This window comes from Urocampus carinirostris, chromosome 3, assembly GCF_059441175.1.
Source record: "Urocampus carinirostris isolate Australia breed hairy pipefish chromosome 3, RoL_Ucar_1.0, whole genome shotgun sequence".
Taxonomy (NCBI): Eukaryota; Metazoa; Chordata; class Actinopteri; order Syngnathiformes; family Syngnathidae; genus Urocampus; species Urocampus carinirostris.
Window position 1 is genome coordinate 58302589 of NC_142351.1, and position 72089 is coordinate 58374677.

Sequence of the window (72089 nt, forward strand, 5' to 3'; positions counted from 1 at the left end):
AATGGTTGATGGAGGTCTAAAAAAATGGCGTATTTATTCCTTTATAACAAGCACTCTGCATAACACGCACCCCTAATTTTGGTTTTAAAAGTGGTATAACATTTGTTAGATCTTCTCTCAGCTCAAATTTTGTAGAAATTGGGAATCAAACCCGGGTCACTGTGGTGCGAGCACTGAATTCTAACCAAAGGACCACCTGTGGTATAGATGATGTATGAAAAGGCAGTAAATGTTATCTTATCTTATTGTGTCTTTTTATGTATATTAATTTTTTTGTTTATTTTTGCTGTGTAGTTTAGCTCGGCATCATGATGAGCATGAATGTCGGCTCACACACACACATATATATATGTACATCTGCAAGTCCTGCGTCCCCGGCTTATCCGCTGATGATAAGGATTCTTACGCCTCTCTGAGTAGCTCTGGAACGGTGTTCACCTACGTGGATAGCACTCCGGTGCCATCTCAATTTTTGCCGATGATGCTAAACTGTTGGCTTTCTTACCAAAAACCCAGGTGACAGGAACAATTGATTCTCTCCAAAATGACATTAAATCAGTTTTTCTTTGGTCCGAAAAGTGGCAACTGCAATTGTCATCTCATAAATGCTTAGCACAGTCGTTTTTACATGGTTCTGTTCCGCTGTATAACATTAATGATCATGATTTGCATGTTGTTACTGAACATAAGGATCTGGGTGTCACTCTTACTTTAAACTTAAGGTTTATCACGCATATCGCCAAAATTACCAACAAAGCCAATAAAACATCAAACATTTACAGAAATTTTTACAACAAGAACCCAGCATTCTTAGTTCGAATGTTTTACGTTTCTGTTAGACCCGGGTTAGAATACAACAGCGTTGTGTGGAACCCTTACTTACTCAAGGACATTAACCTACTGGAAGGAGTTCAACGACGGTATACAAAGCGGATACCTGGGATGCACAGCTTGTCATATCCGGAAAGACTACAAAGACTGAACTTGGACTTTTTGGAGTTCCGTAGAATTCGATTTGATTTAATTTTTGTGTTCAAAGTACAGCATGGAATGATCGATGTGCCTTTTGATCAAGTTACGGGTGCCTAGACCTACCAGCAACTTGCATGGAAACTTTATTTCTTTCAGGATACCAAAAATTTGGAATTTTTGGCCTGACCGGGTTATTAGTGCAAATACGGTGCAAACCTTTAAGCAAAGGTTGGCAGAAACAGATCTGTCCAATTTCCTTAGGGGAGAGGGCGTAAGGTGACCATATTTGGCCATGCTCACTCTCAGCATTAGTTTTTCTTTTTGTGTCATGTTTTGATTAATTTATCCAACAATACCTTCAATAAACATTTCATTTCATTTCATTTCATATTATGACACTATTTTTAGTCATGGTACCAGAGATGAATGTTATTTATATTGTCTCTTTCACATATTAGAATGACAATAAATTATATTATATTCTTCTGTTCTACTTGTGTTCTATGATAAGCGGTGTAAGAGACAACCTTATTGTCATTGTAACATGCGAAATGAACAACAAAATGAACATTTGTCTCTGGTACCATTACGAAAGATAGTGTGATAATGAACAGAAAGCCAATGCCTTTTCCGAATTTACTGTATCTATGCCCAGTGGTTAGATTTAGGCAGTCCCATAGCTGCAACCTGGGTTTGATTCCCGTTGCAAACAATGTTTTGCGGTAATACAGTAAAAGCTCGTATTATGCTCACCCAAGCTTTAAGTAATTTTTTAGGTAAAAAAGTGTGTGTCATACACAGATAAATACTTTATTTCAATCTCGGTATGTTATAAATTGATCAATGGAAATAGATCATGGAACGCATCCCCTGTGAAAAGTGATGGAACTTGATTTTATTACTGTTTTGTTACTGTTTTATTACTGTTGGCCTAGGATTCGTTTTTCCCCCAGTTTTTGTAAACCCATGGGAAATATGTCTTCACTGTCTCTCTCGTCATTTACAACTTAACGTGTCGGTTTCTTATTTTTACATCCTTCTCCATGTATTTATTTATGCATTTTATGTCGGTTGGTTTCCTGCAAATTTCCCCTCACACAGACGGTCCTGGTCCATGCCTCTGATATTCTTCCTTCATCTGGGTTCAGAAGGCTATGTCAACATGCTGGGTGGACTACTGTTGGGACAGAACGTGTGGTTGTCCACTTTTATGCAAGAGCATTCAGGCATACGAATGGTAGAACCCGGAGCGATGAGACATCAAACGAAGGGGGGAACGTTTGATGCCAATAAAAGATTCGTGAAGTCTCGACAGAGTGACCCAATCAAAATACGCGCTGGATATGATTTTCGCTACCCAGGACGCCCGTCTCCGAAGCGCCGTGTTTTTTTTTTGTTTGCATAAGGTTTTTGGGTGCCTCAACTTTGTCTTCCTCTGATGTTGTTTTTGGTGTTGTTTTTCGGTCACAAAACTCTCTTTCAGTGGAAGCAACGGATTCCAGCAAAGCAGTTTTTGAAAAAAAAAAACAAAAAAAAAACAGCCTTGATTAAAGCAGGGGTGCGTCGTTTGAACTGTCCATGAAAAAGTGGAAAGTTAATTATGTGTTAACAATGCCCAACAGAGTTCAATGAGCATGTATGGGCTTGTTTTTTAAATCTTACTTTTAGCACAGCTGTTGGGAGCCAAACCCATTAGGTAGTAGGAACAGGGGTAGCTGTGTAAAGTGACATCATGCTCGTTTCCCTGTTCTTTCTGTTTATATTGGTTAGTCTTACGTATCATTCATAATTTGCTCTAAATCTGCTTAAAAGATAAGGCATTTTGAAAGATGACTCACTATAAAAAGCACAAAAAGTACACCACCAAGCTGTTAGCTATCAAGTTGACATTTGCAGTTGTGGACAGTTTACCAGTTTGATCGCTACCATCAAGTGACAATAGAAACAGTAGAAAAACAATAATTTAGAGAAAAGTCCCAAGTACGCTATATTTTTCTGGAGGAGATATCAATGAAATGCCTGTGCTTAGTTGTAACTGCCCTCATAGCTTAGTATCAATCCTGCTGTCCAATCCGATCTCCCTGTTACATTGATCTTGGTACAAATTGCTCAGAAGGCATCAACTTTGTGTTGTGGCATCCTTGTCTTGAGTCCCAGTTTTGTTTGAATTTTCCATTGGTATCGAGTCTGTCAAAATGCACATACTTGCACACGCATCGTGAACATGTTTTACAGAGGATAAAATAATGACAAGCCAGGGATGGTAGCCGTGACTTAAAAAGTTCCAAACTCCGTACAGCTAATTTAACAATGCAGTTTTTCTTGAACAAAGCAACGGCCAATTAAGGCCTTAAGCAAAATGGCAAAGAAAGCAGTTAATTTAGCTTTGACAAAAACAAAAACATACATGAGCTCACTGATTCTTATTCTCACCTGTGAGCTTTTCTGTTATTCGCAACTTGCTGACAGAGTGCAATTCCCTTTACCTGTATGACTGTTTATATCTGGGTTGTGAGACGGATAAAACAAGCACTGGAGATGAGATGAGCCGTTTCTCAGAAGTTGTTTTTATAACACTATATTCTGGGCACAAATAAAGTACAGGACAATAGCTAGTAGATTCACGAGTTCTCCGTCAAATGGCTGCCAATATGTTTATGATGGGATAGCAGGCCACGAGGAAAACAAAACTTTAGAGGAAAAGACCTGTTACACACGAGCCCTTTGTCTATACCAGGTCTGGAAAGTACGGTTAAAACTCTTCGAACTGGCTGCAAACTAAAACAAATACACTTAAAAAATACAACTTGAAACAATGTAAAGTTACAACTGAATTAATGGATATATTATGAAGTCAAGTAAATTAAGACGGAATTACGAATACTCAAGAAATCCATTGATTGCGACTAAATTAATGAGATAATTAAAGAAATGTCTGAAATGATAAAAATGTTATAAATCAAAAACTCATACAATCATGACTATATATGTAGCGACACACTTCAATATTCCAACAAACTGCCACCCCTTTTTTCCAAACTGTGCAGGCAGTTTCATACCCAGAAAAGAGCTGCCTCCTTAAAAAAGGACAGATGTGTTTGTGTTCCTATGTCATCGTTTGTTACGTTCCACATAACTTCAATTTTCCTAGACGGGGCACCTGCACCGCGGCACAGACGCTGTCGGATCCTGATTCCTGCATTAGCCAAGGAGTCGCTGTGCGTGTTTGTGAGATTTGACAGACCGTTTTCCACTAAGCTCGGCGGGTGACGGCAAAAAATTTTCCTGGATGCGCAAATAGCACAGTGAAGATCCAGGACCGAACCTAATACCAGGTTTAGAACTAACACATGCTCCATAGTTTTAATATATCATAAATATGTAAGTAGACATTAAAGCCTAATTATGTTTGGGTGCTTCTGCAAGTCAGCCAGTCACTGTTGAACCTTGGCCCGGTGTGCAAGGTGAAGGTGGAGTAACAAAGTATCACATTGAACACATGAAGACTTTTAAGGGTTTTCTTTGTAACTTCTTCATTGTTTCAGCCATTTATAAACAGTGGAAATGGGTCTCATAACACTTCAGGAAGACACAATTGTAAATGAGGTGTGAACGCAAACACACTGATGAGTACCCCCAATGGAGGTTGAAGATCTCATCAAGCAAAATCCAGCTATTGTCCTTGTTAACAAAATACAATTGATTTCCTCAGGCAAAGGTTGAGCAGCTTATATTCTGTAAAGGGTGATAAAGCTATTGTCAGTAGGGGAGTGCCTTTTCAACTGTGAGATCTATTTAATGTTTAATGTTTCATTTTCAAAGAAATGTAAAATCACCATGTAAACCGCCCTTTTTGTAGAATGATAGTAAGGACGATGGTAAGCCATCTTAGTTTTTGAATTGTGCATTCTGCAGCAATTGTCTGTAGCTAATTAATTTATCAATAAACCTTTAAATTATTATTATTATTATTAAAGGAGCTGTTCATCCTTTTTCAGTCTCTATTTTGATAACCGAGAATCAAACAAACACACAAAGGAAGAAAATAATTTTCTTTTTCATTTATTATTTCAATCACACCCACCCTTTTCTCACACTTTGACAAAAAATAATAATGTCAAACAAGTTTGGGGATTCTTCTTGAATGATTGAAGTAAACTACAGAATAACTATTGAAATAATTGTAATAAATGACATTGTACCTAAGAAAACAATAAGATACTAAAGATGGTGTATGTCGCAACTTAACTTCCAAAGTTAATGCAATACCATCAAGACTTCCTCAGAGACGGCTTTAGGTTGTCAACATAACATACAACATTTGAAGTCCTCATGATAATGTGCCGACAAGCAGTCTAACAGAAGTAGAGGGAAAGTAACGCCTTCACTAGTCTACTGTCGAAAGGTCAAATTCGGGCCTTGGATTTAAAAGTGGCTTTGGTAAAGCATTCGTGTGACAGCTCACCAGAGTGTCTACAATTAAAAACATTTATTCCAAACGATATCCCCAAAAAATACTGAAATCAACAAAACTCAAAACAATTAGCAGACTACAACAACATAAGAAAATGAGTGATCCAATTATTTCTTCAGTATCAGTAATATGTATGAGAAGTTAAGCTAATATGTAAATGTTTGTTCCAACACATTTACTCTATACAGTATTTATGCACTCGGTTTTATAAATCTCAACAACATTTGCAGGCAATTTCATCAACACTTGAATCCCTTTTTATCATAGTAAATGTGGACCATAACCTCAGCAATGTGAAAAAAGTAGAGACCCACAGCTTCTACCATTTTTAACATACGCCTCCCGCTCACAGAAATAGTTGAACTGGAATAATGGATTGCGGATGCACGGTTGCTTTTTATTTTAAGCGGAGGAAACCAAAAAAAGAGCTGTCACACATGATACAGATTTGCTCTCCCAGCCTCCTCTTTCAGCAATCGTCTATCCATCCGTTATCTGCACCGATTTTCCTCAGTTGGGTCGCGGGGGAGCTGGAGCCAAACCCAGCTATCTTCAGGCAGTGGGCATGGAACACCCTGAACCGGTTACCAGCCAGTCGCAGGGAACACAGAGACAGACAACTCACTTACTCATTCACACCTAGGGACATTTGGGACCGGCCAATTAACCTGACATGCATGTTTTTGGAATGTGGGAGGAAACCGGAGTACCCGGAGGAAACTCACGCAAGGAGAACATGCAAACTCCACGCAGGAAGGTTCAATCTCATGACCTCAGAACTGTACCGCACACGCGCAAACCACTGCGCCGCCGTGCTGCCCGCTCAGCAACAGTAAAATGGGGATAATAGATTACTTCTGTTGCCCTAACTAAAACTTCTGTCTCTTGCTATCTGTCACAGTCAGCACTTTAAATTTTATGTCAGACGGGCCGGAACGGCATGCCTCCCCAAAAAAAGCACCTTCTGGTGGTCCCCGTTTGCAGCAATATGGGGTAGGGAATAATGAACCACAGCCGCATGAGTGCAGTTCATTTTAGGCAGGAATACAGTATTGGCATAAAAGTGCCACTAGGCCTTACAAAAGCGTGTTTTGTCGTATTTGCCTGCGGCAATAGTCGACCAGGGATAAAAGATTCCTGCCAGAACCGTACATTTTATTTTAGGGCCCGGTCACACAGCCGTTTGCGTCTGTATCGCGGGTAAAATTTTGCTTTTTTTTTTTGCCCGTGGTTGCCCGCGATGGAAAATGCGCAAAATTGGCCAACCCGCTGTTCAGCGGTGGTATGCCCGCAAAACAGACGCCGGCGACTGTTCCGCTTCCTCTTCGCGTCATTTCCGCGCGTGGACCACGGGTACAAAAGCTGCAGAGCCGGTGTTATGCCGAGAAATGCATCCTTGCCGAGATTTGCATCCCCTCGCTACTACAACCACTTTTACCTCGTTTTATCTCACTTTTATATCACTTTTAGGGAATTTAATGGCGAACATATAACCAAAACCACTTCGTCTTGCATTTGTTGGGAATGTAATACAACTTAAACCATTCCGTCTTTGTATTTGTTGTGAATGTAATCGAACGGTAATGCACGCCGTATACAAATCACTTTTTTGCCTTTTTCTATTCAAATCGCTCGTATTGAAACTGTTATGCACTCTACAATAAAGCTTATTTCTGCATAATAAGTTTTACGGTAGAGTGCATAACAGTTCTCAAAAGTGATTTATATACGGTGTGCATTACCGTTCGATTACATTCACAACAAAAACAAAGACGGAATGGTTTAAGTTGTAATACATTCCCAACAAATGCAAGACGAAGTGGATTTGGTTATATGTTCGCCATTCCATTCCCTAAAAGTGAGATAAAACGAGGTAAAAGTGGTTGTAGTAGCAAGGGGATGCAAATCTCGGCAGGGATGCATTTCTCGGCATAACACCGGGCTGTAGAAATCATAACCGCTCAAGACACAGTCCCGTGAAGATCAAGATTTCAAGCTATGGCACCGAAGAAGCCAATATGTTATTATTGTAATAGTTTTTCATTTTTATTTTATTATCTTGTTATGAAATGAAAAGAAATGTCAAGAAATAAAAATGGATTAAGACGAGGTCACTACGGTGACGGGGATCCATGTTCACCCCTTGACGTTTCGAGCACAACTGACGTGTGCTCGGCAAATCGCGCTGTATATACGCGGAGAAAGGCGTTTGACCGTCACACGCGTAACACGCTAATTTCACGTAATAACACCGCGATACAGGCGCAGAACATGCTAAGACCGTGCTCCACCCACGATTACCCGCTGAAACTTCGCGTCCTACCCACGCGTAACCACGCCCTGGCCGCGACCATAGCACGTCGTTCCGCGTCATTTCCGCGTCATTACCTCGTGTGTACCACGTGTGCCGCCCGCGGTTAACACGTGGTTTAAAGTTTTGAGCAGCGCAAAACTTTTTCGCGCGGCCAACCGCGTGTGAATTTCCGACCGCAAATAAAGCACTGCTGTATCTCGTCTATATGGCGATCTCAAAGCGTCCAACGGCGTCTGCTTCACGGGCAGAAATTTCTGGTCGTGATTCAGCCTCGATACGCCCGTGAAAGGCTGTGTGACCGGGCCCTAAAGTTTTGAGCAGCGCAAAACTTTTTCGCGCTGTCAACCGCGTGTGAATTTCCGACCGCGTGTAAAGCACTGCTGCATCTCGGCTGTATGGCGATCTCAAAGCGTCCAATAGCGTTCGCTTCATAGGCAGAAATTTCTGGCCGTGATTCAGCCTCGATACAGACGCAAGCTGGAGGTTTTTCGACTGGCCTGGTGTGACAGTTTGCTGAAATATAAAGTAGCTCTTGCCTCAGCTAAAGCTTCGTATTTCTCTAAGATTATTGTTGAACATAAGAATAATCCAAAATTTTTATTTGACACAGTGGCGAAACTTACCAGACAACAACTTAACCCAAATGGTTGCACTCATTCTGTTAATGACATTATGGAATTTTTTAATAAAAAGATTCAACTAATCAGGAATGAAATTTTAAAAGAACGCTCTGTTTCCTCCTCCTATATCAAAGATGTGGAGGTGCTAGGTATGGACTGTGTCAGCGGTTGTTTAGAAACATTCTCTAGTTTCAATGAATTGTCCCTTGATAATCTAACACAGATGGTCAGTAGGGCCAAACAAACTACGTGCCTGCTTGATCCGTTTCCAGCTTCACTGGTGAAGGATCTGTTTGAGATCTTAGGACCATCAGTTTTAAATATTATTAATATATCGCTATCCTCGGGTATTGTTCCTGTAGCCTTCAAGTCTGCCGTCATTAAACCCACGCTTAAGCGACCTAACCTTGACCCAGAAAGCCTAGGTAATTATAGGCCAGTGTCAAATCTGCCATTTCTTGCGAAATTACTTGAAAAGGTCGTTGCACAGCAGCTAAATGACTTCATGTCAGAAAATAACCTTTTTGAAACTGTCCAGTCAGCATTTAGAGCAAATCATTCTACTGAGACAGCCCTTGCAAAAGTAACCAATGATCTCCTTTTAACAATAGATTCTGGTGCCTCATCAATGTTACTGCTGCTGGATCTCAGCGCTGCTTTTGATACGGTCGACCACAACATATTATTGATTCGTCTAGAACGCATTGGTATCTCAGGAACTGTACTCTCGTGGTTTAGGTCCTACCTGTCAGACAGGATGCAATGTGTTAACTATGGCAATATGACCTCTAAACAATCTAATGTCCCTTGTGGTGTTCCTCAAGGCTCTGTACTTGGCCCCCTTCTTTTTAGTATTTATATGATCCCGCTTGGTGACATTATCCGCAAGTATAATATTAGTTTCCATTGCTATGCAGATGACACTCAACTGTATGTGCCACTGGAAAAAACTGGACATTTAAGTTTTAGAAATCTGGAGGATTGCCTTACTGAGATTCAAAGATGGATGTCAAATAATTTTTTACGCCTTAACCCAGAAAAAACTGAAATGTTGATTATTGGTCCAGCTCACTGTCGTCATTTGTTTTCAAACATTACCCTGAACCTAGACAAATGTAATATCACCCATAGTGACTCGGTCAAAAATATAGGTGTTATATTTGATCCTAATCTGTCGTTTCAGTTACACGTGAAAAATATTACTAGAATAGCTTTCTACCACCTCCGTAATATTGCGAAGATTCGTTCAATGCTGTCCCAATCAGATGCAGAGATTTTAATTCATGCGTTTATTACTTCTCGGCTTGATTACTGTAATGTATTGCTTTCTGGTCTCCCGATGTCTAGCATTAAAAGTTTGCAGCTGGTTCAGAATGCGGCAGCTAGACTTTTGACTAAGACTAAAAAGTTTGAGCATATTACACCTGTATTGGCCAACTTGCACTGGCTCCCAGTCCACTTAAGATGTGACTTTAAGGTTCTCTTATTAACATATAAATGTTTGCATGGGCTTGCACCCTCTTATCTCTCTGATTTGATTTCCCCCTATGTTCCTGCACGGAGTCTGCGCTCGGAAAATGCCGGTCTACTTGTGATTCCGAGAGCCAAGAAGTCTGCGGGCTCGAGAGCGTTCTCCATCCGGGCCCCGGTGTTGTGGAATGCCCTGCCTCTGGAGATAAGATCTGCAACCTCAACGGAAGTTTTTAAATTGAGGCTTAAGACACACTTCTATTCCAAAGCATATGATTGATGCCCACCTTGTATTCTGTTTTGTCCTGTCTTTTTCTGAGGCCTGCCTGGCTGATACGAAGGAGAAGGATGATTTGGGATGGGTCAGCGGACCGGGGTCTGACCTGCAGCATGTCAACCCCTGCATTTACCAGCTGGCGTCGTCGTTGATGTCATGCTCTTTCCGGACATTTTCAACATCTTACCTAGTGTTTACTATTCTGTGTACAGTAATGCTAATTGTAATTCACCCTGTTCAATCCTGGAAGGGGGATTACCACATGTGAGGTCCTTTCTCAAGGTTTCTCTTTTCTCCTCACACTGAGGTTTTTGAGTTTTTCCTTGCCCGCATGCTGGTTTGCTAGTTTAAGATCAGGTAATTGTGTAATTTTGTAACTGTAATCCTGTGCAGTCCTTTGAGACATTTTTGTGATTAAGGGCTATATAAATAAATTTGACTTTATTTGACTTTGACAAACGGCTGTGTGACCGGGCCCTTAGCCAGACCAGGGCAGCACACCTCGAGAGAAAAAAATACCTCTGAGGGCCCCTGCTAGCTGCAATATGGTTTTGGGAAAAATAGAACACAGCTGCACTAATACAGTTCAATACAGTAACAGCAAAGAAGAGACACCAGGCCCGACAAAAGTGATATTCCCCAGTCCCTGCTTGCAACAATTTGCAATAGGGGTCAATAATATTTTTCAACCGCATACGGAAATATTGTCTGTTTTTCTACAATTGATTGTGCAATTAAAATCTGCATTGCGGCCGGACCAGCTTTAATTTTGCTGTACGGAGCACGTGTTTTTGAGAATGGCGCAGCTACAAACAGGAAAAGGTGGCCCTCCGCCAGTGGCTACCTGCCAAAACATCGTCCTTCGCTGGCTTATGGTCAGAGGTCAAGACCCCAACCGAACATCGACCGCTCTTTCCAAAGGGCGGTGGCCTCAGCGTGCTTTCCAAACTCTTCCACTTTCAACTGATCTGACGAGCATCCGCTTCATTCGTCCTATGGCGCCAACTGAACATGATGGTCGCTAGCTATCAGACCAAGCCAGAGAGAGTGCGATGGCCAGAATCTGTTGTGACAGTGTGAAAGGCACAGGAAGGAAAGGCCACGCTTCCTCTGATGTTCCCGCTGCTCTCGATTCAACCGGATAAGAACACGGAGACTCTGCATCGGCGCTATAACGACTCCTCCCTCGTTTCCGACCCAGGATCCGATTCCTGCGGCATTACTCAACCTCCGCCTCTCTTTTTGGAATTGTATGCGCCCCTGCAATTGTCATTCTCCGGTCCAAAGCAGAGTTTGAATTGGCAGATGGAGACGAACGCCGCGGGCCGTCAAGGCTAAGTAGGCAAAGAACCACAACCCTTATTAACACCCAGGCGATCAGGAAACAGACACAAGCCAATGTCTCTTATAACAAACACGAAAAACTATGTAAAACTTCCTCGAGAGCAGCACTGAATGCCGATTCATTCTCTGTGTGCATTCATGTGTGTTTGTAAGCCGCTCAATCTGATGATGTCCTTCTAATCCTCGAAATGATGTGTCATGAATATGGAGTTTAAGACACAAATCCCTTAGGGGCTGCATGCGTGCCAGATGCTCCTCTTCACAATCCTGTATCGTAATTGTGATCATTTGATCATAATTTTGCTCTGTTCTTTTGAACAAAACAGCATTTTTAAGGACGCTCTTGAAAGAAACAACCTACAGGTATCTTTTATATAAAGGATCCAATTATAGGGTTGTTTTTATGAACATAACCCACTTTCTTGGGTTGTTTTACCCAAATTGATGTAATTTTGGGGGCAATATTTTTGCTCGATTCTGTTGTAAAAACAACACCTTTCAGGATACTTTTAAAAGGAAAGAAATATCTTTTTATACAATGTTTTTTAATTTCACAATAAATTTAAGGAATTATTTTTGTGAAGTAAGACCACATTGTATCATTTTGTATTGTTTTTATTTATCTATTCAATTATTTTTTACAAAACAACCTAATGTGGGAAACACTTGTTAAAGGGCCTGTGACCCTGGTGAGGATAAGCAGTTTGATAGAAAGGAGAGAATAAATAAATTAAAAAAAATCAATTACCTTCTTAAGAAAATGACCCAGTTTCGAGGTTTTTTTTACAACACAGTTAACTTTATTTAGTTGTTTCACTCAAATTGATTTGGGAGTAAGATTTAATTACAATCGACACTATTTGCTCAATTATTTTGCAAAACAAATAAAATGAATAATGGTCTTAAAAAAAATCACAAAATGTACTTGAATAAACGTTTTAATATTATGTTTAAAATGTTCAGTAATGTAATTTTTTTAATGTTCTTTTTTTTTATTTTATTTTTTTCAACAACCCTGGAAGTTGTTTCAGATTAATGGATTGGTCCAAACTTGACCCAAATTTAGTTTTTATAATGTAGGGACCTGAATTTGGATATTTTCGAACTGCCGTGTTTTCCAGACTATAAGTTGCAGTGTTTCCATTGTTTGGCCGGGAATGTGACTTGTACTTTGGTAAGACATATTTCAACACATCATTACATTTATTTTCACTCTAAATTGCAAAAGGGTGCTTTAGACCTGTGTTGATAATTTCAACCTTGCTGTATTGTTTCAATCGGGACACAAAAGTTCTGAATATAAAGCGTCATTTCACCAAAGAAAATATTTTCAACTTGCTCGAATAGGATTTTTATACAAGGTGCACATACTGTGTTCTTTACCGTTCTATTACATTTCCCCCAAAATTAAATGTGAAGTAATTTTAGTGCAGTTTGCGCGAGTGGACTATGCTGGGGGAGCACATAGCACGCTTGAGGACTTTTTCACATCATCAGCGTTATAATTAAGAAAAACAACTAAAAAAACTAAAAAAATGGCGCATTAAAGAAAATAATATTCTGCGATTACAAGCAGCAAATAGTGAAATATGCAGTCGTAAAGCAGAAGGAAAGTTTGGAGTCAGTGTGAGACCTGTACGACACTGGTTAAAAGCAAGGGTGATGATGAGCCCGACGTAAGCGACCAATAAGTGGAAAGAGGAAAGGAACAGCGGATCGTTTACCGTGACACGGATGATGATATTTTTATTGGATTTAGTGATTTGGAGTGAAAATGAAAGTCTGGTCAGAATGTTATTTATGCTAGAGTTTTCTAAATAACTCTTAATATGTTGTTTCTGACAAGGTCGTTTCTGACGAGGGTGTCTAAGATGAGCAAGTGCATGTATCCTTATTATATTTTGTTCTTAATTTTTTTTTCACATTGAGTTGCCTTTCAAGATGATGTATGTTTTTTGGTGTTGGATTTTATCAAATACATTTCCCCTGTGACGTGTACTCCGTTTGTGATTCATACAAATGTTTTCCTTCTTAATTATGCATTTTCGGCTGCTGCGACTTATACTCGGGATAGACTTTTACGCCTGAAAATACGGTACTGCCCATGTTCGTTTTGCAGGGGAAAAACAACAAAACAATTAATTGCAGAAAATAAATGTAAAAACAAGGATGACAGGTTGAAGCCGTCCCCTAAATAAGTCTGGATTTTTCTATCAATCAGAATAACTCATTATCTTGGCATACATCATGATAACAGCAATATGTCAGTCCATTTAGAAATGATCACATGGTTTGAATTATGATAAACAATTTGCATTTTCTAGGTTTTATCTTTCATCATCTTTCTCCCCCTTAATTTACTGCAACAGTATACTCTTTAAAACAAAGTGATAGCAAAAAGGAGGGTAGAAAGAAATATTTACGGAGTAAGGGTCAGCAGTGTCCTTTCTCATGAGACTCCGGAAGTAGAGATTTGATGAGTTAAATTGTCAGAAGATATAAACTTGCATCTGAAGGCCTTATAAAATACTCGAACATTCTTTGGATTCTGTGTTCAGACTTTTTTCGTTAACCTGACCACCATATAAAATACAGCAATAAACCTGAATTGCTCTTCAGCGCCAAGGCAATTTTGGCTTCATACATCATGTGATTGCAATTAAGTTGCCCTGTGTCACATAAGATAAATTACCATCTTGTGTAAATTTGCTTGTGTTTAAACGTGCGAGAGGTTTTGGCACCGACACCGGGCGCTTCTGGAAGCTCTTTAGCTTTAATTGAAAGCAGTAAGCTGGGAAGTGTGTATTCCTCTGCCTATTAAGCTCCAGAACACACACGTACTGCAAAGGTGATAAAAAGTGAGAAATTGCAATCTCTGCTTTAGTCGACGCACTGGGGCTGGGCAATTTTGCACCCTTAAGATTTATTTTCAAATGTAACATTTTAAATGAATACAAAAGACTGTTTTCCCATTTGATTTGAATGAAAATATGACACCCAAAAATATATAGAATTCAAAAAATGTCTTATATGTATAATGGGTCTGATTTTCTACAGCATTTTAAAATGCTTCTTAGACCTTTACTTAAATTGAAAATAGATGGAGCTATTTCGTCATCCATTTGAATTTTTATTTTTTTTAATTTAAAAATTAAAGAGACGAATAGAACATCATCACCGTGATTTGTAAAAAAAATATATCTAAAAAGTATTATTGTGAGAGTAAAAAAAGGGGGAAAAATGCTATAAATCCCCCCAAAAATTAATTTAGGAGATGTTTCCATCATCGAACCTTCCTGTGTGAAGTTTTCATGTTCCCCCGTGCTTGCATGGGTTTTTTCTGGGCACTCCGGTTTCCTCCCAAAAAACAGGTTAATTAGCCGGTTCAAATTGACCTCTTGAGCGGGTGAGTTGTCTGTCTCTGTGTGCCCAGTGACTGGCTGGCAACCAGTTTAGGGTGTCCCCTGCCCACTGCCAAAACATATCTGGGATGGGCTCCAGCACCCCCGTGACCCTACTGAGGATAAGCGATGCTGATAATAAATCAAATTTAAGAAAAAAAAATTGGAATAAAAAAATAATAATAATAATTAAAAAAAAAAAAAAAATATATATATATATATATATGTATATATATATATATATATATATATATATATATATATATATGGATTACTTCTATCCTATGGACATGGGTTTTAGCGCACAAAAATGCGTGTATTTAAGGAATCAACTCCTTGCCCTGAAAAATTCTCGTGCCGGCGTGATGAAGGGGCCTATTGTGGAAGAAGAGCCGGAGCTAGCGAAGCGGCTAGCGGCGTTATAAGTCTTCGGTACCATCCGTAATCATGGTAAATGCGAACTCACGACCAAATAAGATCATCGAGTGCTGGTGGAAAACATCGAAGCGCACAGGGAGCACAGTTGCTGTGTTTTGCGGAAACGTGGCTCACGTTTAGCATTCCGGACGCTAACGTGTAGCCACCCGGAGCTACCCGGAGCTATCCGGCTTCAACGCCGCTAAACAGAGACACGAAAGCCGGGGGAAATCGGAGAGGAGGCGGACTTGCTAACACGAGGTGGTGTATCCCTGGATTTTCACAAAGAAAAGATTTCCATCTGACGCAGGGATGTCGAACTTTTGGACTATCGTGACGGCATCCACTCCGCTAAAAGCACCCATCATGTTAATCTGATAATAAACAACGGGGTAGACTGCTGGAAGTGTGAATTTCCCTACGGGGATGAATAAAATATTAGGGTCGCGAGGGCTGGAGCCCGTCCCAGCCATCTCCGGGCAGTGGGCAGGGGACACTCTGAACTGGTTGCCAGCCAATCGCAGGGCACACGGGGACAGACAACTCACTCGCTTATTCACACCTAGGGACAATTTGGACCGGCCAATTCACCTGAAATGCATGTTTTTGGAATGTGGGAGGAAACCGGAGTGCCCGGAGGAAACCCACGCAAGCACGGGGAGAACATACAAACTCCGCACAGGAAGTCTAGAGCTGGATTTGAACCCACGCAGGAGGTTCCCATGACATGAACTGTGCCGCACGTGTGATAACCACTGCGCCGCCCATATATATATATATATATATATATATATATATATATATATGTATATGTATATGTATATGTATATATATATATATATATATATATATATATATATATATATATATATATATATATATATATATATATATATATATATATATATATATTTCCAGAAACAATGTTTCCCTTTGTTTTATAAAAGGAAAATATTTTATTTCATTAAGAACTCAATGAAGTTCCAGTTTGTGTTTTCCAGCTTTATGGAAGTATTGGTATATTTTTGTTACAATTTGTGACACATTATTTATTTACTATTATTATTTATTATTATGTACTCAATGTGAGTTTGTTTTCCTGAAAGTAAACTATTATTTAAGCTGGAGTGATTTGTAGTTGTTTTCTGTCCAACAGTCACATAGTTCACACACAGTAGCTCACCACCAAGGTGTTACTCAAAATAAAGATGTTTATTGAATAGTAATGCAGAAAAGCACAGGATGCAAATGTGGGTCTGACTTCCAGAGTCTAAAACATGGCTTTTGAGCAATTTATTCCATATTAACTGTGGACAATTCTGTGTACGGTGGACCTGGGAACCCTGAAGACCCGTGACACCACACGGTAGGACAGACTGTGGGCCAGCCAGTTCACGTAGATCAGGACCTCCAGCCATGGCCCTCTTCCCTCTTTAGCAGCTCCTGCAGGGCCCACATGACCTTCTTGCTCAACCTTAAGTCCTGAATGAGTTCTGACTCCACATCGAATCATAAGCACAGGATGGGAACATTCCTGTCCAACCTGTCCACGCTTATGGGACGGCCACTCTGGAACACAATAGATAACATAAACAATTTAGACATGAATGTAGGCATAGAAAAGAAAAAGACAGCTTTTACTGTGATGTAAGCATCATGATAAAATGCTGAAATTACCTTTTATATATCCAATGACAACTCTTTTGAATTAAATTCCTTATGAACTAAGGTTTTTGGGTCATACAGGGAAGTTTGGTGAAGATATTATGTCAGCTTAAGAGCCAGGTGGACTGTTCTTGTGTTTGTTTACTTTTCATCATGTCACACCTTAAAGACCCCTACTACATGTCATAAAATGGCATTAAGATACTAATAAGTAGATTGCCATTTATGTCTACACAGACATAGAGTATTATGTGAACGTGCGTTGTACGTTAACCCTTACTGTATTTGACCGAACGGGTCATTTTTTTTAATGATTGTACGTACCTTGTAAAGATGAATCAGCGCTACATAGCGCCGAAGCTGTCTTCAGTATAGGACATTTCTCCTCCGTTGATTGGAGACACAGAAAAGATGATGAGCTTTCATGCAATCGGTAATAACACAGCTGTAGCGGGCATTTTTAACGTTGCACAAACTCTCCAACTGCCACACCACAGGTTGAGACTCGAGTTGTTTACATGTGACGTAGACCAATACGTTACTGAGGTCTACAGCCAATTCGTATTATGGCCATCTACTGGACTGGGGTGGAACCTTGCAAGTGTCGTCCAATATCTTAGGGGACAATCTCCACTTTGCACTCCACTCACCAAGGGCCCTTCCCTATGGAGGGACCTCACTGGAGGGTTCTCAGGGGCAAGTGAGAGGAATGGGATTGGGCCAAAGTCTCTCCATGTGTCCTGGGTCGCCCCCCAGGGCCTCCTGCCGGTGGGACATGCCCGGAACACCTCCCGAGGGAGGCGTCCAGGAGGCATCCTTATTAGATGCCCGAGCCACCTCAACTGGCTCCTCTCAACTCGGAGGAGCAGTGGCTCTACACCGAGTCCCTCCCGGATAACTGAGCTTCTCACCTTATCTCTAAGGGAGAACCCAGCCACCCTGCGGAGGAAACTCATTTCGGCCACTTGTATCCGGGGTCCTCCCCAAGCCTTACCCATTAGCAGGAGCTATGGGAACCCAAAAGAAGCATTCCTATAGACTTCCACAGATGGAAAATGTACACCACAGCAAAGAGGCAGAAATAATTGGAGAATACTTTGATTTTATCATTTGAGATTTATTTTGTTCGTTTCTGTTTCTAATATCAGAATCACGCAGAAGAAATTATTGGAGTCATTCTTTTGAAAAATATAGATCACTGTTATTTATTACATTTATTATGGCTGGTTCAGGGTGTCCCCTGCCCACATCTGGGATGGGCTCCAGCACCCCCGCGACCCTACTGAGAATAAGCGGTGCAGATAATGGATAATCGATGGATGTTATTTATTATTTCTGTTATTATACCGTGTTTACATTATTGTGAATACCAGCCAATAATGTGGCTGTTTTTTGTTTATTTCCACACCCTTTAGAGATTTCCTTAACCTTGGAGATTTAGCCAAGAGTAATGGTTCAGGCAAGGTTTTTTGTACAGTACTGTTCTGCTTGTAAGTTCAAAATTCATTGTTTTTTTATCTGCCTATTTCCAGTGTCTACAAAACGGTAAACCTATCAATGAGTTATCAAATCGTTAGTAATAAAACCAAACAAAAAAACATATACACACATAAACAAAGGCTTGCCAGCTTAAGGCTAGGAAATCTAACAGCCAGGAGCAATCCCCCTCTGCTTAAAAGGGCAAGTGAACCGAAGGAATGCTTAGTTTTCTGCATCACTTCTCTTGATTGTCCTTTTTCTCCGTTTTTGTGTTTTTGTCTGTCACTGGCTCGTCTTGGGACCCTGACTGGTGAGGCCCTGCAAGAGAGAAAGGCCCTCTGTTGAATGAAAACCTTGTGCTGGCTTCCCTGTGTGGTTGCCTGTGTTCTTCCGGTGTGCCAAAGGAACCAGTTTGATGACTTTGCCCCTGGGATGGAGGGAGAAACCTGAGCCAAGGGAGGGGGAAGTGGCATGGAATTGGGGAGGAGGTGTGAATATACAAAAAAAAGCAAGGACATGAAATCGGTTTAAAATTACATTCCTTCTCCGTCCGTCGTTGTATGTGGCAACTATCGGCCTGTGCCAGGATCTGGAGCACCGGATCACCGCCAGCACCCCCGAGGGCCCGTGCGAAGGTGGCGAAGGGGAGGAGGCGAGCAGGCAGAGCACCACAATTCTGGACCGCCTTCAAAGCGTTCCCATCCCAACGGAGGGGCCGGATTCCTCAGTGGAGGGATGGGGCGGAGTCAACGCAGAGGCGGAAGAGGAGAGGCAAAGGGTGATCCGTGGAAAATAATTTAGATTGGAGCTTCTTTCCACCCTCCTCTCAGTTTCTGTCTGTTGGGCGTGCAAGAACTTGCCTTCCGAGCAGCACATTATCCATTGGTGATGAAGTGTGGCCTGCACAATAGCATATTTTCTTAGCAACACTTGTCTGCGTGTTTGCGTGTGTATATGTTTATATGAGAATTGGTATTTGAATTACCATTAGTAATACAATTGTCTTTATTGTCATTGATATCAACGTTGAGAAACATTGTATGCAAAGAGATCAGACACAGCAGAGTAGAACATGTAATAAAGACGTTGAAGTAAAAAAAATTCTAAATACTATAAGGATAGATATGCAAAAGAAACCAAAAAAATACAACTTAGTTCCTACAAAAACTGGCCTAAGTTATGATAATATATATATATATATATATATACATCTATTATTTTTTTCACATTTTAATATTGCAATAAGATAAAAATCCTCAAAGTTGTCGAAAGATATGGTATGTTTCAATACTTTTGTATGCTGTGGATGAAGCTGTCTCTGAGCCTGTTCGTCCTAATTTTGAGGGACATGTAGCACCCACCTTTGGGCTTCAGGTTGACGGACGTGCTCCCAGCATACCACACGGTGATGCTGTATGCAAGAATGCTTCATATATGTGCGAGACAAGGAAGTTTACAACTTAACCTTAAAGTGAGGATGGTTAAGCTGAAGCCCAAAGACTGCAGTTTGAGTTGTTCTGTGGTTACCTAAAGATACATGAATAACGGCCAAAAAGTCTCAAAAATACACTGATGAAAGTGAGGTGCAGTCAGGGGAGGCAAGTGAGGCTGTGCTACACCTGTCAACATGAAAATATCAAATTAAAAATACATTGCATTGTTATTTCTATTCAGTGTTAAAAGTCTTTGTCGTTTAACTTCACAACTTTGGGATCTGCTTTCACAAAATCGCTGAATTTTCACATTAACCATTCCAACAATGTAAATTTCGTACTAAATGCCATTTTTTTTTTGCTGCATTTTTATCACTGCAGCTTTAAGTACGGTGTCATTTTTTGTGTGGTGGCACAGAGGAAAACGTCGATCTGCTCTTTTCCACAACATCTCTGAATACTAAACATTGCGGTGATGTCTGGAAACATTGATGAGCCCTGTGAGAGAGAATGAATCCATGTTTTTTCCAACATTATTCATAAAAAAGGGAGGTTTGACAGTACTTTTTTTGAATATTTACCACATGTTTGTGTTCTTTTTTTTCATCCTTAAGTCAAGTCTTGAATTTAAACAATCAAATTTAGAAAATATCAACGAAAAGAGCTCCACTCCTCACACATGTATGAGCAGCTTCAAACTCAGGTCAGTGTCATTTAATCTTAAAGGGACAGTAAAAACCAAATGCAATTTGGTCCATTACTGTGGCAACCACCAATTAAAACAACGGAAAAAGACATGTCTGTGTTTCAATCTGGCACAATTCTCTAAAGTATGGTTGCTGTCGTCTAGAAATATAGCATCTTCATTCACGTTTTCTTTTAGTGCAGTAGTAAATATGTGCTCGTCTTTGTCATGGCGGCATGATCCAAAAACATGTGATATGAACAACTCGGAGCAGAACTGACAACTACGCAGTAAGCCATGACATGTGCAGGCCTACAATGCCGTCGAGGTTCTGCAGCCAAAGGTGTCTATGATAAATTTCCCACGTGGTTGGTGGCAGGAGTGTGTCAATGATAACACGTAAGAAATGGATTTGAAATATTTCATTTTAAATGCTATTTAATGACAAAATCGAGTTTGGCTCTAAAATCTGAGCATGTGGATTTTGATCAAATGCACTCTGAAGTCCAGTATTTACGGTACCAAGAGTGAGCGGCCAACTAGAATCACTTGCCTCACCATTGCCCCCACGAGGTCGGAAGGGGAAAACTACCTGCCTCGTGTTAAACTGGAAAAAAGAACAGGGAGTACTTCAGCAAGCTAGTTATAAATTATTTTATTCAAAAGGAATAACTCATGCACTTTGTTTATAAGTAAAGGTAAGAAAATTATATTATAAAAAGTATTTTTTCTATGCTACAGTTTTTGTATTGTTATGGGAGAAAAAAATTGTTTTTTTTTTATCAAAACTTGTTAAATGTTGCCAATGAAATGAAAAATAAGCTAAGAGTAGCTTTGTCTATATGGAGCCCTGAATGTGACTCAACAGACATGTATGTCACCACATGACACTGACTGCTGAATATTTAGTACAGTAAACCCTCACTTTTCATGGTTTTGCTGCTTCACTCATTTGCATATTGCATTGTGTTCTGCGTTCTGATGAAACAGTCCCTCTGTTTCTTCTCTACCTGGGCATCAGTTCCAGCTTTCCTGCATATTTGGCCCACCCTTGATCGTGATGATATATTGTATTGCTAGCATTAAGATATTTGTTGTTGTAGACAGTATTGGTAAAAATATATGTTTTTTAAAATGTTTGGAGGTACACTATAGATCACATTTACTTGTTAAACAAATGCCTGGGCCTTTAAAAGGATGTGTTCTTTGATCTCAATTTATATCGGAGTATTTAATTATAAATAATTATAAAAGTTAAGATTACTATACTGATTTTGCCTATCCTGGGTTCTTTTTGGAATGTACCAAATCAAGCCCGTAATGTGTTTTTTTTTTTTTTTAATTTGCGCCACAGATCCAATATTCCACTACCAATTTAAACATACCCAGTAAGAGTTTATAGTGGAAAATCAAAATCATGCAATTCAAACCTTTAACATGTATGCATATTTTTAAATAAGCTTGAATGCTCAAAAGAATAATATTTACCTCCCTCTGTCTTTACAGCCTTTGAAGTGAGTTTGAGGGCAGCTAGAAAACTTTTGAAGCGTGTTTGACCATTTGTGCATCAGGGACAGACTTTTATCCCCAGTGTGGGTCAGCAGTTTGTTTAGCATCAATTAGAGGCTCTGTGTTCGTCAAGGCAAGCGTGAAAAGGAGAATTAACCTGCAGTGGCACATTCCCACCAGTGCACCAGCAACACACTGCACCTCAGCTGTTTTCTTCTTTCAGATTCTACATGCCAGTGCACACATGTGGACAAAATATGGAAGGCATAATAGACTCATGATTTCAATTCAAGTCGTTTTTTTTCTTCCTCCACTGTCTTTTTCTTTGCTTTTCCTCCCGCCTCTGTCAAGGACTTCGGTCTCACCGCAACCATTTCCCTCCACCGCGCAATACATAGTTTCCATAAAACATGCATTTAACAAGAGAGACGATACATAGATTCAAAACAAAGTAAAGACAACACAGACTCAAGGTTCCCTGAGTCTGAAAAGCTCATGTTCACGGGCTCGACTATTTCAAAGAGTTCAAATCCAGGCGCTATATCTGTGCATGAGTTTGTAACATTGTAGGCATACTGTGAGCACTGTCACAATGACTTAGGCTAAATTTGTAATGCACTGGATTCAAATTCACTTGACCAAAATTGTGCCTGTAGTCATGTAGGTTTGTTGTAAAAAATAATGGATTGATTAATATCTCAAAAACATTCTAATTAATAAGACTATAAAAGTGGCATTCAAAAGATATTCCCCGCTCACAATAATGTCCACATTATTACGGTGTTTAACACAGTTGATTTAACATTTCTCAAATGATCTAAATTGCATTTTACTTTACGCAAGTACCAGAGGAGTGCAATTTTGTAGGGCCAGGCGGCTCCTCGTTTTGCTTTTATTATAGAATTAAATGCACTTGTGCATCTGCAATCCGTTATCCCCAATCTCATTATGCTGCAAGCAGGGAAGCTTTTGTTGGATGCAGTGCCATTCTGGCCCATCTAAAAATAAATGCATGATTTTGGTTGGGATCCATTATCCAAGGTTCACCATTGCTGAGAGCAAGGGCTGGCAGAGCACTTTTTTTGGGGGGTTCCGGCAGCTGAGGTGTGCTATTGTGGACTTTACTGTTTTGGTAGTAAACTATTATACTTAGTCGCCTATTGTTGAGAGTAGGGACTGAGAAAGCAGTTTGTGTCATGTATGGCGGCGTCTTATTTGCATTCTTTCTGCTGAAAATGAACAGCATCTGTACGTCTGCTATCCTTTATCCCTAGTTGATAAGTGCTGCAAGCAGAGGCTGAAAAGGTTTATGTTAAAACGGAGGAGGAGGGTGGCTACTTTACAGGCATTGTGGGGCCTTCTAGTCCCCATTAACTGCAATAAAGAAGGGAAATGAGGGATATGTTTATTTTTTGTAATTAGGGGAATACATACCTATTAGTCACTGTCAAGTTTGTCTGGCATCCTGCTACTACAGTGTGCTCATTTAGGACTGGTGTGCGGTCAGATTAGACAATATAGTGCCATCTAACAGTCAAATATTCCACACCGTACATTTAATTCACTGCGTGGAGTCTAAAAGTAAACTAAACAGTCTATCGCTGAAAACGTACTGTACTATATATGCAATTGCACTTTATTGTGGGAAAGTTTATTAAAAAATCCCCAAAGGCAAATGTGCCCGTGCCCTCCTTTGAGGGAACCTTGCCCACTATTTGAGAAACACTGAACTACACCAAGGGGAAGGAGGTAAACTTGATTGAACTCGAACCTACATACGCCAAATGCTTGTTGGCTGTTTTCCAACTTGTATACCTTCATGATTACATCCAGTACAGTGGTCAAGCAGTGTTTGACACCTCAATCAAGACTAAGTATGTTTTTCGAAGTCAACAGTTTCAGGGTCGCGGTAGCAACTTTGTGTTTCGGTTACTTGAATTCAAAGGCAAGAAAGATGCATTCATGCTCGTTCAACATGATTGTGTTACAAGTGATTGGAGCATGCCTAAACCTCTTAGGGATTACTGGATTGAATCCATAGCCAGGAAATGCCACCCCCACTTGACCATAATCCCACAGTTTGGCACCTTGATGTCTTTTCTCTTTTCTCACTCACTGTGTACTAGTCAAACCTTTTTTTTATTTGCGTATTACAGGCTTTTGAATAGCAACTTTGGAAGGGCTCTCCTCGGGTTGTCCAAAGCAGGCCCCTGCAACCCTGCTCTAATTGTGCTGGGTTGATAATGGGCAGATAATTGTGGTTTATCTGTCGCCGGGGTGTAAGGTGCACTCAACGCTGCCCTGACACGTTTGTGCCAAAGCCCGACAGGGGTGTAATTACCTGAGTCTAGGTCAGCACTTTGTGTCGGGTAAAAATACCTCATGACTCGAGAAGAAGGGAAACCCTGTCGGACTTTGTGTTAGGCATGCACAATAACTGTTTTTTCCTACCAATAACCAATAAAATCCTGCCTCTTGAGCCCAATACTGATAGCCTTTTTTTAACTGCATACTATGTTTGGAGAAAAAATAAAAACAGTATTCTTTTCATATGACTTGATGTGATGTTTGACGGACGCACGTGAACGCACCGCACCGCGAGTGAAGCTAGCGTAGCCGCTAATGTGCTATGGCCACTTGAATGCCACGAATTTGGCGTCTGTGGGTTTCGAAAAGAAAATCAAGCACGGAGTTGACGTTGTCGTTGACTCGGCGGATTTCTTTCTATAATCAGTGCAGGAAGGAGGCCGATTCGCCTGCTCTCCGAGATCGGCCAATGTTGACGCTGACAAACATGGCGGCGCTGCTTTGCAAAGCGACCAAAAGCCGGGGGAACTAAGTCCGGCGAAATAACAACTTGAGAGTCAGAGGGCGATCAGAGGCGTGTTCAGGAGAGTGATCAGACATGTAGTCTCTTGATAATCGCTTGCCGCGCACTGCTGAACGTTTTGTAATCGCTCACTGTGATTGCCTTACTGATCCAAAATGGCCGACGACAGTACAATGGATTTCGTTCTACAGCTTGCTTTGAGCGAGTTGGCTGATATGAGCGACAGTTCGCATATTGACACAGTTAAGGTTATCCTAAACGCAGTGGAAGGGTCATACCTGTCTTGCATTGTTCACAAACATTACCAGGCAATGTAAGACGATATACTACATCGCCAACAGCACTCGTCAGGGTGAGATCCTCCATCTTCTGCACTGTCGACGCCATGTTGGAAATCAAAGTAAGCGGTCTCCCGTGATTACTCGGGCACGCGAGCGCTCAATAATCACTGGCCGTTCAGAAGCTAGCGATAGCTCGCGATAGCAATCACTCACTCTCCTGAACACACCTCGGGTGAGGCAATCAGCGGACGGTGACGTAAGAGAAACGTGAAGTTTTCAAGATGCCGAGCAGAGATAAAGAACTCGAGGAAATAAAAAATTGACTCGGCTTTTTAATGGACAAAATGGATATAGTCACTAAACAACAAGACACAATCTTGAGTTTAATGGATGAAATCAAAGACCTAAAAAACGAAAACGTGAAGAAAGACCTGAGGATTATTGCGCTAGAAGGACGCGTAGCAGATCTGGAACAGTACACCAGGATAAATTACATTATTATCACTGGTCTGGACATTAAACCTCGGACCTATGCCAAGGCTGTGGCAAATAAAAATATTGCAACGGATGCTGATGAAGATTCTGCTGAGCAACAGGTCATTGCTTTTATGAGCAAAAAAGGCATGTTCATCAATGCTGAGGACATAGAAGCATGCCATCAATTAACAAGAGGTGAGAACCGACTTAAGGCGACCATCGTGAGATTTGTCAACAGAAAACGGAAACATGAAATCCTTAAGCAAGGAAAAAAACTAAAAGGGACAAATGTTTATTTAAATGAACACTTAAGCAAAAAAAACTCTGACATTGCAAGACAGGCTCGATTTTTGAGGAAAACGAACAAGATACAAGGAACTTGGACTTCAAACTGTAAAATATATATAAAGTTAAACGGCACTCCAGAAGAAGCAAAAATACTTTGGGTCCGAGAAATGTAGGAGCAGGACAGATTTGCCTGAAGTGTAACAATGGCATCCTGGACTGACAATATGGACACCTTTATTACAGATCACAATAAAAAAAATCCATCATAATATTTTACGCCATGATCTACCAGAACTGAGCATTGTTGATCACACAGACTCCAATAATTCAAGATTAGATGACTTCGATCCTGGCCACCAATTCCTATCAGCTAGCTCAGACAATTGCAAAAATTATACTGGAAATGAATATAATACTTTTGTTAAATCTGAAAACAAATTCTCAATAATACACTTTAACTGTAGAAGCATGTACGCAAATTTTGATGACATCACTGAATATTTACAGCAATTTGAGAACCCGTTTAGTGTTATTGCAGTTTCTGAAACGTGGTTCTGTGAGGAAAGGGGTGTATATTTTTAATTAAACAACTATAATTTGAACTATGTAAATAGAACAAAAAAAATAGGAGGTGGAGTAGCTATATATGTGCACACAAGATTAAAATCGAAAATATTACAAAACATGTCTTTTTTCATTGACAATTTACTTGAATGTATTACAATAGAAATTATAAATGGAAAAATATTATTGTCAGTTGTGTATATAGATCACCGGGCTCAAATCTGGAAACCTTCACAAACTGGGCTGAAAAAACATATTCAACAATAAGCGCCAAAACACTATTCATTTGTGGAGATTTCAACATTGATCTAATGAATACAAACAAACATAAAAACATTGATGACTACTGTATATTAATATGATGTACAGTATGAGTTTGTACTCAACTATATTAAGACCTAGTAGATTCACTTCACACAGTGCAACACTCATTGACAATATATTTACAAATAATATGGAATTTACAAATGTCAGCGGATTACTGGTTTGTGATATTTCTGATCACCTACCAGTGTTTACAGTGTATAATGAAAAGGTTACTAGACAAGAATCAATTAAGGATTATGTTTACAAACGAGTTAGAACTGAAGAGACTATTATATTACTATATGATGACTTAGTTAAACAAAACTGGACTGCTATATATGGTACAGATGATGTGGATCGTGCGTTTGACATATTTTTGGAAATATTCACCAACAAGTATAACAAAAATTGCCCAATGAGACAAACTAATATTCAGAATGAATCTGTAAACCATCCATGGATAACTAAGGGTTTACATAATGCTTGTAAGAAAAAAAAAACCTTATATAGAAAATTTGAACTGAGGAAGCCAAATTCCGATATAAAACGTATAAAAACAAAATGACAGGAATAGTAGGAGCAAGCAAGAAATTATACTATACCAATTTATTACATCATAACAAAAGTAATATCAAAGGTATTTGGGATATATTAAATAGTATAATAAAATGAAAGAATGTAAGCAATGCATATCCAAACTATTTTATTGATAAGAACAGTGAAAATTATCATTTAAATCAAGTTGTGGAGAATTTCAATAGTTATTTTGTAAATGTTGGACCAGAGCTCGGTGCAAATATCCCAGAGTGAGGTGGTAAACAATTTGAGTCACTGATAAAAATGAACTCCAAGACCATGTTTTTATCTGGGGTTACGGAATCAGAAATCTTAGACGAGGTTAACAACTGTAAAAACAAAACGTCTATGGATTGTTTTGACATCGATATGGTACTAGTTAAGCAAATTATAAATAGCATTGTGAAACCATTGACCTACATCTGTAATCTATCATTTCTAACAGGCACATTTCCAATTCAAATGAAAATAGCAAAAGTTATACCAATATACAAAAATGGAAACAAGCACAATTTTACAAACTATAGACCGGTATCTCTGCTTCCTCAGTTCTCTAAAATATTAAAGAGAGACTTTACAATAATAGACTAGAACAATTTGTAGATAAACATAAATTGATTAATGAAAGTCAATATGGTTTTAGAGCAAACAGATCAGCAACAATGGCAATTATTGATGCAGTAGAAGAAATCACCCATAGTATAGAAAAGAAGAGATACTTGTTGACTTAAAAAAGCATTTGATACCATTAATCATAATATACTATTAAAAAAACTGGAAAGATATGGCATCAGGGGAGTGGCTTTGCAATGGATTCAAAGTTATTTGACGGGAAGGAAGCAATATGTAAAAATGGGAGAGTTTTCATCTGACTATTTGGACATCTGTTGTGGAGTACCACAGGGTTCTATCCTGGGACCAAAGTTATTTAATTTATATATTAACGATATGTTTAACGTTTCAAAACTATTGAAATTAGTAATATTTGCAGACGACACTAACATTTTCTATTCAAATGATAACTATATTGATTTGGTAACCTGTATTAATCGTGAACTAATTAACCTAAAAGTATGGATGGATATAAATAAATTATCTTTAAATTTAAATAAAACCAAAGTAATATTCTTTGGTAATCTTAAGGCAAATCAAGATTTAGAAGTAAAAATGGATAGTGTCGCAATAGACAATGTATCAAAAATTAAGTTTTTAGGGGTCATAATAGACAATAAATTAAGTTGGAAAACACACATCAGACACATACAAACTAAGGTATCTAAAAGCATTTCAATAATTAATAAAGCCAAATTTCTTTTAAATTATAATGCATTGTATTTATTATATTGTTATCTCGTTCTGCCATATTTAATATATTGTGCAGAAGTCTAGGGCAATAATTACAAAAGTTCACTACAGCCCCTTTTTATCCTTCAAAAACGTGCAATAAGAACCATACACAGGGTAGGATATCGGGATCATATCAACATTTTATTCATGCAGTCCAAATTATTAAAATTGGACGATTTAATACAAATTTTCACTTCACAACTGTTATTTAAGGTCAACAAAAACATAGTGCCAGAAAACATACAAAATTTATTCACTCGGAAAGAGGGAAATTATAACTTGAGGGGCTGTGGTGAATTCAAAATCCCAAAGGTGAGAACCACCAGGAAAAGTATGTGTGTGTCTGTGTGTGGAGTCAGACTTTGGAATAATTTGCAAAATGAGATCAAACAATGTCCAACTATCCATGTGTTCAAATTTAAATACAAAAAAGCATTACTGGCGAAATACAGGGATGAAGAAAATGGGATATGAGGGAGATTGGAAATACTGCATTTCAAACTATGGTTAACTTGTTGTTATTGTTGCTATTATTATATCAGAACTGTTATTATAAGTATTGTGTTTATTTTTATTGTTATTATCACTGGTGCCGCAGTGACATTATGCGCATTTTGACGTTGAGGGATGATATTGCGAAGATTAGTGTATAAAATATGTGATTATTGTAACTATTATAATTATTGATATCTGACTCATGTAATAAGTATATCCATGAGATTTTGTTGTATTGGACACAAGAGGAGCTATCTATAAAATGTATTTAACAAGGAAGATAAAGGGGTAGGAAAAATAAGCATCTGCTTCTGACTACCCCTTTTCGAACATGTTATGTGACATTATTCTGTTGTTGACTCATTGTTTTTGTCCTGTTTTTTTTTTATGTTCGAAATAAAAGTTTTCATTCATTCATTCATTCATTCATATGAAATTGATTATGTGTGTGTTCATTATGTGAAAATATGCCACTTGTAAACAAGTGCTACAAAACATAACATTGAATATACAAATTTTTATGCATATAGAGGAAATTTTACCAAACAACCATACTCAGGTGTTATTCAGTTATTTAGTCAAGTTATTCAAGTTACTCAAGAGTGGCAACATGGGAGCTTAAAAACAACTGTGGGTTAAACCAATACAAGGCAACTTAAGCTCTACGACAGATCATGGCCAAGCTCTCCCGTGGCTTGAGCACATTATGGAGGGGTAGTGAGTAGACAAGACAAAGTTGGGCTACTGCTTGTTTAAAACATATCCAAATATATCATATTGAGGAACAAAAATGCTTTGAATCTTTCTAGCAAGAAGTGTTGAATTAACGAATATTATCGTGTGGCTAATCAATGGGTGTTTATTTTTCTAACCAATATTAGGCGTCATCAGATACACATTAAATGTTTATTTAATCATGTGTTTATATTCTGCTTGCGCACAATAAAGCATGTGATTCTGTTTTTCCAAGATGCCAAGGTTGGGTTATTTTGACTATTACTTCACACTGTTGTGCATTATTTTGACTGTTATTGAGAGCTGGGCATGGTTGCATTATTGTCACTATTTGTCACTCATTTTGCTGTTCTTTGGTTCCCACACCCTTTAGGGTTGATTTACATTTTTCAACCCTGAAGATTTGAATGAATGAATACATCAATAAATAACTATTAGCCATCGTTACTTTTTCTGCTCAAGCAATGGTCTTCCTTCATCTTTTATCTAATCGAAGTGTGATCAGTCTCTTTTAGTTGCAGACAAAAACACTTCCACTGTCTAGCTCGAGATGGTCTTGCCGACATCCAAACAATACTTCTGTTCCGCCTTCTGTCTGACAGCGAAGACTGTGCAAACAAGCAGAGGAGTACAGACCTCACGCCGGTAGATACACGGCGGCAGCTTGTCCCAATGAAACGGTAAGCGCCAGTGCAGCAAATCACAGACACATGTTTCTCCTCTGCTTACTCTCCCGGTGGCTGCCGCCTCGCTTCTCCACTACCTAATGCAACGTAATCACCCTCATTACCTAATGAGACCCTACCGTGCACACACATCCCCTGACTCTCCCCTTCACTCGCAATAAATGGCAGACATATGCGTGCCAACCAAACCTTTGCATGATGCAATCTATTCCCTAAAAATACTGAAAGGCAATAGCCGATATAACCTTTTTTTTATTGTGAGTAGTTCATTTTTTTTACAGTTAACTGTACTTCACTTTATCAAGTGAATGTAATTATTCATGTATTATTTATTGAATGTAAATGTTTGGCCAAGCTGATTAACTTCCTGGCATTCCGTTGGCTAGTATGTCTAAACACTTTATTATTTATGAAAAACGGGCAAAATGGCTCGAAATGGCCCAGATCATTTAAGATTGTATTTGGCTGTTGGAGTGGCCGGTGTTCAGGAGCTGCAGTTCACAATTTGGGAGCCAAAGCATGTTACAGACCATGAGAAAGCAAGCTACACAAAAGCAGATGTTTATCAATTTTTGGGGTATCTATTATCCCTTGACGTGAAACATAGCTAAGGACCCCTGTGAAGGCCTAAAGTACAACTCAGTCAATTTTCACAAAAATCGGTGCAGCCGTTTGGGAGCAAATAAGTTACATGAAAACTCACGCAAGCACATGAATCAAATGTATAATTAATTTAAATAAAGGTATTATCTCAGGTACTACAGAATCAAATCAAACTTTAGAAAATATGTTATCATTCATAACAATTTATTTTTACAAAATGATCTGGTGGGGGCCACAACCGTAACCCAGTCAATTGTTAATAAATGTATTGATTACTTTTCAAACTAAAGTATCTTTAGTTAACTTTAAAAATTGACCTGCTTAAGAAAACAAGCCCTTTATCTGAAAATTTACCACAATGCTCCAAGATCTTCCTACTCTGTTACCAATTACCAAACAGAGAAATCATACATTAATCAAACATTATTCATTTAAATATTAAATGATGATTAATCGTAAAAACAATTTGTACATGCATTGTGTTCACCTGATGTTCTGTTAAACTGTATTCCAGGTTAAGAAAACAACCAATGACACCCTAAAGTGTCTGTTCAATATTAGAAAATGTTTTTTTGTTTTACTTTTTACCTTTATTTGCATTTAAGTTAAGTTGCTCGTTGTGGTTTCATCTTAGCAAGAAAGTGACTTCAGTATTTTTACCCGTATCATAGGAGTTATTTACACTGAACTCGAGTACTTTTATGTATTTACAGGACTGTCTCAGAAAATTAAAATATTGTGATAAAGTTCTTTATTTTCTGTAATGCAATTAAAAAAACAAAAATGTCATACATTCTGGATTCATTACACATTAACTGAACTATTTCAAGCCTTTTATTATTTGAATATTGCTGATTTTGGCTTACAGCTTAAGAAAACTCAAAAATCCTATCTCAAAATATTAGAATACTTCCTCAGACCAAGTAAAAAAATAATTTTATAACAGCAAAACTAAATCAAACATTTGAAAATGTCCATTGATGCACTCAGTACTTGGTTGGGAATCCTTTTGCACGGATTACTGCATCAATCCGGCGTGGCATGGAGGCAATCAGCCTGTGGCATTGCTGAGGTGTTATTGATGCCTAGGATGCTTCGATAGCGGCCTTCAGCTCATTTGCATTGGTAGGTCTGGTGTCTTTCATCTTCTTCTTAACTATACCCCACAAATTCTCGATGGGGTTCAGGTCAGGTGAATTAGCAGGCCAATCAAGGACAGTGATGCCATGATCAGTGCACCAGTTACTGGTGGTTTTGGCACTGTGGGCAGGTGCCAGATCATGCTGGAAAATGAAATCCTCATCTCCATAGAGCTTTTCAGCAGATGGAAGCATGTAGTGCTCTAAAATCTCTTGGTACACAGTTGCATTTACTCTGGACTTGATGAAACACAGTGGACCAACACCAACAGCTGACATGGCTCCCCAAACCATTGCTGACTGTGGGAACTTCACACTGGATTTCAAGCAACTTGGATTTTGCTCCTCTCTAGCCTTTCTCCAGACTCTGGCGCCTTGACTTCCAAATGAAATGTAAAACTTGCTTTCGTCTGAAAAGAGGACTTTGGACGACTCTGCAACTGTCCAGTGCTTCTTCTCCATAGCCCAAGTCAGACGCTTCTTCCGTTGTCTTGAGTTCAGAAGTGGCTTGACCATGGGAATACGGCTATTGTAGCCCATTTCCCGGACACGTCTGTGAACTGTGGCTTTTGATACCTGGACTCCAGCTTCAGCCCACTGTCTTTGAAGCTCCCCCAAATTCTGGAAGCTGCTCTTCTTCACAATTTTGTTAAGGCTGCGGTCATCTCTCTTGGTTGTGCAGCGTTTCCGGCCACATTTTTCCCTTCCAACAGACTTTTTGTGGATATGCTTTGAAACTGCACTCTGTGAACAGCCTGCTCTTTGAGAAATTTCTTTTTGTGTCTTACCCTCCTGATGGAGGGTATCAATGATGGTCCTCTGGACAGCAGTCAGATCAGCAGTCTTCCCCATACTTGTGATTTAGTTTACTGAACCAAGCTGAGTGTTTTTAAGGCTCAGGAAACCCACGCAAGGTGTTTCAAGTTAATTAGATGATTCAGGTGATTAGTTGAATAGCCTACTTGTATACTTTTTCATGATATTCTAATATTTTGAGATAGGATTTTTGAGTTTTCTTAAGCTGTAAGCCAAATTCAGCAATATTAAAATAATAAAAGGCTTGAAATAGTTCAGTTGATGTGTAATGAATCCAGAATGAATGACATTTTTGTTTTTTTAATTGCATTACAGAAAATAAAGAACTTTATCACAATTTTCTAATTTTCTGAGACAGTCCTGTAGACTGGCCTCTGCAAGCACAATAATAGCATTGTAGCATGAATTATCTACAGGACAGTGAGCAATGCATTAAGCCGGCATGCAGCTGCGGCGGGGGTGGGACTGCCCACTTCATTAGCTCCTTCAATGTATCTACTTCATCTAATCTCTTACAATAACATAATCTCTTTAAAAGTACTGCAGCTCAAGTCCAATCTGCCTAAAACCCGACACGTGATGAAGGTCAATCCTCAGTAAAACCTTAAACTGCGGGGTCCCAACAATGCAACCCTGACCCGCACCACCCCAACACCATCTCAGCAAGTATTATCAAGTATGACTTGTACATTTCTCTTACACAATATCAGAGTGCCTGAAAATTAAATAATACCAGGACTTTATATGAGCCTGTCATGTATCTCTTTGCACATAACAAACATCACTTCCAAGCTTGTTAATTCAAAGCCTGGCCTGGCTCCTCGCCTCTGATCCCAGAACATTTTTTTTATCCCACTGCAACCTCTTTTGCGTCTCAGCTCAGTAGTAGAGTACACTGCTGCTATTTCCCTTTCTCTCTCTTTTTTTTCCTTTTTTATATATATTTTTCCATCGTGTCTCTTGCCTACAAACCGCTTACAGATGTTGGCAGCGGGGAACGTTGTGGCAACTCCAAACGAGGAAATCTAAATAGAGATCAGGCTGTAAAATATAGAAGGAGGCCCATAGAGAGAGAAAATAAGAAGAACACTTTTTAAAGGGGGAGGAAAATAAGGAGAAAATGAGGAGGATGTGGTAAAAGAACAAAAAGACGAGTAAGAATGAGAAGGCATAAAGGAAGAAGAGGAAAAAGAAGAAAAACAGAAATAAGAACAAGAAGAGAGAAAAGAAAGGAAAGAGAAAGATGAAAGGGAAGCATGAGAACCACGGAAAGAAGAACAAAATAAGAGGAAGAGAAACAAAATGAGAGAGCAAAAGAGGAATATTAACAAGAAGAATAAGAGGAAGAAGAAAGATAAGGGGGAAGGCAAGCGAAGAAGAGCAAAACAAAATAAGGCGAAAGAGGAAGAAAAAGAAGCAAGTGAACAATAAAAATAATAATAATAAAGAAAAACCTGCAGATGGAGAAGTAGGGGGAAGAGGAAAAAAGGTGGAAAAAGAACAAGATGAAGGTAAGGAGTGAAAAGAGGAACAACAAAAAGGTTGGTCATCCGAGTGGAGTTGCTGACCTTCGCGTTGAGAGCCAGTTCAGGTAGTTTGGGTAACTGGTTCGAATGCATCCTGAGCACCTCCATAGAGAGGTGTTCTGGGCATGTTCCACTGGTAGCAGACTCAAGGGATGAACAAAGACACATTTGAAAGACTAAATGATTCCATCGGCTGACAAAGTGTCTGTGGACCTGGAGGAGGCTGCCCCCACAACCCGACCCTGGATATTCAGACCGATGAATGGATGGATAGATGGATGGATGGATGGATGGATATTCAAAACACATCTGACAGCAAGACTAGATTTAGTTCACGGGAGTCTACTTGTTTGAGTAATCCAATTAAACTAATTAAAATGTGAAAACAGATTCTGTTAAAATTCTGAATTCTTTGTTTAATTCTTCTCTCTTCTCCATGAAACTGGCCAGTGATGTCATGTAAGAGTAAAAACGCCAAGTGCACTTGACCAAGGCCTTTACTGTAAAGTTCCGGTAAGCTCGAAGTAATAAAGCGCCCCCACTAACTCCTTCGACCATCTTACCAGGAAGTGATAGATGAGGAAGTGTACACGTCGATATGGAAGGCCTTGCGCTGAACTCAGAGGTTACAGTGCCGAGTGGGAGTGAGCAAAGAGCGATAGGAAGCCAGTTGGCGGCCCTGAAAATCACAGCTCGGCAATTGTAAAGACGCTGATCCCTCCATCGCCTCTTTCCACATTGCCCACCCCCATGCGCTTGATTTATTAATGGATCCATTTAATTATTTACTCCTGAGGAGCAGGCGACAGGCAAGTAGGCAAAGAGCAAAACAAAGTCTCCTTTACATGAGATGTTAATTCAGTGCTTGGAACATGTTTTGGGTGGGTGGTTCGGGTAGGTAGGTGGGTAGGTGGGTAGGTGGGTAGGTAGGTAGGTAGGTAGGTAGGTAGGTAGGTAGGTAGGTAGGTAGGTAGGTAGGTAGGTAGGTAGGTAGGTAGGTAGGTAGGTAGGTAGGTAGGTAGGTAGGTAGGTAGGATGGAGTGATAGATGGGTAAACAGGCGGGCAATTAGGCAGACAGTTGTGGACGTTGCGGTACCAGCCAGCATATGAAAAAAAGTATTACTTATGATCTGGAAAATACTGTACATTGGTAAGAGTGAGATGAAGAGGATACATTATATATAAAATCAGCAGTTGGTCAGATGAGAAAAGAGATATCAGGATCTAAAAAAAATGAATTGTGCAGAAGGATGGAGTGCCGAGAAGCTATTTTGAAATGAATTTTTAAAATGATATGAATGTACTAGCACGTCAGTCAAACATGTTTATTTCACATTAGAAATCTCACGCTTCAGTAGAGTTGTTACAACAAGAGCCTGACTTTATCCATTATAAAATTTACGGAGTGCATCCTTCAGAAGGATGTCAACAGTCACTTCAAACATAACTGTAAAGTTGGCCGTTTTGGGAATATGCATTTCTCATAATTCAGTCTAATGAAAATAACTTGTTTTTATATTCCTAAATATAAAAACAATCTTTCTCACACACACACACACACACACATAAAGTAACGTTTCAATAATGAGTGTAATTACATCTTTTGTATTCTTTTATTGTGAAGTCGTGCTCATATGTGTTCCTTTTCCTGTTTTCACTGACGAATAATAAACCACGCCTACCGTGTGGGAGGTTCTGTTCGACCAACTTTCAGCCTCGTGAGGTATGTGCAGCTGCGACCACGATGTAGTTTATAACTTAATATCTGTATTTTACTTATGTAATACAGCCACCAAAGAGTCTTTATAATGACTAACTTTAACAAAAACATACATTTAAGAAAACTGTTAGCAAGCATTGTAGTCAGGCATTGAAGCTCGTCAAAACACATGATTGAATGCAGGTTGTAAAAAGTATGCAGGGACTGAAGGAGAACAATTATAAAAGCTGGCAGATCTGCACAATAGAGTGGTCAGCGTGGGAGTGGTTATGTGTTTTATTCAGGGAAGTCTTACCAAATACTTTAAATCTGGTGCGCTAATGTGTGAATGGGTGAATTATGTAAAAATTGACTACTTCACAGCTATTTCTAAGGAACCTGTTGGGATTTGGAAGCAGCAAACAGAATTCCCGTAATGTTCTTTGGACCTTGTAGGGAAGAGCAGGACTACTATTTTGAGTTTTCGCAGGAAGAATTTTAATCAATAATTACCCCTGCTACATGTGGACTTGGAATGAGTGTTTAATAGGGAACATGTTTCTAATAACAATAAATTCAAACGAAATCATGATGTTTGTAATTGAGTGAAGAACCCTGTGATGAAGTAAACATCCCTTGGGTCTTGAAAAGTATAGGTGACCTCATAATTGGGAGAATATGAAACGGCGTTAGCCGTGTTGCTGGTGCTGAAGTGAGGATAAGGAAGCAGACAGCAGATAAGATCTCTGCAGGGGGCGTGAAAGTGTGACCGGAGACCAAAATCATTACGGAACGCCGGGTCAAAGTATCCTTGGCTCTGCTGCGTGATCCAGGTCCAGATGTGCGCTCTCATCTGTTCTAAGTCCCTCATCATCTTTGTTCTTCTTTGTTCTTCAACAGTTTCACTACATGAAAATACATGGTGTCCTAAAATATATTCACATGAAACAACCAATAGATTATTTTTGCTATTACAGATTTGATTTCGGAGTAAGAATGGCAGATACGGGGCTTACACTTGTACAAAAAAAGATTCTAGAAATGTGGAAATAAAGCTGAAGTGCAGAGTGTTCCACTCACAGATTCCCCAACACATCTTTGCACTTCAGCTTTATTTTCACATTTCTGAGATGTTTTAGTTTTTTAATTTTTATTTTCACAAGTGTAAGCCCACTATCTGCCATTCTTGCTCCAAAATCAAATCTCAAATGAAAAAAAAGTCTATTGGTTATTAAAAGTCAGAGTGTGTATACATTTTTTGGAGACTCCCTGTATATTAGGGTTACATCTCTTTTCAATGAGGGTATCCAACTTTTGAATTGCTAAAAATCGACACTTGTCCAAAATCTTTTATGAATTTGTAAAACAAATCTGTAAGTCCGCGACCCTACTGAGGATAAGCGGTGCAGCTAATGAGATGAAATCTGTAAGTTCCCTCCTTGGTATCAGACACTGGTACAAGTACCCGATGCTTTGAAATAAAGAATATAAGATTTGTGAGTCTTAGCGTGTGTATTGATCATCGGTCGGACACAATAAATATTCAAATTGAAATCTGTTATTTTGTATGTGTTTGTTTTATTTTGTTTATTTTACTTTTAAGTATACCTCAAATAGCCTAATTTTCAATATTTTTTGTATGGATCCTTAATCCTCAAATGAAGAGTTTCCTCACCAGTGCTGTCACCACCCTAAAAAAACACAAACAATTGTGGGAAAAAAATATGTATAGATATAAATATCGCCAATGAATGATGTGTATTTATTTTTGAATTCCCGACTCTGTTCTTGAACATAGTTTGCTGCTAAAGTATTTATCATTGCACTATAGCTAAGCACTTAAAACTTGAGCCATTCTCCAAACACTACGTTTTCATGATTATTTTTTTTCTTTTTAGACTTTTATTAGATTTTTATTCTGTAATGCCACGTCTAAAGTTATTACAAACACTGTTCACTCGTTCATATAATGAAAATTCTAATTTAATGTATATTCATATTTTATTTATCAACATTGTTCTTGAACGTGTGTTACTGCTGATGTGATTGCACAATTGCATTTTTGCTTTTCTCTTTTCAGTTGCTCAACGTTTTCATTTATTTTTCTCTTTTTTGTCTTCTGTTACATGTTTATCCTGTGTCACGTCCCAACTCGTTATAAACAATATTCACTACATTGTAATGATAATTCAATCCTAATTCTAATTGAATATGTATCTCAACATTTTCTCCTTCAAAGATGATGCCTCAGGGAAAATTAGAGTGTTGGTCACTCACCCATGGATGTAGGCAGAAATCCACCCGTCGCGCTTTTGCAGACTGCAAAAGCAGCACCCGGGAGGAAAAAAGTCAACTCGAGCCGCTCTCCTCCCGTGGCCTCATCTCTGTCCTTGAGAATGTGCAGACAACAGCCAGATAACACTCTGACACCAGAAAAGGCGCATCTCGACTTGTGCGTCAAGCTCCCTGCATGCGCCATAATTAACATTTCATCCACTCGCAATACGCACACACGCTGCATTCGCGCGTGAAAAAAGTGTGCATACCTGTATGTCATTCATAAATGCAATCAGCAATAATATGACCGCTGAGCATGCGTGACGGTTATCTTAACAGCAGGTGATCGCGTATTGGACCTTTTGGGTCTTTGCCTTTTTTTTTCATCTAGCTCGCATTGAGCCATTAAGTGTATTCAAAGCCATGCATGACCCTGCAAAAGATTCCCCTATTTTATGTAAATTGGAGGTTTTGGTATTACTATTCTTGTGTTGCAAGGTCAACATCTCGGCAAGTTTGCGCACAAGTTACAATTAAACCGAAGCTCAATGTGCACCTAAATATTGTAAATAAAAAGAAGTCAGTGTGCCCCGTTCGGATAGCATTTATGGATAAGTAAATGCCTTATAATGTTGATGTGCAAAAGACAATAATACAACAAAATGTACCAGAAAATTAAGTGCATTTACAAGTAAAAAGTCTGAGATGTTATTATTGCCATTTCAATGACTTTAATAAGCAAAATAGGAAACAATTTCTTCCCCCCAAAAAACGAACCCCAAAAATAAGACAAAACAGAAACCAGTCTGATTGAAACATTTCCAATTAAAGAGTTGAACTATATTATGCATATAAACAGGAGTGAAAATTGAACCCCGACATGACAAAACGCTGAAAACAAAACAACAACCCGCTGCTGCAGTTTCAGGTGGATTTCAACACAGTTGAAAAATTAAAACAGGGGGAAAAAAGATTGAGGAATTGCACGACATGTCGGCAAACACGCTCTTAAATGCAAGCACCACGCATGCGCTAGCTTCCATATCTGCACAGTCTGTTAATTTAAATCAATAAAAATAAAACACGATCTTTATGGAACTATGCATCTGGCCAGCAGAACCAGAATAATCAAATAATAACATGACAGAATGAAATCAACACGTCATGGCATAATAGATGTTTTCATTTCGAACATTTGCCCGTCTGGTATCCCCCTTTTTTGCTGACCTGCAGAAAAAAAAATCAGAAAAACTTCGCACAACGTCATTAAGAAATGCGTTGACGAGGCTTACAGGCCGTCATTTATTATTATTGTTGTTATTATTATGTTTATCGATTGAGTACTTACCTCAGAGAAAGGTCCTACACATATCACGTGAAATGTTGTATTTACTTTCCAAATTTTCACACTGGGTTTGGTTGTAATTTTGCAAAAAGAAAATAATAGTAATAATAACGTTGCCTTTTTGTTTTTTTAATTAATTCCTGAAGCATCATCTTGTTTTTCTGGAGGGGATCAGTGCAAATGTCAAAATGAAAACTAATAATAATGACAATAACCTCAATAACAACATGCCCAAAAATCATCATCCAAAAGTGCACTCGCCGCAAAGTTTGTTTGATTTGTTTTCTCACGGCAAACAAACACAGAACGAAAGTGCACGCCTCTCTCAGTCCCGCAAATGAGAAACGATAATAAAAGGTACAAAAAATATGTATAAATGAGAAACTAAACTCAAAAGAACAGAAGTACAGACCAGCCTTCTCGATCGTGTGCTCTTTTGCGATAGCGTAATATTTACAAGCCCCAAATGTCACCTTCCCCCTCTCCTTCCTCCCCACAGCCGCGAGCATAAGACACTATATGATATGATGCTACACGGACAGTCCTGCTGTTCTGTCCCCGTCATAACAAAAATCCCCCCCCCCCCCCCCAAAAAAAAAAGCGTAGATCAACGGCATGCTCTTATTCATATCACGAAATGAAGAAAAGTACAAAATAGATATTATTACCATACATGTCCAGCATGCAGGATTAATAATATTTAATGCGTGTTTGGTGTCTTTATATATGGGAATTTAATAAACAAGCAGGCAAGAAATCAATGAGATGTTGCATAAAACGTCCTCCTCGACACGCTTGCATAAAGTGGAGTCTTGCTTGTTTGGGGATTTTTTTTTCATGTTGAAGAGTGTTCTGGACACCAGGCCCCTTTCTGCGGTTCACGTATGAGGGCCAAAGTTCATCTTGATTTATTTATTTATGAGGAGGGAATTTCAAGATGGATATAAACACGAATAACATGTAATAGGTGGTAGTTTATCTTCGAGGCGGCCCAAACTGTTTCTGGTTCGGGTCGTCTGTGTTCAGACTCACATTCTGAAAAAAAAAAAGCCTCACATGAAGAACTCCGGCGAGGATGGGTTGTCGCTTGTGGATCCCGCCTCACGGAAACCGCCTCCCCCACTGGGCCCCGAACCCGACCCGGCCAGCTTCTCGCATTTAAGTTTGTAGGCGTCCCGCTCCCTGGCCAGCCGGCCGATCTCCGCCTTAAGCTGCTCCACTTGATTCATCAACTGCGTCTTCTCGTTCTCCAGGACGTGTTTTTGCTGCACGCGCTTGAACCTGCACGACTGTGCGTAGCCGCGGTTCTTCAGGGTCCTGCGCTTCTGCTTCAGGCGGATGACCTCATCCTTGGTGAAGCCGCGCAGGTGTCTGTTGAGCTCGCGCACCGACATGGACACCAGCTGGTCGTCCGAGAAGCGGTCCTCCACGCTCAGCCCGCCGCCAACGCCGGCTGAACCGTGGTGCGCCGCGGCCGCTGAGGTGCCCAAGTGGCTGTGCGTGTGGTGGTGCGGGTGGAGGTGATGATGGTGGTGGTGGCGGTGGTGGTGTACTTCTGGGGACACCGGGGACGGACTGTCGGGGTCCTGACTGGCGCTGCTGCTGTGATGATGGTGCTGGCCGTGCGCGTGGCCGTGCGCTCCTGGGTGACCCGCGGCCAACTCGTCAGCGTGGTGACCCTGCATGGGGTTTGCGTACGGGTGATGATGTTGTGGGTGGCCGTGGTGGTGGTGCGGGCCCCTGTAGCCCTCGAAGGCTCCTTGCTGCTGCTGCAGTTGTTGGACGTGCGGGGGTGGCGCATGGCCGTGGGTTCCCGCTCCTATCAGGGCCTCCACTGCATCCTCTGGGGTCAGGCTGAGGGTTTGAGGGTCCATCTGCTGGTGGTAACCGCCCCCTCCACCACCTCCACCCGGTAACCAATACAACTCCTCAAGGTGGTTCTTCTGCTCCGTGGGGCTGAAGCTGGGTGAAGAAGGGACCGAGCTGCAGGGCGTGCTGATTGGCGTGGAGGACACAGAGCCCTGCGGCTGGAGGCGGTTGCACTGACGCACACCGGCGCGTTCTAGGCCGGCCAAGCCTTCTTTTTTGACGTCAAACTTCATCAGGTCGAAATCGTTGACATATTCCAGGGCTAAGGGGCTGCTCGGCAGCTCCGGGCCCATGCCCAGCTCCGCACTCATGCCGCCGTCGCGAGTCTTTTGCAGGTAGGCGAAGGAGCCGGCGAGCGTCGCCAAAACGGATTTGGGGAGCAGGGTCTCTTCTCTCCCTTCTTGTTTCATGCAATAGTTCTTTCTGTTCATCCAGCGCAGCGCACTGACTTGCTGTAGCATGAAACACCTTGAGGGGGGGTTGGGGGTGGGGGTGGTGTAGGTGTAAGTGTAGGTGGGAAGTGGCGTAGGAGAGGTATGGAGTTTTAGATTAAGCTCTGCTTACTCTTGGCATCGCGTAGATTTCTGCAGCCTGGCAAGAGGTCATTTGGAAGTCCCAGCAACTCTCAAACGAGACAAGAACTGGAAACAAAAAGCAAGTTTGCTCGCCACGACAGGCACCAGTCCACGTTGAAACTTGCTGGTAAGTCCTCGTTTTCTCCAGGAAACATCAAAGGAACACAAGCAAAAAAAGTTAAATAGGGCGTGTGCCTTTCGATGAAAAATGCAGCGTCTTTTTTTTCCTTTTTCTTGTTTGTTTGTTTTTATAATTTTCTTCCCTCCAGCTCTGCACCGCAGAGTTTTTACGCCTCTCCCTCTTTTGCGCTCTGGTATCTAGCGAATGCGCTCGCAGCCCGCCTGCGCTTTATGCTTATAGTTTGCAGTGACGTGGCTCATAGGCGGGACCTGACGCGCCCCTTCCCACCAATGGGAGCTCTACCCGCACTTGAAATAGAGGAAAGAGAGCGGGAGGAGCGACCAACAGGCAGTCAGCTGACTGGGCGCGCTCGTATGGTGCATGGTACCGCACCAAGGCGCAACCCGTTTTCTCATGTATCACCTTTTGATCCTCTGCTCAGCCGAGTCTGCCAAGATTTAAACAAGCACAAAACCTAGGCTCAATTTGGGACCACAGATGCAACCAGTCTAAAATTTGGACGTAGTACGCAACTCTAAAAAAGTACTGTGATTTTGTACTTGCAGTCAACTCGTACGCAGCTATTATTGTTGTTTATTTATTTTTTTAAATTGGCTTTTTTTTGGTCATTTATATACATCTTTTTGTTTATATTCAATCAAAATTGACTCCGTGTGAGTGTTCTATTTTGCGTCTCCCATGTGATCATCCAGATCAGATTCAAGAATGCCCTCTTGCGGCCATATTGGCCAACTGCCGAAAAAACTGCGAAGACGCGAAGCGGGCAATTTGGTTTAAAATGTCCTTGGAATACTTTCACACTTTATAGAATTCTGTATAAGAAGTTTTGGTCCACCTTGATGTCACATCAGTTGTGACAGCGGTGATCACGCACCCCTGAAAAAAATCTCAACCAGTCTGTGGTAAAAAAAGAAACGCATATCTCGATTTAATTTTTTGAGTTTCGGAATTCTCTTATATAGGGCCTTAATCTGATATTTTGAACACCTGAACCCGATAAATCAATCGTCATTCTGTTTTTCAAATATCTGCTGATGTTTTTGTTGTCAATGTGTCAATTTCCTATAAAATGTATTTGTTGTAAATCAAATTAAATGGTAATAACTACAATGATTATTTGTCACAGGCAATAATTAAATCACACACGCACCTCTTATTGAGGGTGACATCGGATATTATTAGAATATATGGAAATGTTTTATAAATTATGTATGCAATTGAAACAGTGTAACCACGTGGAATGACTCGGTAGAATTCCCTTATATAGAAGCGTGGCTAATTTTTAATCCGTTAAGAATGATTGATAATTTTTGGAAAGTAAAAATATTATTTGTAAGGTTTTAGAATAGAATAGAATAGAATAGAATAGAATAGAATAGAATAGAATAGAATAGAATAGAATAGAATAGAATAGAATAGAATAGAACTAATTTAAAGTGAATTGAATTGCATTTTTGTCATTGTATCATGAAACAAGCACAACAAATTTAAGTGCCGCCCTAATTATGTAACATTTTCATTATGAAACACAATAGTTTAAGATAATAAATAAATGCTAATAGAATAAAAAATAAGTAGTATTAACAAAAATAGACTTATTAATTTGCCTGAAAATAAGTCGATGTAAATTAAATTAATAATGGACATCTTTAGGCGAACGTTTCATCTAAAAAAATATATATAAAAGTACAAATAAAGAGGTGCACATCCGAGCAAAAACGAGCAGCTCCTGCAAGTTTTCCTACGCGGCCAGGCCGGGCCGATCTAGGCCGAACCGGCCCTGTTAGGTGGTCCAGAATCCCTCCCTGGCCGGATCACAGTCCGGGCGCTGGTATTTAAACAAGACTGACGGTGGCTAATAATGGAGGAAAGAGATGATAATAAACAAAAAAGAAAAAGAAAAACGTTAGTGTCAGCATCACATTGGAGGTTAATGATCTATTAAGTGATGTGCGCTTATGGACTGTGGCAGGGGGTGAAAAAAGTGTCGATGTTTGCTTATTCGCCTCCCCTAATGAGAAGCATCCTACAGATTCTGGGAGCAAGGAATAAAATCTGCCTTAAATTGTTGCATTCAGCAGTTGCAGCTTGCAATCGACGTCTCGCTTTTCACCTTGTTCTGCACGCCGCGCGTCGCTGCATCTATAACGGGGGAGAGAACCCAGCCAGGACTTGGGTCCGAATCCATGCCATGTAAAGTGATTTTGGGACACAAACCCGACAGGTATTTCTCTCTCTCTCTCCTTAGTTTAATTTTAAACACGTTTTGAGTGCGTCTGGTCGCTTCAATTTTGAAGGAGTATTTCAAGGCTGCATGATGAAAACATGTGGGATTCTTTTTCTATAGCACTGTAATTATTCTTCTTTTTATTGTTCAAAATATAAACGACCGTGATAACCAGATTGCATTTATTGCATCTCGTAAAAAAAAGAAGTTGAGTTTCCCGAAGCGCAGACGGCGGCGTGCGTTTTAATTGGCCATTAAGAGCGTGCACTTACTCAGGCATTCTTGTTTACTGCAGACGGATCGACTTGGTCGCTGAAAACATGCATTATTAAGCCACTGTCTGCATGTGTAAACAGGGCCAGACGAGCGTGTGGCTGGGAGGTAAGCCGCATACACTCGTGTCCGCGCACACGCCGCGCAAATGACTTCAAACTCTTTAATATAGACCCAGTTTCGATTAAACAGTGAAGATACTGCACCTTTTTTATTTCATACCAACGTTTGCTCAAAGTCTTCCCCATCAACTCAGCAAATGCCCATCAGTGTTATTTAAGAGTTGCATGCGCGTGTTGATTCCTTGCGCCAGGGTGCCCCCGGTGGTGTGTTGATTCATTGCAAACGTCTTAAATGGGAGCATCAACCTCATTGTATGTTTGATTAGCGTCACAAATAATGTCGGATTCTGAAAATTATATAACAGGTAGGGAGGTCAGGGTAATCTGTAAGATTTTTGACAATTTAAATAACAAGAAATGAAGGTGACATTGAGTTTGGCTACATAATACAAGAAGTAAAAGTGACAATTAATCTGCAAGAGCTAATGCACATTGCAATACTTTATATAGCGTTTTTTTTATTTCCAGGAGTTTATTTTGTGGAAATATAAATATATGCAAAGCATTGAGATCCTAACAAGAAATTGAGGGAACTGCTAACAGCGATAAATATAACATAGAACCACAGTTTTCATGAAGTTGCATCAATGATGCATAAACATTAAATTTCAGTGAGGACTTAAACATTTAGTGCTGATTGTTTTAATGTCCACAATGTTATTATCAAGGACAATAAACACTAGCCAATGCTACTCTGATCACTTGATAGGTGGCCACTAAATGGATTTATTTATTTATTTCTGGTTTAACGTTGTGGAAACATTACCAAGTTACTTGACCTAGACTTGTGTGAGAACACAGTATTTGCGTTTTCTTAATGGCGCTTTGAATTTCAAATGCAATGTTAGTATGTTTTTTTGTGTGTGTGTGTGTTGTTTTATCACAATCTTATGTCAATGTGTTGAATTTCTTTTTTTTTTTAGTGGTCTCATTTACTTTTTTTTCTCTGAATACGAGCAGGAAGATTGTATTCTTCCTTGTGCATTTTAGCACTTGTTTTCGGTTGCACCACACAATACAGCGATACTTAGTAATACTCACTGTCCCTTTAAAATGGGCCTTCATTTTAATCATCACTAGACTATATTTGAATTTCCTCCATTGTATTTTGTATTGACAGATTCCAGTCGTTGGTACAAGCCGTGCGGAGCACATAGGATTTTTATGAAAAACGGAGACCCCGAAAAAATTCTTGTGCGAGGGTCAGCTCCCCCCTCCGGCCGTTGCCCTGCCCACCCCGGGTCATTTATCACGGTGCAGGAGGGGAGTCCCCGGGCCTGCAGGCCCCTGTCAGCCGGCGCAATCGTCTCTTTGTGGCTCGAAGCAAACAAGTGTCGGATCAGCAAAAGTCTATTAAAGCCTGGTGGGCCTTTCTCAGCCAATTGGGTGCGGGTCAGTGAGCCGCTCTCCGAGTGCTCTTTGTGTCGCCGCCATCAGATGACACCTATCCCCTCAAGATTAATGATACGAAGCAGCCGCTCGCTTCTTACGGGTCGCGGTCGGACCCCGTTCCCGTCGCGGTGCCCTTCTTTTTTGCTGCTCATCACGCTTTACTTTTCTTCTCTTGGTTAGCAATGGTGGACTGTGAGGGCCTGAAAGGCAATCTGTGCTGGCCTAAAAATATTTGAATCATCCATCCATTTTCTGCACTGCTTTTCTTCAGTGCTGGAGTCTATCTCAGAAGGTAGGGGACACCCTGACCCGGTTGCCAGCCCGTCGCAGGGCGCACGATGACATACAACTCTCTTGCTCATTCATACCTAGGGACAATTCAGACCGACCAATTAACTTGACATGCATGTTTTTGGAATGTGGGAGAAAATCGTAGTGCCTGAAGAAAACCCACGCAAGCACGGGGAAAACGGGCAAACTCCGCACAGCAAGGCTGGTAGCTGGATTTGAATCCTTAACCTTAGAACTGACATCTGAATCATGTGATGTTGATTATATTTTGTCCATCAATATTGCTAAATAGCTCAAATTGTCTTCCAGCTTCCTTTTAATGATTCTCCCTGGTTGCCCTGCCTCCAAATGTGTACTTTTAGATTCAAGCATTTAACAAATCACATTCCCGCCATTGGTGGCACAGGAATCTACCCAGAGCGTTGTTCACGATTAAATGGTAAATGGTCTGCATTTATATAGCGCTTTTCAAGTCAATGACCTTCCAAAGCGCTTTACAATGTGCTTCACGTTTACCCATTCACACTCACACGCGCCGACCAGTGAAACTAGATGCAATGGGAGTGTGCTGGATCTTATCCACTAGATTTTTGTTTCTCAACTGGTGAAAAAGGACCCAAAAGTGGGTAGCTGACCAATTTTAAGTGGTTCACAGGCCGTTGCAAATAGTGCTAAGAAGAAAAAACAGAGAGTCAATTACATTTCTTAACAGTAGATAGAGATAATGCCTTGCATGATCTCTTCTTCCAGTTCAGCCAATCGGCACCGTCTCATAACATCTGATTGTGATTTTGTTGGTTTTATTTCATTTATCTGCCCATAAAAACATAAAGACAAGTCCTAAGAAAGTTTTTAATAAGAGGAAGGAAAAGTGGGAAAACTGACACACCGACTGAGTAGAAGAAGGAAATAATTGCGAAATACCAAATTAGAGTACGAGTGCCATTGAAGCGCTGCTGGTGGTACACTCAAAATTTTGTATTTTTAGCTTTTACCTGTATATTAATTTTCATTGTATGCCTTTTTTTATAGCTTTAAATTAATTATTTTTTTTAACTTCTTTTAGTATTTGTATATTGTACAGCAGTTTTAGGGGCTCGCTTGTATTCCATGTAGGCTTATATACCGGTATTTATGTACTTAAAATAGCGTGCCCCTTCCTTATTTAGGATTTTCTTCGCCTGATTATGAATGCAGCTTGTTTTAAAGGTTGAATGTCGGGTCATTGAGTAAGAGTTTTTGGTTTGAACAAATTTATTGACACTAATAACAGCAAACAAACAACGTGAGGCCCGAACAGTGTCAATAGATTTGTCCAGGCCAAAGTCCCGCGATTGTTTTTCGGCCTGAACAAATCTATCGACACCAACAGCAGCAAACAAACAATGTGAGGTTCGAACAACCCCTCTCGACAATCTCAACAGCAATCAAGCATATTCACAATTTTGTTGTATCTGACAATATGACGTTTTAATAATTTTTCCTGACATATTTAACATCAATTAAGCAATTTCGTTATATCATATCCCAACAATATGAGTTATTATCGACACTTTAACATTCACAATTTCCTTATATCATGTTCTAACAATATGAGGTTTGAACATTTTTTATCGACACTTTTAACAGCAGTTAACTAATGTGTAAAGGACAATACTATTGTGTAAGGGTCTAGCTCTGTCTTCTCAAGTGGGATTTCATCCCACCCTCCCAAGCAGCATCCTCCAGTCCTCTGCCCGGGATGGGTCCTCTCCCTTCTTACTTCTACCTTTCACAACCAGGCCGTTGCTGCTGGGACCCCCATAGTGGAGCTCCGGTTCCCCCCTCCGGGTGGTTATGGCTGCATCCTAGGCTTGCCGCTCGCAGATTGTATGGTATCTGCAGCCATTCGGAGCACAGCCAAGGGGGGGATCTGCCTGCACCTCCTTACCAGCAGGTTTCTGGGGGTCCACATGGCGTCTTTGATGGCGGCGAAATTGAGCCAGTCCTTGGCAAAGTCGTTCTGTGACCTTTTCGACCGACTCACCCCGTAAAGCACGTACTGTGCATCAGGGACCTCCCTTGCTGGCAAGTCCGGGAATTTTCCTAGGTGGTAGGCCATTGCCCACAGGTCCTCGGCAGCGCTGCATTCACAAAAAAGGTGCCTCACCGACTCATGGGCGCCACAGCCAGGTCGAGGGCATATCGAAGTCGCTGACATTCCTCGGTGGTGCATTACGGCTCTGACTGGGAGAACCTCATGAGCCACCATCCATGACAGGTCCCGTAGTCTGTTTGGGAGGGCAGGATGATTCACGTTGCTCCAAACCGTTGTAGGTTTGCCAAACGCAAGCCCCCGCACAGGACTCACTGTTGCTCACACTTGCACAATAGCAATAAGGGCCCTGTGGTTTTGTAAAGTGTGACATTCTTGTGTTTCTAAATCCAATTTCTTTAAAAAGCCCCGAATAAAGAGATGTGTTGGTGGCAAGTTAAAGGAAACTGGAATCAAATAATTGTTTGGTACAAGCTTTAGCTTCCGCAAGTACGAGCCCATCCAGAACCAGGTCATCGCTTGACTTTTCGGGTTAATGGGTGGGCCCATAGCGTTTTGGAAGTGGAGGGAGACATATTTGCTCCCCAGGAAAAGCTGGAGGTCAGGCACTCCTTTCCCCCCTTTTTCCTTTTTCTTTTTCATTGTATCTCTTTTTATCCTTTACCACTTTGAGCCCCAGATGAAGTGAAAGATGGCTCAGTCCAGTTGTAAAAGCATGTTTTATTTTGGGCATAAAAACTGAACTGATTGATAAAAGCAGTGGGAGGATGATCGCTTTGATGATTAGGACCTTCCCCTCTATTGTCAGTTTTCTTAGTGTCCAAAAAACAAGTCTTTGCTTGACTTTCCTTGTCACATTGTCCCAGCTGGTCTCGCCTCCTCCATCCGCATTGAATTTTATCGCTAGAATTTTCTGGTCTGTCTTTAACACCGTCAGTGGGAGTCCTGCCTTTTCTGTCTCTGTCCACGGTCCATAAAACTTCGCTTGTGATTTTTCTCTATTGAGCCTTGACCCATACAGGTCGGTCAAGTCAAGGGCTCTTCTAACGGATACGAGGTCAGTACATAAAATATTAAAATCATCCATGTACAAAACACACTTGGTAATTTGTCCCCCACTTCCTGGGATATTGATCCCTTCGACAAATCTATCTTTTCTTAAAATTTGTGCCAGAGGTTCAATTCAAAGAATATAGAGAAGGGGGGACAAAGGGCAACCTTGATGTACACAGCAATTGATCTCGATTGCTTCCGATAAATTCCCGTCAATCATGAATTTGCTGTACATGTCTCAGTATAGCAGTCCCACCCACTCGATTTTTTAAGGGGGTGATTTTTAAGGGTTATTGTTCTATCTTCGTTATTCATTATCCATTATCCGGTATGGTCAGTTCATAATACTCTACAAAGCCTAGGAGCCGGGACACTTACTCTCAGCCAAAAGGCCAAGCTTAGGTCCTAGCCCCAAAGCCTTGCTGCGATCATTGCGAACGCACTGTTCCCAGAGGTACTGCAATACCGGGCCGATGCGTGGAGTGGACAGAGCAAGCTCTTATTCTATCTCCGGAATTCAAAAATCAAAGCTGAATCTAAATGTCCTTCATTAAAGTACACAGTCCAGAAAGCTGAGGATTTACTGCAGGTAATCACCATAAGTACAGAATCTTGATGAAACGGCATTCGGTCTTATCTCATTATCACACTATATTTGATCACGGTGCTAGATATGTTAAAACAATGAGAAAAATAAAAGTGATTAAATTTGTTTGATTTTTTTCAGCTTAAATTAAGCATTGCAAATTGTTTTGAAAACATGCAATGCCTTTCCCTTCCCAAAATGCTTAGAAATGATAAATCAAGACAAATTTAATTTCTTCTGGAAAAATAGTCCGTCAATTTTTCTTAGGTCGAATGAAAAAAGTCAAACTCAGAAATTCTAAAAATATTCTTGTAATGGGATCAGAATTTGTATTTTGGAATTTACGTAAAAAATGTTTTACCTTCATTATTGGCAATTGAAAACCTCTTTGTGTCTTTAACTCTGCTAAACACTTGTTATACCTAATAAATTAATATTCTACGTTGGAATATGTTGAATGCATAGCAAGCTTCGTTTATGAAATGTCTTTTTTTTGCACAAAAAAATGATAAAAGTAACTGATCTGTTCTACAACCAAATTGCAAAGTCATTGCGGAGTGCACGAGATTCCAAACTAAATGAGGAAAGGGGCATTGTGGGAAGTAATTTGGTTGTCTTAAACTGAATAAAGAGAATGGCAAAGTGAAATATCTAAAATATACAAATTTTAAAAATTATAAATAAAAAAATACCTTACTATTGCTACCCAATTCTAACGTTGTTGCTACCATTAATATGCAATTGAGGTCAGCGAAAAAATTTATCGATTGATCGCTGATTGCACAATTAAGCTAACACATTTTTAATTTTGTCCTTATATAAGGCACACCGTATTATAGTGTGTACAATTAAATAACTGTCCAATTTGTGTTTTTTTGGGGTGCACCATGTTGTCTGGAAAATAGGGTATTTGATTTTTGAAAAGACTTATCAATTATGAAGTATTCATTAGCAATATATTGAACCATTGCTCTTCAACGAGGACCACAACATTTATTTATGTAATGATACATTGAAATGAAGCTCCTCCCTGTCAGAAATCTGTTCCTAACAGACATGATCCTTTTTACCTAATGAATCGGAATCAGGTTGATTACCGATTTCCAAACGTAAATCCCAATCCCAGTAGTCGTCCTGGGCCTCAAGAGTCTCCGAGCAATCTGGAAATCTTCCAGCCGCCTTTCCCCAGTTCCACGTCGCTTCAGCGATGTTTCCAGTAATGACTGCAGGTTAAGTGCACGTCCCGGAGCCCGGCAGAGGCAGCTCTATCCCTCGCCTGGGACATGACTCAGCACAGCTCGGGTCATCCGGCCATTTGCCTGACCGCCGGACCACACCCGGCCTACTCTAAAGCCGCAGGAGCTCCTCTTGTCTTCACTTACATCATGTCATGCGAAAGGTAGTTTCATTTACCGGCTGATTGTTTCCTGAAACACGGCCTCAGGCCTACCCCCGTAACTATTTGACATCTCGTCTATATGTGTTGTATTTCAACTGTTCTATGATGGACTTGAACGTATAAAGCAGGATACAACTACAAAAACACGTATTTGGACATATAGGCCACATTGAAAATAAAAATGACGAATATTCTTCCTTAAGCTGAACATCATGCTGGTTATAAGTATTATCTTTCAAATTTCCCAAGAGATATTTATGGAATAAGTTGCAAAAATAAAAAAATAAAAATGCACAGGATTCCATTAAATAGATAGATGAAAAAAAGAAGGAAGAACAAAAGGAAATAAGAAGAAAAAGCAAGCAAGCAAGAAAGAAAGAAAGCCAATTTTGATCCCAAGGTACTGTGTATACATCTATACATCCACCTATTCAACGATATATACATCTATATATCCATGTATTCATCGCTATAATATTATTATTTTTATTATGGTTGTATCATCTATATATATATGCATATCTGTCTTTATAATTCATCCTCCTATCTATCTATCTATCTATCTATCTATCTATCTATCTATCTATCTATCTATCTATCTATCTATCTATCTATCTATCTATCTATCTATCTATCTATCTATCTATCTATCTATCTATCTATCTATCTATCTATCTATCTATCTATCTATCTATCTATCTATCTATCTATCTATCTATCTATCTATCTATCTATCTATCTATCTATCTATCTATCTATCTATCTATCTATCTATCTATCTATCTATCCATCTATCCATCTGTCTGTCTTTCTGTCTGCCTAATAGTCTGTCTTTCTAGCTAGCTAGCGTTCATTCAACCAGACAGCAACCAACCTACCAACTACATAAAAATTCAAATGAAACCAAGCTACTTACGTAACCATCCATTCCCAAACCAAATCAACTCAACCTACCTACCTACCTACCTACCTACCTACCTACCTACCTACCTACCTACCTACCTACCTACCTACCTACCTACCTACCTACCTACCTACCTACCTACTTACCTACCTACCTACCTACCTACCTACCTACCTACCTACCTACCTACCTACCTACCTACCTACCTACCTACCAACTGACCTACTTGCCAACCTACCATTGATCAATGATTTGAAGTTATATTATATGAACTTAGGTGTGCTGGCAGTCCATCCCCTCAACTTGTTTCCGTTCTTATAAATTTTCTCACATGTGTGTTTCCTGGTACAGGAGCATTTCGTGCAAACAGTTACAGATTGGAAATCATCGGCCCTTGGCAGTCAGTGTCATTACTCACGCAGATTGAGAGAGACTGCGGCCGTACACGTCCCGGGGTATCCCTCCGCATCCTCATACAAAGGCCAGGTACATGCACACACATGCATGCATGGACATTTGTGTAGGTGGTTCATTTGTAAGGCTGGCATTTTTCAACTGGGGCCCCCGCACTACACATTGACTTTTGACTCAAATTCTGTTTTTTCCTAAAGCCCTCTCTCTTACCTATTCTATTCTAATTTGTCCTAATGTTTCCTTTCTCTTTTTGGTCTCCTTTCCAGGTTGGTAACTTCATAAAGTCGAGTGCAGATAGGTCGCCAAAGTCCTGGCTAGAGATGAAGATGCAATGTGAAATTGGAGCCATGCTCTATATATTTGTCTCCATTTTCAAATATAGCACACTGTATGAATGTAGAAAAAGAAGAGCTTCTGTCAAAAGGGCAGACACCTGTGGACCACTTAGTGAAGTCGTGGCAGTAAAGAAAAAGATTAAAAAATATACTCCTCGGTTTAAAAACGCATTCTCATTATTTCCTGGTGATGTCGCATAATGTTTTGTGTTATCTTGATTTTACTGTTAAAGTTAAAACTGAAAAATAAATACTTTATATAAAATCAGAAATACACCGTGGGGGATTAAAACCTAAATATGTCACGCTTGATCATGAATCATTGTATTTGTGGTTTATGTAATGACTCGCCTAGATTTTCAAAAATGTTGATGTTGCAGCACAGAAAACAGCTATTCCAGTGTTCTGGTTGGTAGGTGGGTTGGTTGGATCCCCTAACCACGAGTTTTGCAGGGCACCCTTTCCTGTGGTGTGGCTTGGGCAAGTGGAGCCTGGTGGCGCCCATCCCTCTCCAGCCTAACATATTTTTCCACCTTGTCTCGAACGGGGAACCTTTCGCATGTCAGGCAAATGTGCAAACCACTGCAGTACAGAAACACATAGAGGAAAACACTAGCATGTATAGTATATAGTAAATGCACCCAAGCACAAAACTGCACAGTACAAACAATATTGAGTTATTTTTATATGCTCATCATGCCACATTAAAGAAAAACTGTGAGTGATATAGCCTTTAAGCTGACAGACATCAACCCGTCCAACCAGGAGGAAAATTAAGAACTAAATTCCAGATATTGAGGTAGTTTACCTAGAAAAATGAGTATTCATATCTAATTTATTGACTTATTTTGAAAAAAGTTGCTGCTAAAAGTCAGTGCACGACTTTTCATAGCACCATTGTCTTGATTCTTGCAACTTTGGCCAGTCTCCAAGCAGTACCTTGAAAATGTTTTGTATCATAACACTTTTTAAAATCAAATTTTTCACTTGGGTTTTTTATTGCATGTTTATCCTGGAGTTTCATGTCCAGAGGTGGGTAGAAATGGAGTACATTTACTTGTCATGGATGCCACAGTGCCCAATTGGCCCCGCCCATGGACACCAGCTGAAACGCGTTGACAGATTGCTCCCTGACTACTTAAACGCTGTCTGTGAGTCACCTGGGGTCGGAGCGTCTGCGAAACTCCTGCTAAACTCTGTTGTGATACATCAAGCCCTATGAATCTCCATTTTGCCTGTGTTTTTTGCTCTTATTTTGCCAAGCCCTGTGAATCTCTGTTTTTGCTTGTGTTTTGCTCCTGTTTTGTTCTCGCCCCATTCTGTTTGATTTTGACCACTTCCTCGTTCCGATCAATCTACTTCCGCGACCAACGATCCCCGGATCGAGTGTGCGGTCATTCCTCTTCTCCCCAATAAACTGTGAATAACGTTACGCGATTGGGTTCTGCTTCCTGTCCTGGTTCGTGTTATTACTCCGTTACATTAACTTGAGTACGTTTTGGATATTTTGGACTTTTTAAATCCCTATACTTTAACTTTTACTTGAGTAAATACAAAGGAAAAAAACGATACTTAGGCAACATTGAAGTCGTTACTTCGTTACATAATAAATCCGCTCCACGTAAGTACGCATCTGTCTTTATTATGACGGAGACCTCCAGCAGGCTCTACCATGTTTAACCAATCAAACATAGCAGCTTCGTCATGCGATAATATTCAACTTGAGCGGGGGTAAATTTGTTTACGGAATAAACGGATCGAAAATGTTACTTAGCAAACCCAAATACAAAAACACAGAAGAGGAGCACTTGAATTTACCTTACTTAATTTTACTTTTAAATTAAATGTATTGTTGATTGAATGGACTTTGATGATTATATGATTGAATTGTTGTTTAAGAAAATCAATAAATATGACGTTGCTACAGTTACTCAGTACTTGAGTAATTTTTTGACCGAGTACTTTTTTACTTGTAATCAAGTAAGTATTTGTATGACTACTTTGACTTCTAATTAAGTAAAATTATTCTGAAGTAACAGTACTTTTACATGAGTACAATTTTTGGCTACTCGACCCACCTCTGGTCATGTCTAATGTCGCAAACGTAAACCTTCACTACGTAGCTATCAACGACAGTGAAGACAGTTCGAATACTAATTTCTCGCATCCTGTTTAAAAACAATGAGGGGGGAGATGCTAATGTCAGGTATAAAGAGAAAACTTTGTAGAATATAAATAAATAAAAATATACAGGAGATAAGTGGAAACTGCTATATAGTCTGTCATCCATGATAGTGTGTAAGATTCCATGGTTTAAACTCGGCTTCTTGTATGCATGCGTTTGTGGAGTGTGTTGGAGGGGGTGGTGGTTTCTGTAAATAAATCTGTTTGGGGATTGAGGGTGCGCGGATGAAATATGGTTCCGGGGATGTGGAGCAATGTGAAAAACACAGCATTGCCTGCGAATAACAAATCTCCTCATGTCGCCTTCTTACAAAATAAATACACTCCCGGTGCAAGTCATCCATCTGGAGCAACATGCAACCAAGATGCCCCCAATGCATCCCCAACACACTGGTAAACCAATATTTATTCACACATTTATGTTTATTTAAATGAACTTTTAAAGAGAATCAGCTGTTTCTCATTCCATAAAATGTTTGGTTTTTATGGATTAAACTTAGTGGATATGAAGATGGATGTCTTCTAAAGAGACTGGGAATGGGAAGCAATGCACAACAAAATGGATGGTTCCGTCTTAGTGTTCATGCAGAAAAACATTTACATTTGATTGTTCAATATTGACCAGAATCAGAAATCAAAGCCACCTTTAATATAATTGTGTTGCTAAAGAAGGTAGTATGAAATATAAAAAAAAAAAAAGTAAAGTATTCATCTCTAAATTAAAAACTATATACAACCGTGATATTGCACCTGAAACTGTATCCATTCTGTCGCAAACCCCCGGGTGGCGCTGTCTGGTGCCATTAGGCCCGGATAACAAGGTGCACATTGACCTGTAATTCACCTCAAAAGTCCTCAAAAAAATAAAATGGAAAATTTCACTGACAAGAGCAATAGATTACATTCAGATATTTTGTCACATTGGTTGTAAATAAACTCATTGTCCAGTCAAACAGTTTGCTCACACATGTTGATGTCACGGTTGCCCATTGCCCTCACTTGGCACCGCCCATTTGGTGCGAGCTGCGGATCGTTGCCTGATTGGCTTCCCCCCCTCATTTAAGCTCAGTGCTCTCACTCACTCCTTGTCAGTCCATCAACGAACCTCTGCACCCGCACGACGTTTGTTTTGACTCTGTCCGGTATCCTGCTTTTGAATCCTGTCCAGTATCGATCCCGTCTATCTCGTCCTGTTTGATATCTGACTCCAGTGTCCAGTATCTGGTATCAATCCTGGCTGTCCCGTCCTGTCTGGTATCGACCCCGTCTGTCCGGTATCTGCTCGTGTATCTGGTATCGATCTCGTCGGCCTCTGGCTTCCTTTTTTTCCACACCGGACTTCTGTCTTCTTCCTCCCAGCGATCGCCAAATCACTGGCGTTTGTGTTCACGCGCATGACTGGACCATTCCCGTAAAATAAAGCTTGTGTGAAAACGTTACATCTAGGTCCTCCTCCTGTTCTGGTTGTGACAGTTGAGAGGAATCAAAGATTTTAATTTGAACAACACAATTTAGATTTTAACTCAACCATAAACAAAGGTGTGTTTTTATCACATCCCACACCAACTAAAGAACCTTTTTCTCCAATCTTTAACTTCAATACGTTTCATAGTATAAGTCTGAATTGCACCATGTTTGGCTTTAGGATTAAGGGACAGGGAATAAGTCGTGATGGTTACAGTTAAGCTAAGGTGCTAGGAACTGCATTATGCCAATAGAGTGCTCACAGAGATATACTATTGTGTGTGTGCTCATGCCATTGCCACACATTGCAGAAACTATTATTTTCCCTGTTTGTACAAGCATGATGGATGGTGTCCATATCGCTCCCAGTGGAATCTTTTCATGTAAAAAAATCTTTATTTCCTCACGTTTGTCAATATACACATGCATACATCAATGCCATTCATTCCTGGAGACATCTTGTCAAGTTTCCTAAAATGTATAATTTCATTTTTTAATATTAGCTGCATACCTGGGCTTCACTTAAAAACGGTGTGTGTTCTCCAAAGGAGAGTAACGAGCTTTTGTTAACCTCGAGAAAGATTTAGGAATATTAAGCCCCACCCCACAATTGAGACAGCAGTCTGACAATTTCTGATATACACTGTATTGTTTTGTAGTTTAATTTGTATTGTGTTTCTTTTTGTGTTTTGTTCTAACATACAAAGAAAAGAGGGGGAAAAAAATCGATTTTTGTCCAATTTGTCCATGAATTGGGTCTCTTGTATTCTTATTTGAAATGGGGCTCTCTTAATTACAAAATATTCCTTCACAGTGGACATCTATTGCTCCACTGTGAGAGGGTATATTTATACCATAATCTTGTTATTGCTGTTTTGCTTGCTGTTAGAAGATTTTTTTTTACCAGGTATTCATCTTTTTTCTTTAATATTTCTTCCGTTAGATTCCCCAAATAGAGCACCTTGAATGTTTTGGGTATCGTGCGTTGCACAATTTCTTTAAAACAAACCGTTATTTGTCCCAGTAAATTTGTATATTGGGACACAGCCAAAATATATACGTGTGCACAACGTGTTACTTCCGTTTCTTACTTTTTTACATTTGACAAGAAATGTGTAGCATCATCTCATCGTGATGGTTTTTGATAATCATTTAGCCTCCAGCTAATGATTTTGATGCTCTCTTCATTACGCACACTTAAGCGTCATTATTACAAGAAAAAAAATCCCTTTCACGTCAACGCGCCGTCTTTCATACGGACGAGGATTAAAGAGCTACAGGCTGTAACGTGACGACAGGAGGCAGATTAGAGCTCGGCGCCATATTGTAAACTACTTGTCATTAGCGGGCCCACCGTGGCTAACGACAGCGCTGGAAATGGATGCTGTTGGAAAGTGGCCTTGTGTTATTAAGCCCATCTGCATCGCGCCGACATACGATCTGCGTCGAGCTGTGAAGTAGAGCCATGACGCCAGCGAAGGGCGCAGCCGCCGGCTCCGCAGGGGGCCAACGACACTGTAAAGAATTTGAAAAAGTGAGATAAGTGAACAAAACATGCAACTGCATTAGAATAATATCCAACACAGAATGTTTTAATCGTGGCCTACCAGGGACTCTCAATCCAAAAGCCAATACGACATGGGAGGGTATTCTCCCTCCTTCCCACCTTCTGTCTTGTCTTCAGTGTTTACATCCCTCTCCGTCTGGATTGATAAATAAATAGAGCTCCAATCATTAGCTGTACTCAACTGTTGCTTAAATAAATAATTCTCATATTTTTGCACGGTGTTGTAATATTGTATCATTTTTACCCTTCAGCTAGTTGAATCCACAGTACGGAAGGATCATATTTGTCCATATTTTTATTTAAAAAGCAAACATGGATTCTACAGCAGGACAATAATCCAGCATCTTTTCTAAGTCAACAAAAGAAGAGAAGAATTAGAGGGTTTTCGCCCAATCTTTAACCCGAGAAATATACACTTTTCCAAATGATATTTTGACATCCTTTTGATTTGTTGAGATGTGTGCCGGTCATTTATTATCCATTAAGATCACTATACACAAAGTTTTGAAGCATCTAAATTAATTTTGTCAAGTAAGCCATTCCTGCAGGACAAAACAATGAGTGACATTTTCATCCATTCATTTTCCGCACAGCTTATCCTCAGTAGGGTCGCGGGGGTGCTGGAGCCCATCCCAGCCATCCTCAGACAGTGGCCAGGGGACACCCTGAACTGGTTGCCAACCAGTCACAGGGCACACAGGGACAGACTACTCATTCACTCATTCATACCTAGGGACAATTTGACATGCATGTTTTTGAAATGTGGGCGGAAACCCACGCAAGCACATGAAGAAAAAGCAAACTTTGCACAGGAAGACTGGTAGCTGGATTTAAGCCCATGACTTCAGAACTGTGCCGCCGATGCCCTAACCATACATACACCATACCTCGGCAAAATAATATTAGATCGGTCTTTCATTTTAACAAGTTGACCCATTGACATTTGTGTTAATACCCAGTCTGGGTTGTACATTGGTGCACCCTAAATTTCCGCTTAATCTTGATAGCATTTCACAGAAGGAATAACGTAATCCTTCATTAATGGGGTCCAGAGCACCCTGTGATACGCTTAAATCTGTAATGGATCAGGGCTGCGGGAGTGCAGGCCTGACAAAAATGTGCCCCACGAGGCTTTTCTCTCAGCAATATGCTATCAGGGATAATGGATCACAGAATATTTTTAGAATAGTGTGAAGCGTGAATTAGCGAGGGAATACAGTACTTTAAAGTATCTTAATAATACATGGGACCGTAGTGAGGGTTAACTACTGCTTATGCTCCTTCCAACCATCGCTGCCAATATTGCCCAAGGACATAATGGCATAAAACTCTAGGAAAGACAGATTCTAACAGAAAACATTTCGATCACTCGATGAATTGTTGAATGTTTTTGAATAATCGTAAAACACAAATATATTGTTCTATTGCCCAAGACTCATCCAACCCAATTACAGTTTGCCCTGCCGTTCATGCAGTGTCTTTTTCAAACAGTCGACCGTCCCTCCAAAGTTTGTTAGGACAGGCCACTGCTCTTTTCGACAATGTTTGAACAATTGTAGGTAAAGACGTAGGCGACAGCCCATTTGTTTGGGGCTGGCGGTGATGCATGTTTTTGCAGTCAGCAGCACATTTTTACTACACCGCCCCAAGCGATTTGAGTAATGGACTGCTCGGGCCTGTCCACTCATACTGCTATTTTTATTATTGTCGCCTTTATAGTTTCATTTTTCACATCTGAAAAGGTAAGCTTGGTTTTGACTTCAAGTGTGTTTTTATTCCTAAAAGAGGTAAAAGGCTTATTGTGCCCCCTCCCCAAAACCCCTTTCCATATTCTCCCGCTTGTTTGTCCTTTCTGATGGATTTTATCTTAATGCCAGAAGAAGACAAATAAGGATTATCTACAGACAAACCCATAATTCAGGTTGGACAGCTCGCTAATATATTTCCATCCATCATTTCCTCGCAATCACTTCTTTATGATTTCATTGTTGCAAGGAAGTTCAAGCCTGACCTCCAAAAGCAGCGAAGAAGATGAAGCCAGTTTGCCAACGTATGATAAAGTCTACAAACATAACCTCAGCCATGCCATGACGATGATTCACTAAGTAGCTAAAATTATCTAGTGCTGCCGGCCCCAGGGAAGAGACTGATATTTTGCATTGAGGCACTGGCACGGGCACCTATAATGGGGGCCTCTTAATTCCAATGACAGTTTTACTGCACCTGAGTTATGGTGGCACACTTGTGCTGCTTGTTAGGCTTCACAGTAGGTTACACTAATATGCCTCCTCCAGTTTGCGCTGCCCTTTCCCCCTGCACACACATGCAGAAAATTAGGAAAAGCAGGCAGAGCTTCACATTTCCGTTGTACCATCCTTATACCGTACAAAATGTAGTTGTGTTATGAACACAAATGTATTGGAGGATCATAGCAGAAATTAAAAATTGTGAAGATTTGTGGGGTAAAATTAATTATCCATTTATTTGATTCCATAAATTTAGTTAAGAGTGTTTTACATTCTGCAGCACGGCAGCTCAGTGTTTAGCGCGTGTGCGGCACAGTTCTGAGGTCATGAGATTGAACCTTCCGGTGTGGAGTTTGCATGTTCTCCACGTGCTTGCGTGGGTTTCCTTCGGGTACTACGGTTTCCTCCCACATTCCAAAAACGTGCGTGTCAGGTTCATCGGTTGGTCCAAATTGTCCCTTTGTATGAATGAGCGAGTGAGTTTTCTGTCTCTGTGTGCCCTGTGACTGGTTTGAAATCAGTTCAGGGTGTCGCCTGCTCACTGCCCGAAGATAACTCGGATGGGCTCCAGCACCCACGCAACCCTACTGAGGAAAAGCGATGCAGATAATGGATGGATGGATGCTTTACATGAATTGAGATGAAGGTCCTACTGCATGTACAGGAGCGGGACACAATACTGTGAATGTAGAGTCAAAATTGAATTAAAAATATTCACATTTTGCTCCAGCCTTTTTTCCACATTTGGAAATGTACAGGAATCTATGTTTTTATGTAGTACACAAGTATGCTCACATGTACTTGCTGTCAGAACCTTAGCAGTTTTTCCCCAAAATGTCTTGGTATTTAGCCTTGAGTATAGTAGAGGTTAACGGTGACCAGAAGCTCCTGAAATATGCGAAACTCCGCAAAAACTCCTGCACACGGAGCGCCCCTTCCACCCCCAGGCACCTTTAAGATGCACTCTGCTGACCCTCGCTCGAAGCAATGGTCGACAGGGGATAGTGAATTGCGGCAGCAAGGTTGCTGTTCATTTTTGCCGTAAAGAACGGAAAAAAGTGCTGCCACATATAACCCAATTTTTTTCTCTTGCCCCCTTACTTCAAGCAGTACTCGACTGAGGATAATGGTTTGCGGCGTAAATAGTGCAGTTCATTATAGTCTAGCCACAATGGCAAGTTTCAGTGGCCTTAACCCTCCCGCAAAAAAAGCTATGCCGCTGCCCCCGCTCTCAGCAATAATCGACCGGTGATAATAAAAGTCGGCCACACCTGTGCATTTAATTTTAGGCGGGTCGGAATGGCACACCTTCCAAGATAAAAAGTGCCTTCTGATGGTCTCCACTTGCAAAAATGTGGGTTTGGGTATAGTAGATTGTTGGCCGCCCATGTGAAGTTAATTTTAGGTGGAAACAAATGACAAAAAAAAAAAAAAACGCCAAGCCCAACAAAAGTGCACTCTGTCGGCCAGGGCTCACAGCAATACATGAGCGATGATGGTGACACAAGTGCAGTTCACGTTTTCATTTAAAGAATGGAATAAAAGAGCCGTCAGTCTATGAGTTATTTTCAACTTTCCTTGATAGCTCAAGGTGTGGACGTTCCATGTGGCAGTGGTAAAGGTGTTCCTACAATGCAATCTTCTGACCAATGACACACTTATCACCTCCGAGTTGGTAGTTAACAGTCCTTTTTGACCTGGGCGACGACCAAGCTGGTCACAACAGTGAGTTTTTGTTGTCTATTATCTAGCGTGTCTTGGGCAAGTACAGCCTGGCGGCACCCATCCCCCTCCAGACCGTTTTTTAGGGGTGGGGGGTTTTCCCCCTACATAAACATGTAGCACTGATTTCCCTGGTTACCTGTAGAAAGAGTAGCCTCCTGGTCTGACTCTGCGTACATCAAACACACCAAAAAAACCACAAACTAACACTACACAAACGTTCTCCATATTTACAGAACCATTGAGTACATTAAAAGTACAGTTAAATGTATATATTTTAAAAAACAGCTTGAACCAGGAAATCGGTTTGGTTTTAAAAAGGTTTCAAAAAACCTTCCAACATCAAAATATACCAAGACACGTATTGAATCAATTTTTTCCCCAGTGTGATGTATCTTGGATTGGGATGGACTCAGTACAATATTGATGAAGTAATTGTAACACATGTACCAAAAAAGAAACTGCATCGTGGCCGTTGAAAATGAACCACTCATTCGAGCTGAATCGATTCGATCCACTATACCAGGGGTGGCGAACAAGTTTGACACAAAGAGCCGAAATTATTAACTGTGAGAGTCAAAGAGCCACACCACGCACTGACCGGCATTAGACGTAACCTACGCAGGTGATTGGCAGTCAGTTATGTGTCTCGAGCAGCATAAAAACAACAAATCTGCCAAATTAATTTAAAAATATTATTTATTATTTGTTATTGGATTCAAGTGTGTTTTAAGAGGGGAAAAAAACTAAACATGAAACGAGGCAAAGAGCCACAGGATATAGAAAATATGATGAGGCAAAGAGCTGTATTCTTATTGGCTCTAGAGCCGCGTGTTCGCCACCCCTGCACTACACTATAGGACCGTTCGTTGACTATTTCACAGCCCACATATCAAAAAAACATACCAAATGTATACTCCAATTACCCAATGCTTGAGAGCAGGTGTTGCCAACCTTTTTGAAGATGAAGCATCTTTCTCCCTAAAGCTTGTTTCAAAACCAAGTAGGTCTTGCCAAGTGATCCATCTCTGTCAGCCTGCTAAAATGATCCCAGCAATTAAAGCAGAGAAGTAATTGCTGTCTGATCCCCGACGGACCTTCAACACGCGTCCGGGCCACAGTACGCCCCCGGGTGGGGCAGTCAGTATGTGTAGGACGAAAAGGCGGGTCGAGGCTTGTATCAAGGTGAAGGGTGATTTGTAACTTTTAACCTCCACTGATCGCTGATGGCCTCGACCCAAAAGGAGCGAAAGAATAGATAACGCTCACGTACGGGCCAGGAATCGAGGCGCTTGGACAAACTCATGTTCAAGGTCGCTGTCAAAAGACTCGGGGTTCTCACTTTTGCCCCCGGTGGGAGGAGCTCGACGGAGAGTGAAAGGAGTATGACACCCCTGATCAGAAGCGACACGGGAGCACGCTCGGGTCAGTGAGGCGGACGTTATTGCTAGCCTTGGCCTCTAATTCACTTTGGAGTGTTTTGGTATGGTAAAGTTGCGACGGCGAGCTTTAGTCAAAGCAGTCTTTGGGTGATCGAATTGTGTGTGTGATCTGCTGTGTGAAACGGAGAACCCATGCAGCTTTTGAACTAAAACAGTTGAATAGATTGCTTTTGACACATTTTCAACTGAGAGTCCCAAAAGGAAAACTCTTAATGGCTTAATATACACAATTTTGCACAAAATATTGTGAATTGTAGGGTAAAGTTGACATGGCGCCATTGTTATATTTGTATTTATGTTACATTGCTGCTTTTTTGGTTGGCTCTCTTGGCTTTTGTTCAGAAACAGTTGTAATTGTCATGGTTGCCATAGCGCCTAATGGGCCGCGCCCGTGTTTGTCACGGTTGCCATGGTGCCCAATTGGCCCCACCCGTGTGGCGCCAGCTGCAACTCGTTGAGAGATTGGCTTTCTTTCTAAGTTAAGCTCAGCGCTCTCTTGCATTTTTGTCAGCCCATCAAAAAAACTTCTGCCCCTCAAGACGTGGGTTCTGACTTTGTCCTGTTTTCCTGTTGGTATCTTCACTCCGGTATTGTTCCAGTTTATTTTTGTCCTGTTTAATTTCGGGCTCCAGTTTTGTTTTCTGTCTATTTTGGTGCTGTATTCTCCAGTATTCATTCCCGTCTAGTTTCTCCTGTTAATTACCGATATCCCAATTCATTGTCAATCCTGTCTGTCCCTTTCTGTCCAGTATCAACCCCATCTGTCTGATATTAACTTCGACAATTGGAATTGGGTTCGTTGGTCTCTGGTTTCCAGTCTTCCCACGCCAGACCTGCTGCCTAATGTGCATGACTCCTCATTTCCCGTAAAATAAAAGGCTTGTATGAGTACGTCACGCGATTGGGTCCTGATCCTGTTCTGGTTCTTGACGGTAATAGGAAAAGTTCTACTTATTTTTTTCCACGGTCGAAATTTGAATTGTAGTTTATTAATAAAAATATTAAACATTTTAGTTCCTAAAATCGTTTTGTTGTGTTCATCGTGAATATAAAATAAGGGGGAGGTTTGAATTATTCAATAATCAGATCTTTTCCAAACGTATCAGAACGGTTTCACTTGATACTTGGATCCAATTGATGCAAAATTTCCCACTATCGCCCACCCTTAATAATTATGGCTTGATGTGATAAAAAAAATAAAATGAAAATAAACAACAAGAGTGCCCAAAAGTCTGTAAAATGATCAGGAGTGTCCAGACTTTGGTGTATGTTAAGTTATATATATTTATGGCTAGTTTTCCAAAAGACATGACTGTAGTTAATTTCATAAAATGACACTGCCATTCTACCCCTATGCTGTGGTTCCATTGATCAGATGGCAATGACAATGCCATTTCATCGCTTGCCGGTTACGACAAATCCAGCTTGCCATTGCTTGATGGCTGTGTGGGCAGAAGGTTAAATAGCCGCCCGCGTAGGTGACTGTTAACATGGGTCTCGTAACCCGTCGTGACCTTTGATCCTAAATTAGAAAGTCGCAAACTGCTTAGCGGCGTTGTGTGATCATTTTCATCTGTTATGACGCTTGACCCAGAGCATCTGTTTTACGTTTAGCGTAGGCGGACAACACGAGGCCCGCTGAGCTTCGTCAAGACAAATGATGGGCACAGCTTCAACGTGACAATAATCGCTTGTAACTTCATCAACGCCGTTCGCCGAACGCCTTGCAATTCCCCTCCTGGCGAAAATTACCACAAAGGCGTTGACTTATTAGAGTTAGATGTGGCGCCGGATCCATAACGAGACTCCTTTTTTCGCCCCCGTTGTTGTTGGAGATGTAATTATGAAAGATGAAACACAGCTTTCAATGAGATGCTTGTAAAATAGCGTAATTAATTCTGGCTTTTGCAAGAACAATCCCCGGCTTTACAGGAGCCCCGCGTCGGCCCTGAAATTAATTAAGTGTGCCAGGATTTATGGCCTGCGCCCGGAAACGAAGAGAATTAATCGCGGTCCGAAGATGGATGCTCGCCGGAAAATGATGATGCCGTGACCAAGTGGGGGGAAGTTTTTAACTGCTTTAGGGGAACGCTTCTGGACGGCAGTCGAGGATTTTGACTCGATTAGATGTTCCCAGACAACAGCTGGAATGGAGGCGAGCTGTTTGACTGTTCGGGTCTGCTCTGCGTTATTGGAAGATGTTCTACTTTCGTACTGCCTGAAACTTCCTCCTCATAATATGACACAGAGTGGAGACTTTTTTTAGGGTTGAAATTGGATCTAATAAAAAGGAACATGTGTTTTGCTAAAAATAATAATAATGTAATTTTTACTGTCATCTAGTGATGATCTAAATTTATGTTGTAGCTTTTGGTAGGTTTGTTCATATTCAAGTAATGGCTCACAGTTTATGGATCCCTTTGCCGCCAGGGTCGTTAGGCCACCACTTCCTGTGGTGTGTCTTGGGCAAGTACAGCCTAGGGGCTATTTTTTCAGTAAGCTTTTACTCTCCCACATTAAAGCAATAGTACTGGTTTCCATGGTTATCAGTAGCAGGGGACTCCTTCTCACTTGATTCAGAAACAGCAGCTTTGTCATCTGTCTGCCGTTGTTTTCCGGTGTAAAGCGTCACCCTGCTCTTCAAAGATGACCCAGACTTCAGGATTGACTTGCAGAGGTGTGCGACAAGTACATTGCCCAAAAATAATGTACTGAAATCCCTCCTTTATCAAGGTTGATGGGATTTTTTTATTTTTTTTAAATGCAAAATTGCAAAGTAGCCATATTTATCATGCGCCCTGCCGGACTCCTCTTGCAGCTGTAGTTTACAGGATTTAATGAATCGCGGAACGCACAGGTACTGTTCATTTGAGGTGGAAATAATTGAAGAAAAAAAAGAGCTGCCATGCATGATAAAATATTGCTCTCTCTGCCTCTGTTCCCAACAATAGTTGACTGGGGATAATGGATCGTGGCTAAGACATAGCAGTTTATCTTAAGTGTCTCACAACGGCATAATTCAGCATCACGAAGCGACATTAAAAAAGGGCTTTGTCAGACCCTGCACTCAGCAATTGTCGACCAGGAATAATTGATCGCGGCCACAACTTTACTTGGCATTTTAGGCGGGAAAGAACAACATTTTGGGGGAATTTTAGAAAAAAGGAGAAAAAAATGCTTAAAGTAAGAATGTTTTTTTTGATTATCAGGTGGTGCATACCTTTTCACGTGTTATGCCAAAGCTGTAAATATAACTATTTAACATGGGCAAAACAAAACACCATGCACTTGATAAGATAGTTTTGGTTATTTTAAGTATTTTGATTTTTAGTTTTTTTGAAAAAGCATAATGGCCCGGCGTTGCTGGGCTTTCATTGCCGGTCATTTTACTTGAGCAACATTTTTGTGTTTTTTTAAAAAGCACGAGGGAGCCACTGATTAGGGAGTTCCAAGGGCAGTATGACAATGCAGCTCCAGAGCTGCTCCACCGATGTTTATCGATGTTGTCTGTATTTTATTGACAGAAGACATAGCTAAAGACACGACCAGAGGTCTGAAGTACTACTGTGTACATTTTCACGAAAATCAGTTCAGCCATTTCACAGACCCTGGAAGCCACACACACAGGGATTTTTAAATTAGTTAATATATGAAAACACTACACGTTTACACTTAAAACCGATTTTTGTTTTTGTTTTTTGCAAATTGGGTAATCTTTTTTTCTTTGCGGCATAAAATTGGGTATTTTTTCATATAGTGCTTATCATAAAATAAGATAAATACTTAAATCAATAAAAAATAGTCTGATATGAAAGAAGAAAGATAAGATTATTATTAAAAAAGAAACATCCATCCATTATCTGGAGCGCTTATCCTCAGTAGGGTCGCGGGGGTGCTGGAGCCCATCCCAGCAATCATCGGGCAGTGGGCAGGGGACACCCTGAACTGGTTGCCAGCCAGTCGCAGGGCACTCAGGGACAGACAATTCGCTCGCTCATTGACACCTAGGGACAATTTGGACCGGCCAATTAACCTGACAAGGATGTTTTTGGAATGTGGGAGGAAACCAGAGTGCCCGGAGGAAACCCACGCAAGCACGAGGAGAACATGCAAACTCCACACAGGGAGGTTTGATCTCATAACCTCAGAACTGTGTCGCACGCGCGCTAACCACTGTGCCGCCGTGCTGCACAACAAAATCCCTATTTTGAAAAAAAACAAAACAATTAAAACTGCATATTTTAAGGAAACACAACGTATACATATCATTAGATTTAATTTGAAAAGATTACATTTAAAAAGTTTTCTCATAGAATCTGGCAAAAAGATCAACATTGTCTGACATAGAAGATGGGGGGTTCTTATTTTTTTCCTAATGTTAAAATAGAAACACAACTTTATTTTGAAGATAAAAATAGAATAGTATGCTCAGGTATAAAGAACAAATATGATCTGATTTAGTTCAAAAAGTTAGATTCATGGTCAAATTAAAACAAAAATATTAAGAATTTGTCAATTCAACGTGTGTTTTCTCATAAAATGAAATACTTAAAATGATCCAAATTTTCTCATAAGGAAAATGACAGATATCTGCTATGATATTATAGATTCCTATATTTTTTTAATATGATATATTTTAATTGTTATGTAATGTTTATTTTTTATTTTGTTTATTTTTAAGTAACGTTCATAATACAATCAAAACAAAAAAATATCGAATACCTGATGTTTTTTCTTCTGCAAAAGTAGTTTTTTTTACTCGTGCCATTTTTAATTTTGTTGTTTTAAGTAGCGTAAGATGATTTTGAGGAAGTAAAATTAAAACAAAACTAAATAATCGGTAAAAACTGCTTCAAGTTAAGTGAATAAGTACACAACTCCTCAACCTCCTACTCTATTTGTTCACGTTTTTTTGTTTGTTTCATGCATGTGTGCGTGCTTGCGTGTGCTGTAATAATGGAAAGCTAATTACCTAGCAGCAGTTTCCCTGGACAGCGCCACAATGTCTGTATGTGGGATGCTTCATAGTAGTAATTAGCTTCTCACACACAAACACACACATAGACAAGATAAATGAAGGCTAGCCGGGTGTCTGTTGTCGGACAGTTGATTGGGCAGGTACTCAGGTCTCCAGAGCATGTCCGCTCTGATAATTGCGTCTTTGGGTGTGTGCACAAAGGAGCTCTTAGCTCAAATTGCTGTCTCTTGTCTTATTGTCAGAGTGATTATGAAATATTGTTTAATTTACTGGGCGGCAGAGCCTATTGCAATTTTGATGAATTCGAGCTTTTATTCTTCCGTTGACTTGATCGTCTGGTGGTTACGTGTCATGTGCTCCCGCTCTGGAGCATCTCCACAATTTTCATGAACACTGTAATGGTATGTTACACGGCCTACACACGGGGATTGAAATAATTTCCGTATTCTTAATACTTCACTGCATGAGGGACCTGGGATTATGGGAGACAAATTCAATGGCAATGAAAAGTTTGGCATTTTTATCATGTTCAATCTTACCTGTCTACCTTGAGTGATTATAATGTGCAAAGGTCCAGTTAATAAGAAATGTTTTTCCCCCCAAATTTGTATTTATTTATTTTTTGGGTAGTGTAACCTTGAAATGAATAAGGCCAAAATAATATTTGCAAGGAACTCGTACACAGAATCTACGATGGGACATGATAAGTACTAATGATCCAAAAGCCACACAGTAAACTTTGCCTAGGAAGATATTGTTTTATTTTATTTTATTTTTTCCCCAAAAAATATCACACAGAAAATATGAAAAACTACAGAACTTACAAATCAATTATCACGAGCAAAAGATGTAAAAGTTAAAGCAGAAAGTTTCAGACATGCCGTGACATGTGTCACGGCTTCCACAAGACTTAACACATCAAGAGACAATGCATGTGTCTAAATGAATAGCAAATGACTACTCAAGTTGTCTATTAAAGGTACATGATGTTTAAGAGCATAAATGTGTGTACGGTTGGCAAAAGTCGATCTTGAATGAAAAGCGAATTCATCTCTGAAAAAAAATTGCATTCCAACATTTTAAGCCAACATTATTTGAAATACGTCAACATCATTTAAGTTTACCTCTATTCCTACGCTTAAACTAAAGGTTTTTGCATAGTGGTTTGCGAGGCAAAACTTTCATTTTTGCTCCATATTAAAACACAATTATAGCATAAAAAGGATTCCATTTTTTTTTTCATTTTCCTGTTCAGGCTGAAAAGTAATGCTAAATATGATATAAATATTAAATGCAAAAGAAATCATTGAGTATTGGAACAGACCCAAATAGGAAGATGAAACGTAAATAACTTGAGTTCCTCGGCGAGTCAGGAGTACAGGTCATGAAGCTTAAAACCTTTAGAACAAGCCCTGTTTATTTATTTGATTGTTTATTTGTTTTTCAGTTCTGCATTAACTGGGAGTGACCTGCAGAAATTACAATTTTATAAACACCTTTTTATTTATTAATAATGTATCAATTAAAATTTCTTCATAGTAAAAGTCAAGCTTCAGCAAAAAAGTTTAAAATTCTTAAAAAAATTGCTTAAAATAAATAGTTTACCTTATAATTATTTTTTCTTACTCTACTGGTAGACAAAATGTTAATATATAATAATGATACTCAAAAGTGGATTTTAATTTAAAAAAAGATGAAAATGTAAATAAATAAGAAAAAAAAACGAAAAAAAAAAACACTCAAAAATGAAATAAACCCCTAAAAAAACTTCGTTGTCAGGACCAGAACGGAGACAGGACCCACTTGCATGCGTTTCTCTTAGTTTTATTTTGGAAAAAGGGAAAGGATAGTGCACACGATCCGTAGATTGCTGGTCGCGGGGAGCAGGTTGCTCAGAAGTGGTATTTCCGTGGCGAGCGATGTCAGTGTCGAGACCGGAAAAAAACAGGTTAGTAGCCGGGAAGGGGGAGCAAAATCGTGGTCGAGATCAGAAAATGGGTTGGGGCCCGGGAAACAGTCGGAAGCCAGAACAGTAGAGAGTCAGGGTCGAAAAGCTTGCCTAGCGTAAGCTGAGGTACGCAGACGGACTGACAACCAGTGACAGGAAGACGGGGGTATAAATTGTGACAGGGAGCCAATCAACGTCCGAGGCAGCTGGCGCCAAAGGAGGAGGCTAAGGTGCCTTGCATCAGTGATCATGACATTCGTGAAAGAAAAACAATCAAAGAAGAGCTTAAAAAAACACACATTTTTTGTAACTTAAAAAGTTTAAAGTTATACCAAAATGAGTAAAATGATGTGCCTGTTTAAGCAGTGGCTCCCCCCCCAGTTGTCTTTTGACAAAAAATGTTTTAGCACTCCTCTTCTTAATTTTCAGGTAACACGCCCCATAATGGCCAATCGGTGGCAACCCATAGTTTAATTCAGCTTGAAAATACACCAAAAACAATGATACATCATCCATTATTTCTTGGTTACCTTGTAATCCTTACCCAATACATCCTTTATTTTCAATAGTAAAAAATGTTGTTTTAACCTCAAAATAATTTAAATAAATAAAATGTACTTTTGTTACCTGACTTTCACTTAGGAGTATGACAACACATCTGCTAATTATTCTTGTACTTTTTTTCATCTAAATATTTTAGTGACCCCTGCCACCCTTGTGAGGATATTTGGTGCAGAGAACAGATGGATGGATATTTGACTAATTTAACATCCTTAGTGTTAGGGTCGGTTTCTACCCATAAATACCTACTGCAAGAACAAGGTTAAAAATCTTTTCTCCGGGATAGAACTCTAATACAAATACAAAATT

At 40.0% G+C, this 72089-nt stretch overlaps 1 protein-coding gene and 1 non-coding gene across 2 annotated transcripts; both read right to left on the reverse strand.

Annotated features, from left to right (window-relative positions):
• Positions 1-39386: 39386 nt before the first annotated feature.
• On the reverse strand, positions 39387-42808 carry mafba (MAF bZIP transcription factor Ba). Its single transcript, XM_088332723.1, has one exon. It carries the CDS (start codon positions 42379-42381, stop codon positions 41104-41106), a length of 1278 nt encoding a protein of 425 aa, XP_088188849.1. The 5' UTR covers positions 42382-42808; the 3' UTR covers positions 39387-41103.
• A 7654-nt stretch (positions 42809-50462) lies between these two features.
• LOC148370259 (U2 spliceosomal RNA) lies at positions 50463-50645 on the reverse strand. The gene has a single exon (XR_015850166.1). It is a non-coding gene; the product is annotated as a U2 spliceosomal RNA (small nuclear RNA).
• Positions 50646-72089: the final 21444 nt, after the last annotated feature.

What these genes read in the sequence shown, in the direction of transcription:
- mafba (XM_088332723.1), bottom strand. Translation starts at nt 42,381, where the DNA reads ATGCTACAGCAAGTCAGTGCGCTGCGCTGGATGAACAGAAAGAACTAT.